Here is a 72,089-nt window from a genome sequence, read left to right as displayed (position 1 = left end):
ACGGTAACAGTATTTCAAACTGCAATCTATAATGATCTGACCAAAGTACTGGTGAATATAAAACGTTCTGCATGACGTCTGTTAAAATTCTATTTATTAAAACTTAATCAAACCTATCAGCAGCATTAGGGGTTGGATGCTAACCAATCTGCACCAAATCCAGTGCCTCCATTGAGCACAAAAATCATGACACACTATAAAAGGCAAAAGTTGTTCAACGTGCAAATTAAAATCACCTAATATACAGGAGGTCCCAAAATGGTGTCTGAGTCAGCCGCATAATTGGGCTGCTCTCTGCGAGACTGCAACATAATTCTGTTTTCCTCGATTAATTCTTTTGTTCCTGATAGGCAAGTGTAAGGGGGAAGGTTCGGGTGGTTAACCAATCATCTCCTCACCGGCTCGGTCTTAGATTCTGCAGTTTGCAGTCCCTTGAGGTTTGTCCCATATAGCTGAGGATATCCTTGTAAGAAGAGTGGAGGTTCCCACCTGTGGGCCTCACTGTGCATTCCTCAGAAGGAGGAGAGACTTTGCTGCAGGCCCTGGGTAATGATTCAAGGTGAGTCCCATAGTCCAGAGACACTTACAACACTAGAGGCGTGGGATCAGGAGTCTGACAGACCTGTGTAGTGGAAGTGAATTTTAAAGATTGTTTTTCAACTTTGCCTTGACTGACCAGTGCACTTGGGGTCTGTATTTTTGATTAGAAGTAATTCTGTTTAAAAATGATTGTTTAACTTTGATTGTGTGAAAATAAGTTGGAATGTAGAAGATAAGACACAGCTCTAATTAATTTGGTATGTGAAGGGGGAGATGGAGCCTGTTTCCAGTTCAGACTGTCCACCTGGAATGAGAAACATGTGACCACATTCCCACAGTATGGCTTGTTTACTTAAACAGAGAAATTCTCAAGCATTCTGTAATTTTCCTTAGCGCTGAACATGAGTTCTAAGCCTAATAAAAAGGGGAGCTTCTTTCAGTGAAATTGGGAGCTCATCTGTGAATAACGTACGAACTGCGCAGAGAACCATATTTCCTGGTCAAAGAAACTCTTGGCTTTCGGTGTGAACAGGGCCCCCCCCCCAGCTGATGATAAGAGCCTGGATGATGTAATGATCAATGATGGACATATGTATAATAAAGTGTATTATTGCTTCTTTTCCTGGCCTAGAAACTCCTAGCATTGCTTGGATGTAGAGATTAGGGACCAGTGATGTAATGATTGTTTGTAGGTATTGTTTCTTTTTAGTTATATAGCTTAATCATTGTATATATCTTAATCATTGTAGATTTTAGAACCTCTAATAAAGGTCTCATTTACCTAATATGAATCCAAAAGAATCCACAGTAATTATTGAGTAGTCTGTGTTGGTGAAGCAGGCTGTAAAACCAGGGCAGTACATCCTGGCAATCTGTTGTTCGGAACAGCAATGACTGTTTTGTCTTCTCTGAGGCAAGACATGGAGACCTCGAGCCAAGGGTCTGGTGTTCTGCTTGAGGACAGACCTGGACATCTTGGAGTTCAGAAGCTGATGAAACTGGTAGTAATCACTTTGCAGTCTATTTGGCAGGCTATCATTAGCCTCAAGGGTACTGTAGGGAACAGGGTGGATGAGCTTGAGAAGTTAGTTGATTAGGTGAAACCTGGGTTAATTCTTTGGAGGAGAAGGTGGCAAACTGTGAAGGACACGCTATTGTGCTGGAATTGAAAACTGCTGATATTCAGAAGGTCTAAGCTTGTGTAGTTCATGATTATAGAAATATACAGTGGAGACTGGAGATTACTGAAAACAGATTGTGACATTTGAATTTGTTAACTTTCCTTACTCACAAACGTTTGGAACTAAAGAACTGTTTAGGAAATATTTAAAAGAGGCTTTGAAGACCTCAGATGAAATGCTTGTTTCATATTCCCTTTAAGAAGAAGAAGGATACTACTCTGGAGCAAAGACCTGAAGCTGCTGTGGGCTTAAGAGAGATGTATCACCCATACTGGAGGCATCATGGAAGGAGTTGATGGACAGAGGCACCTTATTGGTTTACCTAGCATTTGAGACTGGTAAGAATTTGATTATGTGTGTATTTTTTCATAATCAGATGAATAAGTTTTGTAGTCCTTGTGTATAGTATTGTCCTGAATTTTGCATGGAGACACTGAAGCGACAGAAGCTATTTCTGGAACTTTAAGAACATAAGAAAATAAGTTTTGCTATACTGGGACAGACCAAAGGTCCATCAAGCCCTTGTCCTGTTTCTAACAGTGGGCAATCAAGGTCACAAGTACCTGGCAATATACCAAAAGAGTAAAACAGATTTTATGCTGCTTATCCTAGAAAAAAGCAGTGGATTTTCCCCAAGTCCATCTTAATAATGGCTTATGGACTTTTCTTTTAGGAAATTTTCCAAATCTTTTTAAAACTCTGCTAACTGCTTTTACAACATTTTCTAGCAATGAATTCCAGAGTTTAATTACAAATTGAGTGAAGAAATATTTTCTCTAGTTTGTTCTAAATGTACTACTTAGTAGCTTTATTGTGTTCCCCCTAATCCTTGTATTTTTGGAAAGAGTAAACAAGGGATTCGTATCTACCATTTCCACTCCACTCCACTTAGTATTTTATAGATTTCTATCAGGTTAGGGAATCTGAATGTGTATGCCTATGATATCTTTGTATTTTGCACAGTATTGGAGGAAATGCATTCTATTTCAATGGTGGTGTACTGCAGGTAGAGTCCAGCTTCTTAGGATTTCCAGTAAAGTTTTTGTCTGAACATTTCTATTTCTGATATCTGGTCATTTATTCTGAATTTGGTATGGCTCTATTCATATTTCCCTTATGTGACCAAGGCAAAACTAATTTATGGTGCAAAGAGATATGATAGCACATCTGAGTTACTAACTAAGGGGTCCTTTCACTAAGCGGCAGTAAACCCAATGCAGACTTACCGCTCAGCAATCCGGAACTACCGCTGGCCCAACGCGGGTTCCGACAGTAGTTCCACCCCCCTGTGTGTGGCATTTCTGGTGCTAGCAGAAAATATTTGGAAAATATTTCTGCAGGGGGTTACCCAGCGGTAATATGCCTGGTTATTGTCTGGATAGCGCAGGAGCCAGAGATGATGGTAAGTGTTCCCCCCGCATGGCCACACGGTAAGAGCAATCTTACCGCATGGCCATGTCTTTTTTCCATCTTTTTTTACCCGCTTCGTTAAAAAGGGCCTCAGCGTGTGGCAAAAATGGCCCCCACCGCTAGTGCAGGTCCCCTTTTACCACAGCTTAGTAAAAGGGCTCCTAAGGAACATTGGTTACCAATTTCCTACAGGATATCATTTAAGATTCTTTTCCTCTCCCACCAAATACTCCACTGTAGAAATCCATCATTTTTACAGTGGCGTAGCAGGGGGGGCTGCCACCCGGGGTGGGGCGGTTCGCCGTTGCACTCCCCCCGGGTGCAGCACGATGACAACCCCCCCTCGGCGCATCAACACCCCCCTCTCCCCCCCGACCAGCTCCCGCACCCTACCTTTAAAAGAATATCGGAATCCGAGGTGAGGCGCAGCGCCTCGTGCCTGCCCTGCACGTAAAAGAAATGTGGACCGACGGGCCTTCTCTCACTCTGTCTGTCCCGCCCTTGCGGAAATAGGAAGTTGCGTCAGCAGAGGGCGGGACAGATAGAGCGAGGGAAGGCCCGACGGTCCACATTTCTTTTACGTGCAGGGCAGGTGCGAGGCGCTGCGCCTCGCCTCGGATTCCGATATTCTTTTTAAAGGTAGGGTGTGGGAGCTGGTCGGGGGGGGGGAGAGGGGGGTGTCAGTGCGTTGAGGGGGAGGGGAGCTGGCAGGGAGCACCCCCCCAGCTGACACCCGGGGCGGACCGCCCCTCCCGTCCCCCCTTGCTACACCACTGCATTTTTATTCAAGCTTTTTTGTGCCCTATATCCTATATCCCTATAAGAATCCTCTATTCAGTTCAACTACAACTGTGTGTCAATCCAAGCCATCTTCAGCTTCATTCTCACATTTCTAGAGTTTCTTGCTTTAGTGTAACTGCACCCACATTATGGAACTCCTTACCTTTGGACTTCTGTAGGGAACTTTCACATAACAAACTCCTTAAGACATGCTACTTCACGCTTTCCCACCATTAGGCTCCATAGCCAAATTGCTTTAAAACACGGCTCGTTGCTGCCTTGACATGGCTCCAGATCCATTCTCCTCACTTATGTCTTTGTCTTTCTTTTCACAACCCATCCTTCCCTTTGTTTCATAGATTAATTAATTATTAACTAGCCTCTCTACTCCCTAGTCCCTTTTTAACATCTGTTGTAATGTAGGCTCCTCATGTCTTGGACCCTGTTTCTCCGGAACTGTTTAGATATCACTTGATTATATGTACTATAGTAAATAAAAGTAAAATGTGAAATGTAAGTTATTTTGTGAGCATGTATTTCCTACGCAGGGCTTTGTAGCTGTCCAGCTTGTTCTCTTTTCCCAACAAAAGGTGTGCTGTAAGGACTGGTATAATATTTTCAATGCTCCCTTTCATAGATTCTGCAGCCAGTTGCAAGAGGTGGGACCCTCAGCAGTCACTCCTCTCTTGATGGATGACCCTGCACTAAGTAAAACTGACAAGTAGAAAAGGGCTATTAAATTCCCAAAATTAATCAAGAAATGTATTGTTACCCCAATAAAGAGATATTCATTTAATATTTTTTCTCCTTTGCTTTCATTAGTTAACCTTTATTTTGTTTATATATTCAAGTGAACAAACGTGGCAACCACACTATTGTACTTTATCAAATATACTCCTGTAATTAACTGTCCTCTAGATGTCACCAGTGCTCCACACTAAGACATTTCCAAAAGCCTGAACTTGCATTTTTGTAATTGTGTAAGCCATACTTTTGGGAGAATTCTGCATAAAAAATTAAATCTGCATGCAAAAACAATTTCAAATTCTGGGCAAAAATTCTGCATACGTTGTCTAAATAACAAAATATAACCACTGTCTTGGAATGTACTTAAAATGAAATACAAAGCACAACAAAGATTATTCAAAGCAGCAGAATGTTTAATTTTTTTATGAATTCCTCTATAAAGCCTACATGTCCCTGCTACCAAGGTTTGTTGCATTCATCTTTCTCCTTTGGCTCAACGTTCCTTCCCTCAAGTTCTCTTTCTTACCTGCATCCCCTATTTCACTCTCTCTACAGGCCTAACTTCCCAGCTGTTCCCCTTCATTTTTAATCCTCCAGCTCTCTCTCCACCCCACTTTTTTTCTTTATACTCTCCCACTAATGCTTAAATCATTCCCCTTTTCTCTCTGCTTCCAATGATGATTTTCTACTAGGTCATGCCAGGTCACCAGATTGGAACCTTTTTGTGACAGTTCTTATCTGTAAAGGAGGCCCAGAAGGAATGAGTTTTGGGATCCCGAGTCCACCCCTCCACTGAAAGGGGTGCCCCAGGTCTGGAAAAGATTGGGAGAGTTATTCTACCACTTGTAGCAACTGTCTTCCCTTCAGGTTGAGCCCTCTGGAACTGGCAGCTGGCAGGACCTAGTTGCCCAAAACTGAGAATCCAGGGTGGAGCACAGGAAGAAAGGTGGAGGACAGATGCACACAGTAATTCACATTACTCCCCTAGTGGTAACTAACCCCCTCCCACCCTCAAAAACATCTTTAAAAATATTTTATGCCAGCCTCTATGCCAGCCTCAGATATCATACTCAGGTCCATGACAGTGCATGAAGGTCCCAGGAGCAGTTTTAGTGGGTACTGCAGTGCACTTCAGACAGACGGACCCAGGCCAGGCCCATACCCCCCCCCCTACTTGTTACATTTGTGGAGGAAACAGGGAGCTCTCCAAAACCCACTACAAACCCCACCGTACCCACATATAGATGCCCCCTTCACCTGTAAGGGCTATGGTTGTGGTGTACAGTTGTGGGCAGTGGGTTTTCAGGGCGTTTTGGGGGACTCAGCACACAAGGTAAGGGAGCTATGTTCCTGGGAGCATTTTATGAAGTCCACTACAGTGCCCCCTAGGGTGCCAAGTTCGTGTCCTGGCGTGTCAGGGGGACCAATGCACTAGAAATGCTGGCTCCTCCCACGTCCAAATGGCTTGCATTTGGACGTTTTTGACTTGAAAGTCTTTGGTTTCAAAAATTGCTGAAAGTCAAAGACGTCTAAATCCAAGGACGTCCAAATTTAAGGACATCCTTGGATTTGGATGTCTTTGATGGTATTTTCGAAAAGAAACATGGATGTCCATCTTTTTTTCGAAAATACGGGTTTCCCCGCCCCCAGATTTGGACGTTTTACAAAGATGTCCAAATCGCAACTTGGACATTTCTTTCGAAAATGCCCCTCCACGTTACTTAGTAGGACTATACATACCCTTCCACAGACTATGGTACTCAGTGGCAACATACACCTGTACAGATTGTAATACTTAGTAACCTTATACACACCCCAGCACAGAGTGTTTTACTTAGTAGCACTATGCATATCCAAGCACAGACTGTCCAGCATATTTTCTAAAGAGAACGCCGGCCATCTTCCGACACAAATCGGGAGATGGCCGGCCATCTCCTGAACTCGGCCAAATCGGTATAATGGAAAGCCGATTTTGGCCGGCGCCAACTGCGTTCCGTCGCGGAGCCGGCCAAACTTCAAGGGGGCGTTTCGGCAGGGTAGCGAAGGTGGGAAGGGAGCGGGATGGGGCGTGGTTTCGAGATGGCCGGCTTCGCCTGATAATGGAAAAAAGATGACTGGCTCTGACGAGCATTTCGCCGGCTTCACTTGGTCCATTTATTTTCAGGACCAAGTGTCAAAAAAGTGCCCCAATTGACCAGATGACCACTGGAGGGAATCGGGGATCACCTCCCCTTACTCCCCCAGTGGTCACCAACCCCCTCCCACCCAAAAAACAACAACAAAAAAACCTTTTTTGCCAGCCTCTATGCCAGCCTGAAATGTCATACCCAGCTCCCTGACAGCAGTATGCAAGTCCCAGGAGCAGGTTTTAGTGGGTGCAGTGCACTTCAAGCAGGTGGACCCAGGCCCATCCCCCCCTACCTGTTACACTTGTGGTGGTAAATGGAGCCCTCTAACCCCCCCCCCCCAAAACCCATTGTACCCACATCTAGGTGCCCCCCTTCACTCATAAGGGCTATGGTAATAGTGTAGAGCTGTGGGGAGTGGGTTTTGGGTGTTATGACCCGGTAGTAGTGAGCCCCTTTGCCCTGACTGAGCACGGCTGAGATGAAGTGATACCGCACTCGGTCAGGCAGCCAGACCACCCCTAGCTTCACCTGGGAAACGACCACCGTTCACCAGAAGTTGAGCTCCCAGCTGCAGGTGGCCACCAGGACTTCTGGAACCGGCGGGGTAGCACAGCCGCTGACCAGGATGGCAAGGAACAGACACAGTCCATAACCAATACTCCGACAGGCAAAGAATAGTCAAAATCAGTCCAGGGTCAAGGCAGGCAGCAAACAAGCATAATCCAAGAAAAGTAGCCAAGGTCCGGTACACAGGAAAACAGGAACAGAAGATAGTCGGCGAACAGCACTCCGACAGCAAGTCCTCAGAACAATTGAGGCCGAAGCAATGAAGGCCTGGAGGCAGTGCTTTAAATAGTGAAGGAATCAGGCTAAAACATGTGCAGCTGAAACAAGATGGCTGCCCCCATCAGCAGAGAAACCTTCCTGTAGCCGGCCAACCCCAAGATGGCTGCCATAAGCTGAGATACCCATCCCAAGATGGCCGACTTATCCTGGCGAACCATTACCAAAATAGCTGGCTATCTGTGCCGGACTGCGCCTCGCCGGTGAATCGGCCACGCAGGCCTGGAACCAGGTGAGGAACGTAACATTGGGGGGGGGGGGGGGGGGGTTGGGGGGGGGGAGGGCTCAGCACCCAAGGTAAGGGAGCTAGGCACCTGGGAGCTATTTTAATTTTTTTTTAAATTTTTAGAAGTGCCCCCTAGGGTGCCCAGTTGGTGTCCTGGCATGTTAGGGGGACCAGTGCACTACAAATGCTGGCTCCTCCCATGACCAAATGCCTTGGATTTGGCTGGGTTTGAGATGGCCGGCATTAGTTTCCATTATGGGCGAAAACCGATGCCGGCCATCTCAAACCCGGCCATCTTTGACATTTGGCCAGCCCCAACTGTATTATCGAAACAAAAGATGGCCGGCCATCTTTTTCGATAATACAGTTCGGGACCGCTTTTGCAGCGCCGGACATCTAGATGGCCAGCGCCATTTGATTATGCCCCTCTGTGTTATCTAACAGCAATATGCACACTCCAGTACAGACTATGTTTCTTGATGATCCACTTCTGGATTCTTAGCTCCTGCGTGTTCTTTGCAACTTAGGCCCAGGAGGTTTTTTTTATTACATTATAGAGAATCATACATCTCACTGGCTCTCAACCAGTATGGCCATCAAACCTTCTAATGCTGTAATGTTGACTTCCTGAGGCCAGAGGACGCATCTCCCCATGGGTTAGGTGGTGTAGGATCGTTATCACATGTAATAAATTATCCATGACCCAGGTTCCCCAAACAGAACTATCTGCAGACAAATTATTCTGTACTCGGTTTAGGGGAGGGAACCTTGGAACCTATACAGTTACTTCCAAAAGAGAAGAATGCGACTGGAAAAGCAAGCTGGAAAATATTAGTTTTTTTATAGATATAGATAAGAAAATATAGATAATGTATGCAAAATATATAGAAACTCTGGCAAAGCTTTGGCTGAATACAAAATTACTGGCTGATACAAATTACAATCATACGTCACACTACTAAACACTAATTCTTACTGGTTACCAGATAAAATTACACAACTGATTGGTCAGGTTACACTATGTTACGAGGTAGTACAGTTATTAGCAGCTTATCTCCTGATCACGGTATGACTATACCCAGTCCTTTGCTCAGGTAATTACCACTAACTAGCCCCAGACTAATAGGAAATAAATCACCATGTCTCTCACCTGGCTGACCTTCATGGCAGTCTCTCGGGAGTTGCACAGGATACTTCCCAGACTCAAGCTGAGGTACCAGCGAGTCTTTGTCAGAGCCAGGACAGGCACTCTGCAGCAGACAGGGAGGGCACAGGTCACTCCTTACAGGTAGCTGAACTACTACTACTACTACTATTTAGCATTTCTATAGCGCTACAAGGCATACGCAGCGCTGCAAAAACATAGAAGAAAGACAGTCCCTGCTCAAAGAGCTTACAATCTAATAGACAAAAAATAAAAAAAGTAAGCAAATTAAATCAATTAATGTGAACGGGAAGGAAGAGAAGAGGGTAGGTGGAGGCGAGTGGTTACAAGTGGTTACGAGTCAAAAGCAATGTTAAAGAGGTGGGCTTTCAGTCTAGATTTAAAGGTGGCCAAGGATGGGGCAAGATGTAGGGACTCAGGAAGTTTATTCCAGGCGTAGGGTGCAGCTACTACTACTACTACTACTATTTAGCATTTCTATAGCGCTACAAGGCATACGCAGCGCTGCACAAACATAGAAGAAAGACAGTCCCTGCTCAAAGAGCTTACAATCTAATAGACAAAAAATAAAAAAAGTAAGCAAATCAAATCAATTAATGTGAACGGGAAGGAAGAGAGGAGGGTAGGTGGAGGCGAGTGGTTACAAGTGGTTACGAGTCAAAAGCAATGTTAAAAAGGTGAGCTTTCAGTCTAGATTTAAAGGTGGCCAAGGATGGGGCAAGACGTAGGGGCTCAGGAAGTTTATTCCAGGTGTAGGGTGCAGCGAGACAGAAGGCGCGAAGTCTGGAGTTGGCAGTAGTGGAGAAGGGAACAGATAAGAAGGATTTATCCATGGAGCGGAGTGTACGGGAAGGGGTGCACGGGAAGGACGAGTGTGGAGAGATTCTGGGGAGCAGCAGAGTGAGTACATTTATAGGTTAGTAGAAGAAGTTTGAACAGGATGCGAAAACGGATAGGGAGCCAGTGAAGGGTCTTGAGGAGAGGGGTAGTATGAGTAAAGCGACCCTGGCGGAAGATGAGATGGGCAGCAGAGTTTTGAACCGACTGGAGAGGGGAGAGGTGACTAAGTGGGAGGCCAGCAAGAAGCAGATTGAAGTAGTTTAAACGAGAGGTGACAAGGGTGTGGATGAGGGTTTTGGTAGAGTGCTCGGAAAGAAAGGGGTGGATTTTACGGATGTTGTAAAGAAAGAAATGACAGGTCTTGGCAATCTGCTGGATATGAGCAGAGAAGGAGAGAGAAGAGTTAAAGATGACCCCAAGGTTTCGAGCTGAGGAGACAGGGAGAATGAGAGAGCAATCAACAGAAATAGAAAACAGGGGGAGTGGGGAGGTGGGTTTGGGGGGAAAAATGAGAAGCTTGGTTTTGGTCATGTTTAATTTCAGGTGGCGTTGAGACATCCAGACAGCAATGTTAGACAAGCACGCTGAAACTTTGGTTTGGATGCAAGGTGAGATATCAGGGGTAGAAAGGTAGATTTGGGAGTCATCAGCATAGAGATGGTACAAAAAGCCATGAGATGAGATTAATGAACCAAGGGAAGAAGTGTAGATAGAAAAGAGGAGGGGACCAAGAACAGAACCCTGAGGTACGCCGACAGGCAGAGGGATAGAAGTACAAGAGGATCCACCAGAGTGAACACTGAAGGTGCAGAGGGAGAGGTAGGAAGAGAACCAGGAAAGGACAGAGCCCTGGAATCCAAGTGAGGACAGGGTATCGAGGAGTATGCTGTGATCGACAGTGTCAAAAGCAGCGGAAAGATCAAGAAGAATGAGGATGGAATAGAGACCTCTGGATTTAGCCAGTAGTAGGTCATTGGAGACTTTAGTAAGCGCAGTTTCGGTTGAGTGGAGAGGGCAAAAACCAGATTGTAGTGGGTCAAGAATAGCATGTGAGGAGAGAAAATCAAGGCAGCGGTGGTGAACAGCACGCTCAAGTAATTTGGAGAGAAAAGGGAGGAGGGAGATGGGTCGGTAATTAGAGGGACAAGTAGGGTCGAGTGAAGGCTTCTTAAGGAGAGGTGTGACCACAGCATGTTTAAAGGCAGTAGGGACAGTTGCAGTGGAAAGTGAGAGGTTGAGAATGTGACAGATAAAAGGAATAAGAGCAGGTGAGATGGCATTAAGAAGGTGGGTGGGAATGGGATCAGAGGAACAGGTGGTACATTTTGAGAAAGAAAGGAGAAGTGTAGTTTCCTCTATAGTAACTTCAGGAAAGGAGGAAAGGGAATGAGGGGAAGGAGAGAGAGGGGAATGGATTAGTGGAGGGAGAGGTGGCGAGGTAGAGAATTCAAGATTTATCTTTTGAACCTTGTCGTGAAAGAATTCAGCAAGGGTCTGAGGAGATAATGAAGGGGGAGTTGGGGGAGGGGGCACCTTGAGGAGAGAGTTCAATGTGGTGAAGAGAAGTCGAGGGTTAGAGCCAAGAGAGTTGGTCAGTTGGATATAATAATCCTGTTTGGCGCGTAAGAGCAGATTGGAAGGAGGTCAGCATGAACTTAAAGTGTAAGAAATCAGCAAGGGCCCGAGATTTCCGCCAGAGGCATTCGGTGGAGCGGGTACAGGAACGTAGGTAGCGGATATTAGAAGTCAGCCAAGGTTGAGGTTTTGTACGCCTTATAGGGCGGGTCATCAAAGGTGCAAGAGTGTCTAAGGCAGAGGATAGAGTATTGTTGTAAGAAGAAACAGCCTCGTTGACAGACGTGGATGGTGCCACAGTAGAGAAGAGGTTTGAAACATGGGAGGATAGAGATGAAGGGTCAATATCGTGAGGATTCCTAGATAAAATAGATAAGATAGGACGGGACTGGGAGGGAGGAGATTTAAGTGTGAAAGTTATAAGATGGTGATCAGAGAGGGGAAGATCAGAGGCAAGGAAACTAGAGGGTGAACAGTTGGAGGAGAAGATGAGATCAAGACAGTGACCATTTTGATGAGTGGGGGAGGTGGAGTATAGTTGGAGATTAAAGGAGGATGTTAAAGCGAGTAACTTGTAAATATAAGAGTTGGAAGGATCATTAGCAGGAATATTAAAGTCACCAAGGATGAGAGAGGGGGAGGAAGGATCATGGAAGAAGGCAAGCCAGGCGTCAAAGTCACTGAGAAAGGATGAAAGGGACTTATCAGGGGGACGATAAATGACCGCTATTCGAAGAGGCAGAGGAGAGAAAAGGCGGATAGAGTGGACTTCAAAGGAGGAAAAACAGTGAGATTGAGGTGGAAGAAGGAGTTGAAATCTGGAGGAGGGAGAGAGAAGTAGTCCAACACCGCCCCCGCGACCAGCAGGGCAAGGAGTATGTGAAAAAAGATAACCGCCATGGCAGAGGGCTGCGACTGAAGCAGAGTCATCAGGGCAGAGCCAGGTTTCTGTTATGGCGAGCAGATGGAGGTGACGCGAGATAAAGAGGTCCTGGATATAGGGGAGTTTGTTACAGATAGAGCGGGCATTCCATAGGGCGCAAGAGAAGGGCAGAGAACAGGAGGGGAGTAGAGGAATAGAGATGAGGTTAGAGAGCGGAGGAGAGTAGGAGAGGTGTGGCCACGAAGGCGTCGAAGGTGAGAGGTATTTAGGTGGAATGGGGAAGGCAAAATGGAGGGAAGAAAGAGACAGTGATTAAAAGCCAAGAGGGAGGAAGAGGGTAGGAGAGAAGGTGAGGTGATGAAGTTGATGGATGGGCAGTGAGTTCCTGTAGCAGAGAGAGGTAGGGGATGAGGGAAAAGATTAGGAAGGGACAGGGCTAGGAAGAGAATGTGAATAGGGGCCATAAATGACCTAGGTACTTTAGCAACTGGGAAGAAGATTAGATGTAAAGAGAAAAATGTCCCGGCACCTAGAGCGGAGGCCCTGAGTGGATCGGAGTGGACCTAGGTGTCACCCTGGAGAAGGCTGTAAGGATATGCAGATGAGCTGCAAGTCCTCCACAGCACCTGAAAGGCAGCCGGTGGTAGAGCTGGGCACCTCTCAGCTGAGGAAAGGCTTACCATGGGTTAGGCCGAAGCCAGCATTCCTCCCCCTGAGGGTCGCCTGAACCACACGGCACTTTCCTCCAGATACACAGTTCATCAGTTGGTGGACCTTATTAGGTCTCACTGGTCTTCTTTCCACCTCCACCTTCTTCCAAGGCTTCCGACTAACTCCTTTCTTGTTCCCGCTCTTCCCAGTACCTCTTGGTCCAGTGGCTGCAGGAACCCAAAACTGTCTCTTCTTCAGCTCACTGCATGGCAAGAAGCGTCCGTTGTTCTTGACCTTCAAGTTGTTACATTTTGGTATGCATTTTCTGTTTCTCACCCGCCTTGCTGGAGCCTTCAGCTTCTCGGGGAGATAAAGGGGGGCTGGTTTGCCCACAGCATGTCCTTGGTGTTACATGTCTGCTAGATTTTCCAGAAAGCTGAATTAGCTAAATCACTGCTGTGCAGGTCAGAGTTTACAGCCTCCATTTTGATGTCATAGGATTATACAGGCCAAGACCAGCAAGGTGAGACACACAGGGAAATACTCCTACAGTGGAACATGATCTTTGATGAAATATCTCAAATCTGAATATGCATGAGTAAAGTCTTCACAATGTGATACTACAGGTTCTATAATCCTGCCACATTGTAAGGCACTTTGATGTTCCACCTAATTCAAGAGGAGATCCAAAAGAGAGAACAATTTTGGATTTACACTTTAAATACCATTCAACTTCAAGGCTTGACTATAGCCATTGGTTGGTTCTACTTCTTTTAAGTTTAGCCAGTCTGATCGAATGGTCTGTTTGGTGCATTTTGAAAAACACCAGGATGTTATTTTGAGATTTGTGTAGTAATGAGTATCGAAGACTTCGCACAGAGTAAGCAGTAGGTAGCTGCTTTGATGTTTGGTTTTTTATTTTGAAACTCATTGATTCTGTTTTCAGAAATGTATGCGACAATTTTGACTCAGCAGCTTCAATTTTAATTGAATTCCCTGATGCAGCAGAAATATACAGTGAAACGCTGGCCATCATTAAATGGTGACCCGGATGGTGACACAAATATTAAGTTAAGTTTTGTCATAAATTTTACAAACTTGTTTCAAATTCAAAGTTGTATTGAGAGAAGCTTTTTGAGTACAGAAGAGTTTTTGCTGATGATTAAATGTTTTGAGGCACGATTTTGTGCCCTTATAATTTTGAGGCTTTTTTCTTCTGCCTAATTGGTATGTTACCTAGCTGAAAAATACTATATGCAGAGATTTTGGATAATTGATAGTGTCACTGAGTAGCAATTTGTGCTGGTGTATGTATAGGATTAGGTTCTATGTATGGTGCATGGAAAATCGGCACTGAAAATATGTCCGCCTAGGCATGTTCTGTAAACTGTGCCTAGATTTAGGTGCAGTTTGTAGATTATGTGTAGCAGGTTTATAGAATACGTCTAGTGGCCATGCCTGCGCCTAGCTCTAGGCATTCCCATTTACACCAAGTTAGGTGCGGAGCAGGTGTATTACTCAGTAGCACTATACCCACCCCCTGCACAGACTGTATTACTTAGTAACACTATACACACCCTAGTAGGTATACTATTCTATAAAAAAAACCATCTGCGTGGCCATTATGCTGCCAGACAGATGTCCTTGTGCCTTATTTTCCCACATTTGGAGTGGAGGAGTAGCCTAGTGGTTAGTGCTGTGGACCTTGATCCTGGGGAGCTGGGCTTGATTCTCACTTCAGCTCCCTGTGACTCTGGGTAAGTCGAGTAGTAACACTCCATTGCCCCAGGCACAAATAAATACCTGTTTATAATATGTAAACCACTTCGAATGTAGTTGCAAAAAAACACAGAAAAGTGATACCTCAAGTCCCATTCCCTCCCCCCCCCCTTTTTTTTTTTATAATTTAAACATTTCAGTTTGTAAAATGGTTGTTCAGGATGGACATCTCCAGTGTAAAGACGTCTTTCTCATTTATTTTTGAACAGGAAGCCCCGGACGTTTTTCCTGTTCTAAAATGGTTGCGAGATGAACTTTGTTTTGGACATTTTTTGCCACTTAGACTACTTTCAAAAATGGCCCCTCTTTGTCAATCACTGAATAAAAGCATTTTATAGAAAGAAGGATTTCCCCTCAAAAGTTGTAAGGAAGTAGGAGAAAAACATTTCAGAAATGGGAAGCATGGAGATGTGCGAACATCATCCTTCCACCTGACTGTGGACAGCAATTTTGCATTTATGATTAGTCAATGGAGCAGAGGAAGAGATGCCATTAAAGTTATTTTCCTTTGCCAGGCTAGCAGCTCTTCACTGCGTTGCTGGAACACATCAGAAGAAAAAGGACTTTGAACCCTTCACATCGGGTAATTTACCCTGGTGGGGTTCAGTACAGAAGATCTAAATGTTCTGTATATTCTTCCTTGAAATGCAGTGTATTGTCAAAAGCAAATGATATGTTATTGCTTATAAGAAAGGAAGAAAGAAAAGGACTGTTTTATTTTCCTCCAGTAGAATCCGGTTACAGCGGAAGAAGCCCTATTTCATAACTACAAGTGCAATCAATCAGTCTTCATTGTCAATGACTTTCGTCATCCCAATTTGCATGAATGGGAACAACGTACCAATACAGTAACAATTTATATGTTCCAAGTACAGCTGTTTCAAGAATACAGAGCAAATCAAATAAGAGATATCTGATTCTTCAGTCACAGTTTAAATACTCTCCAGGCCGTCTTTTCTCTTTTATAAGTGCACCAGATGAGCAGCAGAACCTGCAGGGCCCCATGTCACATGTTGTTATGCAGTACTGTAGCTGCTCTTTGAGAATCTCTAAGCTGGGTTCCTTGCTCTGCAGAGAGATGCCATCATGGGCTTCTTGTGAGTATTCTCTGTATGCCAATTCTGTTTGCCTACCTGCTTAATCTTTCAGGCCTCGTGTAACGCTCAACCATGTCCAAAGAAACAATTCATTCAACATAAAGTTTTGTTTTAAAATAATGACTAGAAATAAAAGAAAAAAGATCATTACCTTTTTATTGGACTAACCTAATACACTTTTGATTAGCTTTCGAAAGCCAAAACCACTTTCCTCAGGTGAGGGCAATTCCCCAGATTCTATATAGCTCGCCTACAGATCTGCGCCAGTTCTATAACAATGCACCAAATTTAACAAGTTTAACAAGCTAATGAGAGCTGATAACAGCACTTAACAATCAATAAAGAGCGCTAATTGGCACTGATTAGAATTTACGCATACAACTTGCTAAGCGTATTCTGTAACAAAGTGTGCCAAACTTCCAACGTGCACAGGCAAAAAGGGACGTGGTTATGGGCAGGGAAATGGAAGTTTTGTGGGCGTTCCAAAATTTGCGCTCATAGTTATAGAATATGGCTCAGTGTGTGTAAATCTACATGCCAGGATTTCTGCCACATTTTCACTGGAGTAAATGAATGCATGTAGTTTTAGGTACGGAGATATCAACTAAGCATATCTGATTATAGAATATGCTTAGTAGGCACTGATTTCAGCACTGATTTTTTAATCTCTGCGGTTTGCCGACAGAGGTTACTGCGTGCCCATGGATTTTGGATCCACTATGTTCATTTAAAGTTCCATGTTATTTTGGAAACGTTACCTACCGGGACATGTTTTTCCACTCCTACTCTAGCTGAGATAATATTTAACCATCTCTCTGACCTCACGTGCAACTTTCTTCAAATCAATCACCTTACTTTCTAATTCTTCCTACTTTCTTACTCATCTATATGTTACAACTTTGCCTTACCCTTCACTACCAATTATAATGTTCTAGTACATATTGTGTTGTCATTGCAAGTAGTATACTATTCTGATTCTAATGTTGTATTACCACGTGGTAATACACATTAGAATCAGAATATTTCACCAGTGGTCCCTATCTAGGCATTAAAGTAGTATACTATGCCATACTTTGTATTGTTGTTCCAATATTTTTACTGCTCTAATTGCCTCCTGCTTATGTTTGATCTATTCTCACTGTACACCGCCTTGAGTGAATTCCTTCAAAAAGGCGGTAAATAAATCCTAATAATAATAATAATAACACAAGACTCCTGAGGCAGGCGTTTTAATACAGAAACACAGCAGCTATGTCGAGTCTTTGAGTTATTTAATAAAGATCACCTTGTTGAACTGATGTCTCCCTTGGTCTTTTGGAAGAGCCCGTCTACCCCTACTCCTTGGACTTTTGTCTTGCTGGTGCACGTAGGGACTAAGTGTTCCTCCACTCTGTGTGGTTGTCTCCAGAATTTTCCCCAATATGAGCAAAAGATGACAATATCAAAATGTATGCCACAGTGAGTGTTAGCAGTAAATTTGAGAGAGTGAGATCATACTCCATATACCCTGATTTAGGTGTGAGGTTCATTACTGTTATGGCATCACAAAACTAATCTATTTGGAGATACTGCCGCAGACAGAAAGCAAGGTGACAGCTCTGTGTGATACTGCTTCAATTACCTTATGGTCAGAATACTAGAAATTTTAACGTAAGACCATTGAAGTTAAGACTTTAAAATATTTTGACACCAATGAGACTCCATTACCCAGTATATTGTGGCCTCAAGTATAAGACCACCTACGCATCCACCTTCCCCTATATTAGCGCTCATTTGTGGAATGGTCTACCTAAATTGGTAAAACTTACTCCTGATCACCCGACCTTCAAAAAACACCTCAAGACCTTTCTAATTGGAAAAGCTTACGCTCAAATCCCGCCTAAAATCTCTTACTTCTGAACTGTACCTGTCAAAGCGACATATTGATTACCACTACTCTTTCTCCTTGTCCCTTCTTTGCTATTACCCTTTCTCTCTTTAACTTCTATGAAATTGATTGTTTGCTGAATTGATGTATGTTTATATAGACTGTTGTAAGCCACATTGAGCCTGCCTGTGGGTGGGAAATTGTGGGATATAAATGCTATAAATAAATAAACACTATCCAGAGAGCCTGGGGACGGAGTGAGGATGGTCCTTGGAATTACCAGTTAGGTATATGAGAGATATTTGCATACTTTGTACTCTCAATATATGCTTGCTAACTGGGGGGCCTTTTTACTAAAAGGGTTGGTGCGCAGCAATGAGCTTACCCTGCACCAATCCAGAACTCTTGCCAGGCTACCACAGGAGCCTGGCGGTAGTTCCCACCCCCAGTGTGTATCATTCTTGGCGCTACAAAAATATTTTCTATTTTTATAGTGCTGTTGCTTACCCAGCAGTAATTGGGCAGTGCTGTATGCTGCCTGGTTACAGTTGGGTTAGCGCAGAGCCCTTACCACCACCTCAATGGGTGGTGGTAAGTGCTCCTCACCGAAATAGCCACATAGCCAGTGGTTCACTTACCACACGACCATTTCTTTTTCTGAAAAAAAAGACAGCCTTTTACCTGCTATGGTAAAAGGGGGTCTCAGCAAGTGTTTTTATCCAGATACTGGGCTGAATATTTCTGCTATTTGTATAGTATCAGCACTGACCTCTCTAGATATTCAGCTCTGGTACTAGCCAGATACCACCACTGACTATTACATTACATTACATTTGGGCTTATATCCCACTAACACCTTTTCACTTCTAAGCGGTTTACAAACATCTTAAAGGGGTGTAGAAATCAGTACATTCCTCTGAGAATTACATTGGATTGCTTTGGGGACAAGCAGGAATCTAATTATTATTATTACTAACATTTGTATAGCGCTACCAGACGCACGCAGCGCTGAACATCTGACATAGAGAGACAGTCCCTGCTGAATAGAGCTTACAATCTAAAAATAACACAGACAGACAAGACAATTAAGGGCGAGGGAAATACTGGGTGAGAAGGAACAAGGGGAGGTAATTGAGTAGTAGCTAGTATTCTCTAATAGAACAGTTCTAGCCAGATGGATCAAAAAATCATATGACCTTTTATTGGTAGCTCCAAATGCAGGAACATCTCTGGTCCTCCAAAGGTGACTGGGAATCAGGGTTACCATATGGCTCCAGAAAAAGGAGGACACATTGATCCAATCCGGGCCCTGCCTCCACAATGGAAGTAAAACCCAGACTGGCTCAACCCGTCCCCCTTTATAATACATATTTCCTAAATAAGAAAATTATTATCTTCTTTCGAAACATGAAATATGATTGTGAAGGAGAAAACGTTCCGGCAATGTCTTTCCAGAGTCTGGCTGCTTGAACAGCAAGAGATTTGTCAAAGAGCTAGTCTGACTTCCGTATTTTGAATGATTTGAAGTCTCTTAAGTAAGGTCTTTGTGCAGAACAAGTGCTATATCTGGATTTATTTCAGCTGTGGCAGCCGGCATTTAAAAAAATGTTCACTGCCCTGGCTGACCTGAAAGTTTGTGGAATTTAAAGACGAAGTACAAGGCCGGTTGAACTGAACCAAAAAAATATTTCACATGCACATTCCTACCCTATAGTCAGGTTTTTATGCTGTTCACAATGGATACACTGGTATATGAGAGATATTTGCATATTTTGTATTCTCAATATTGCAAATATATATCTCATCCATATACATTATGGGTAACCAGAAAACCCAACATAATGGTAGGTGTGTCAACCGTTAACTTATAGTTTAAAAAAAGGTGTGTTTTTCACATGGGCTTGAGCCTGTGAGGGTTTCACATAAAGGCTTCTCAGGATGGATTTGGAACCAAGAGACACAAAATGGAACCTATGAGCAATATAACCTTTGTTTGGGATGAGGGCATCTGATTCACTGTTGTAGGTTCTGCAGTGTTGTTGTAATCTTAATGTTAAGCTTGAAGCACACTACTAATGCTTGTACCATAATTTTGAGATTATGATTATGTGAATTCAAGAAAAAGATTGGGGAGGGGGAGGATAAGGGAGGCGGGATAGTGAGAAGTGAGAAAGAGCGGTTTTGGTAATTGTGATGCCATGACAGCTTGCTTTTCTGAAGCTTTGCCCTGCAGTTATATTTGACAGATTTCTGCCCAGTATTCTAAGGCATTAGGATTTTCTGACACCTGCACTGGGCATTGTTACCTCACTCCTTGCTCTGCGCTCTGGAGGAATAGGACAGCCATTGACAATATTCGGTATCTCTCTCTATGACACACCTTTGTATTGGGAGCTGCTGCATACAGTAATGCCCATGAGCTCTGACATGGCACAGAAGTGAATGTTAACAGTAATTTTTGTTTCATTTTGACATGTGGTGAACAATAACTACCCAGATCCTAAAGGTCCCGATAGGAAATGAAACAGAGAAGAGGCTTCTTGAATGGATCTCACTGCTTGAGTTCACTAAGCCTCAATTCTACTTTAAGCAGACTGATCTTAGGGAATTATATTGGCACCCAATTGCTTGGAGCATCAGATTTAAGGTAGTGGGTTTTAAAAAATATATGTTAGTCTAATAGATGTAGAATAGTAGAAATCTGTTCTTGTATCTTATGAGCCCATCCATTCTCTGAGGTCCTGTGGAAAGATTATGCTCTGTACCCTTCACTCAAGGAGCTATAGAGGGGCATAATTGAACGAAAACGCCTATCTCCATGGGCGTTTATCTCCAAGAACGGGTCCGTGAAGGGGCGGACCGAACCGTATTTTGGGAAAAAATAGACGCCCATGTTTTATTCAACAATGTGTGAGCTGGGCGTTTTTGTTTTTCAGCGATAATGGAAAATGAAAGCGCTCAGCTCAAAAACGAATAAATCCAAGGCATTTGTTCGTGGGAGGGGCCAGGATTCATAGTGCACTGGTCCCCCTCACATGCCAGGACATCAACCGGGCACCCTAGGGGGCACGTTTACAAAACCAAACAAAAAGGTAAAAGAGCTCCCAGGTGCATAGCACCCTTCCCTTGTGTGTTGAGCCCCCCAAATCCCCCTCAAAACCCACTGCCCACAAGTCTACACCATTACTATAGCCCTAAGGGGTGAAGGGGGGCACCTACATGTGGGTACAGTGGGTTTGGGGGGGTTGGACGACTAATAAGCATTAAGCAGCACAATTGTAACAGGTAGGGGGGATGGGCCTGGGTCCACCTGCCTGAAGTCCACTGCACCCCCTAACAACTGCTCCAGTGACCTGCATACTGCTGTCAGGGAGCTGGGTATGACATTTTAGGGTGAAAATAAAAAGTTGAGAAACTTCATTTTTTTGTGGTGGGAGGGGGTTAGTGACCACTGGGGGAGTCAGGGGAGGTCATCCCCGATTCCCTCCAGTGGTCATCTGGTCATTTAGGGCACTTTTTGGGGCCTTATTCATGAAAAAACAGGGTCCAGGAAAAGTGTCCTAAATTCTAGCTAAAAACGCATACTTTTTTCCCATTATCGGTGAAATGCGCCCATCTCTGTTCGGCAGATAACCACGCCCCAGTTCCACCTTCGCCACACCTCTGACACGCCCCCATCAACTTTGTCCGCATCCGCGACGGATTGCAGTTGAAAACGTCCAAAAATCGGCTTTCGATTATACCGCTTTATTCGTTTTTGTGAGATAAACGTCCATCTCCCGATTTAGGTCGGAACTTGGGCATTTTTCTCATTCGATTATAAGCAGGATAGTATATTTCTATAGCTTCCACAACAGGTCTAGAACATGCTGATTTTACAGTTCCATCAAGAAACAGATATTATGAGGTGTAAGCACTGAATAAGTTATATATAGAGTGGTCCTTTCACATAGGGGTGAGGGCGGCCCCAGAGGGGGAACACAAACAACAGAAATTAATCAAATACAGGGCAAAAAGCAAAATAGAAAACAGAAAAAAAGAACATTTGGGGAAATAGTAATGTCCCCAATTGTTCTTTATTGTAAGTCTTTGGATACTGAGCAGATGACTCCTTTTGTAGGTGCAATTGGGTCAGATAATTACCTTAATTAAAGCCTATAACCTATGGGTAATTAATTATCTGACCCTATGAAATATTCTTCTGGCTTCTAGGGTGGGCTCCTCCTCTTCGTCCTACTTCAGTGCTCCAGTCCCTCCCACTTCACTATATCCCAAGGGGTGGCTAAGAATTGCCTTGTGCAAAAGGCGGACTGAGCTACTGCCAGTTATCAACCTCATAATCATGGCAGAGGTCACCAATGTTTTCTCATCCTTATTCTCTATCAATGCAAAAGGGGTGAAGGTCAGAGTCAGTAGAACCAGGAGGCCACTTAAAATATCACAAATTTGGAGGTGGCAGCAGCATTGTCAGGACCTCCCTTGGCCCTGCTTCACCCTGTGCTTGGCCTGATATAAAGGTAATGAAGCAGTCAGCGAACTGCCAGGGACTTTTATTTCTGCCCTAGCCTGGGTCATGCTGCCCCTGCCCTGAGGGGTGGTCCTTGAGCATGTACCAGTTCAGAACGTAGCAGCCCAGAATAGGGTTGCCAACTGGATTTAGATTTGCCCGACAGGGTTGATGCAGTCCTGGGCTTACCCCAATGCATGCAGGGACTTGCAGCCTTGCTTTTCTTAGGGAAGCCAATGGGGAAATCAGAACTACAAGTTCCTGAATGCGAAGGGGTAAGCCCAGGACTGGATCAACCCTGTCATGCGAGTCTGGATTTGTTGGCAACCCTAACACAAGAGCATTTGAGTTGCACAAATGCTCTGTGCTACTAGGGGAACTCTGCAGTAGTAGAGATTACCTGAGTGCATTTTGCAGCCCAGGGCTCATGGTGCTACCTATAGAAGAAGGTCTCAGGTTAGAGGGAAGTGTTGTTCAGCTACTATAATGGCAGTTTTGTAACAGGCTACCCCACATGTATCCAGAACTGTCTTATAATGTTTTCTGGTTATATTACTATTATGCTTTATCATTATCATGTAACCCAAAATCCTTCTGTAATATCGAATGTCTATTCTCTTCTTATTTCCACTATTCATGATGTATTGTAAGCCACATTGAGCCTGGAAAGAGGTGGGGAAATGTGGGATGCAATAAATAAATAAATAAAATAAAAGTGTAGGTGCCTATTTCCCTCTATAGACTGCTAGCATAACCTGGTGTATATGTGATTATGCACTTATATGCATTAAGAGCTGGTGTGAATATTCAGGAAGTTACACGCCCACATTCTGCTTATGTGTCTGTCCACCTGTCTATGTGCTTAGGTGGAGTTTGGGCATTTACATTCTTGTGCCTATGCTAGTATTATAAACATTTATGCACAGAATCAGCAAGTGGCTCCTAACCACTACTCAATTCCCCTATCCTTGTTCCTTCTCACCCAGTACTTTCCTCGCCCTTAATTGTCTTGTCTGTCTGTATTTTTAGATTGTAAGCTCTATCGAGCAGGGACTGTCTCTCTGTGTCAGATGTTCAGCGCTGCGTGTGTCTGGTAGCGCTATACAAATGTTAATAATAATAATAATAAGTAAATGTTACTGCATACTGTTATATAAACAGATGATAAATATACCTCATCCATAGAGTATATCTTCTCACAGGCTTCGGCTACAATTACATCATACAATTATTCCAAAAAGCTATAAACAGAAAAGGAGAAACAGAAGTACAGCATACATAATGTAGAGAAGGTATCATACTAATATATCAAGTTTCTGATAAAACAAATTGCAATGTACTACAAGGCACCCAATTATACTGCTCATAAAAGGTCCTAGCAATAAGCCGATTAATGAAACATAAATTGCTGCTATGTTACAATGGATTTATAACATCCAGGAACACATCAGTGGGAGATCCATACATAAGAAAAAGAGACCTTTTAAACTGCTCCTTTCTAGTCAAGAACCATATACTAGAACTGGTTGAAGACACAAATAATAGTTTGGAAAGCTGAAGCCCCCAACTGACAACAACTGCAAAGTACAACTATCAGGGAAAGAATCAGATGAAAAACATAGAGAATACCTTTTTGAACCATCCAACCATGGAGAATGGCAGCAGAATAAAATCAGAGGTGTTTCTGTACTGGCAGCACTGCTACCTTTAATAGGATGCTGGACACAAGCCAAGCAGTAGGGTGACAGGGTTTGGTGGCATTTCATCACTGAGACACTTCATCACATGATACTTCATCACCATGGACATTTCATCATGCAACACTTCATCACATATGCAAGCTAAATGTTTTCAAACTATATGCATGGGAGAATAGTGTTTTCATCACCTGACACTTCATCGTGCACAAAAAAGCTTATTCTCCAGCAAGATTCCTATGTTCTGTAAACGATCACCGTAGTCCCAAATTTGCAAATTCAGAACCAACCAGAAACACATTTTTCTTTCTCTCACCTAATATCTGGAACATTCTCCCCCTTTCCCTCCACAGTAACACCTCCTTTAAAAATTTTAAAACCGAAACAAACCTAAAACTTGACTTTTCATGCAGGCGTTCAGAGTACCAGATACATAAGATTTACTAGTTATCCTTTTTTTCCCTGTGTTTTCCCATTGCTACTTATGATGTTTTTATTTCCCCTTTCCCCAGTCCCCCTTCCCAACCTGATTGTCTCCTGTTCCTTTCTAAGTGTGAGTGATTTTGCTTTCCTATCTAACAATGGAGATCTTTTCCTTTTTCCTGCAAATTCAGTTTGGGCGGTATAGAAAGCACCCATAAACTATAAACTACTCAAATTATATGCATGGAAAATTTGTGAGGTAAATTGGGCAAAGCTATTTACATTTAAAATAGCACATATCACAATGAATAATGCACAATGAATATACAGGAAAACCACAACAATTAATCACTGGCAGATACACAGCACAGATCACGGTTGGATATGGGAACAGGGTGAGGGGAGGAAGTGAGGTAGCATCATGTAGCTGTAAGTTTTCTGTACGTATAATTTGAGTGCATTTATCTTGAATACATGATGAAGTATCATGTGATGAAATGTCTACAGTAGTGAATTGTCACGTGAAGTGGAAGGTTAAGGTGATGAAAACGCAATTCTGTGCCTAAATATGAGTCTCATGAACATTTTATGTGTAAGAAGTTTTAGAAAGACTCATATTTAGGCACAAATGAACAGGCGTGGGTGTGTGCTGGCATGCTATCTCTCCCCATTTATATGTGATGAAGCATTGCATGATGAAATATCCATGATGATAAAGTGTCACAGTAATGAAGTATCAAGTGATAAAGTGTTGGTACACTGGCTGACAGATGGGAGATGATGGGGAAGGAAGATGCTGGCTTAGGGATGGGCAAAGATTTTGGAGGGGGTGGGGTGGGGTGAAAATAAGGGAGGTAACTGTGGACATAATGGGAGGGAGGAGGGAGTAGGGACACAAAGAGAGATACTGGACCCTGTGGAGAGTAGAAAGACAGAGGGGAGTTGATTCGGGAGGAGGCTAGAAAGACAGATGGTGAACATGGAAAGGGAGGAGTAAAGAGAGACAAGGGGAGGATGCTGGATGGGGGAATGGAGAGCAGGGAGGTGCTGGAGAAAAATTGTGGGGAGAGGGAGAGGATTTGCTGCATCAGGGAAGGATGGATGCTGGATTGGGATTGGGAAGCGAGGGGGTAGTGGAACAGGATGGAGGAAGATGCTGACTTAGAGGGAAGAGAGAGGATATGCTGGATTGGGTAGGGAGGAACAAGGGACATGGGGGTATAGGGACAGAGAAAGAAGATGCTGGATGTGGAGGTTAGAGTGTGACAGGAAATACTGCACATGAGGTGAGTAGGAAGATAGAGAAGAGATGCTGGATATGGAGGTAGTCAGAAGATAAAGGGGAGATACTGGACATTTGAGGGGAATAGGGACAGAAAGGGTGATGCTGGATGGCAGAAGAATAGAGAGAAAGGGGAGATGCTGACAGAGGGAAGAGGGAGTGAGAAACAGAGGGCTGGGGTGTAGGGTGACAGAGAAATTCTGGATGGAAGTGAAAAGAGAGAGAATTGAGATGCTGCAAGGGGGGGGGGGGGAAACTGGGCAGAGGAGGAAAAAAGAGAGAGGTGTGGTGCATAGATCAGACAGAAAAAAGATGGTGCTGAACAGAGGGGAGGAGAGAGAGAGTGGGAGTGTTAGCACAAAAAAAAGGGACTCAAACAATGAGGAATGGGAGGGCTGGGATGTGGGAGATAGAAAGCTGTAGGTAGATGCAGTAAAAAGATGAAGATTTAAGACTGGTTAGAAAGAATGAATGAAATCTGAGCAGATAGAGAAGCAGAAAAATAAATGGAAGAAAGCTGAAAAAGAAAGATCGAAATCAAAAAGTGGATATAAGAGAGGAAGTGAAGAAAGACAGGAAGGGAGAGAAGAAGTGGGAATATTATGCTCATGTGTGGAGTTTTAATTGATAGAAATCAAGGCATGAAGTATATTATTTCCTCCACCAAAGAGCCTTGGAGATTATTTTCTCCTCTCCTCACAGACAAGAATCCCAGGATTCATTTCATTTTTGTGAGTGAGCCAGGACTACACACACAGAGAAAGTTTGCTAAATCTGTCCTGAGGATCTCCAAAGCCATTCAGGTTTTTAGGATATCCGCAATGAATATGTATGGCATAAATCTGTAAATTCTGCATCCGCAATACAATCAGATTTATCTCATGGAAATTCATTGTAAATATCCTGAAAACCAGACTGGCTCTGGGGTCCCCATGACAGGTTTGGAAAGCTCTGTTTTAGCACATTTGGTTCAAAGTGCTATATTAGGCTGAAGGGGCTTCATGGCCATTTTTCCAGTCTACTGTGTTGATGTTTTAATTGTAACAAAAGGTGACGCTTTATCTGATGTATAATCTATTTCAATGAACTTCAGCTCTGAAAGGCACTAATAGAACCTTGAGTGTCTGAAATTGTACAAACTCTGTCCAGAATATGGGCTAGCACATGTCCATCATTAAAGGAGGGAACACGTTATCAGCAACGTTTTTTCTGCATTATTCCCATCCTCTGTTCTTGCCTCATAGTGGACAGAAACCATTTTTACCATTTAGGGGACAATAATCAAAAGATTCACCACAAGTAAATGTGTTTCATCACACACAAATGGGGTTTGAAAATTGCTTGTCCTATCCTGGGAACCTATTAGTCCCTTCTCTACCTGTCTCTGAGCTCAGCCCCTCTTTTCTTCTTTATCCTGACTCCTTGCTTCTGTCTCAATTTGTCTCCCCCTCTTCAGATACTGTCGATTTATTTACTGCCTGTATATGATGCTAGTCTATTCAACTGTTTGTTGCAGACTCTGCTTTAATGGATCTGAATAAGTACATAAGTACATAAGTATTGCCATACTGGGAAAGACCAAAGGTCCATCAAGCCCAGCATCCTGTTTCCAACAGTGGCCAATCCAGGTCACAAATACCTGGCAAGATCCCAAAAAAGTACAAAACATTCTATATTGCTTATCCCAGAAACAGTGGATTTTCCCCAAGTCCATTTAATAATGGTCTATGGACTTTTCCTTTAGGAAGCAGTCCAAACCTTTTTAAAACTCTGCTAAGCTAACCACCTTTACCACATTCTTTGGCAACTAATTCCAGAGTTTAATTACACGTTGAGTGAAGAAAAGTTTTCTCTGATTCGTTTTAAATTTACTACATTGTTGCTTCATCGCATGCCCCCTAGTCCTAGTGTTTTTGGAAAGCGTAAACAGGCGCTTCACATCTTTGCCAGCATGTTCTTTTCCCACTCACCAGGTTGGTAACACTCTTGATCTGGTGTTCTCTTGAAATTCAGATGCACTTAATTTCTCATGATTCTCTTCCATATCACTTTCCTCAACTGATCACTATCTAATTTCTTTTTCTCTTTCTGTTCCTAAACTTCCTTCCCCTCTTCTTGACTCTCATACTAATCCTACCTGCCCAAACTATGTTGACCTTTCTACATTGACGCTGATGACATTCTTCTCATCTACTCAACTACTCATACTTTGCCCAATCTTACTCCACTTCAGGCATGTCTAGAAGCACTTGTTGAATGGCTTTCATCACATAAGCTTGTACTCAACCCAGCAAAATCTCTCACTGCTTGGATCACGTGCTTTAACCCAGCACCCTCTCTCATTCCTATTCTTTTCCAAAGACTCATCCCAGCAGTTACTACTTTCCATTACCTTGGCATCATTTTTGATTCCTAACTGACTTTCTTTCCACAAATTGCCCACTTTTGGCTTTCTAACTCTTTGGCAACGCAGATCCATTCAGAGTTACATTAACTCTACTTTCCTTACTCCAGTCCTCACTTAGCCTGGACTCAAGCAGCATCTTGCTCCCATTGTGGTCTTGCCACTTTTATTTGAGCAAGTGACAATAACTCCAGAGGCCTCTGCCACCCAATCTCTTCATCATGTGTCCTTCTGTCTGCCCCACTCATGGGGCAGGGTGGGCCCAAAATGGTTGAATTACTGCCCCTAGGGGTAGGTATGCCATATTGTGCAGTGCACCACACAGTATAAAATTTTCTTACTAGATGTGCCCTGAAACACCTATCCATCTGATGCCTGGAACAGCCACTCCATTCATCACCCCCTAGTCCTGTCCCTGCCACAGCAGCTGGAGATGATGTGCAATTAAGCTCAACTCCTGCTACTGAGTGGGGAGGATAATTGAGAGGGTTGATAATGTGTCATGCTCCAGATCAGCTCCACCACAGAGAACAGAGAGAGCTTGATGTTCCTTTATGACACAGGTTGCATCTAAGAGACTAGTAAGACTAAGGCTGCTACTGACTACCTTTAAACTAAGAGGGGCATGCAGGAAATTGCCAGCTATGAAGCCTGAGGTTGTTGCACTTCTCTTAGATCTGAAATGGACACATGGGAAGCTGCTGACCATGAAGCACTACATTCTAGATGATTGCCATCAGAGCTGAGCTGGAAATGTGGGAATAGATGATCATTGAACTTGAAGCTCCCACTGCCTACTTTCAGATCTGAGATGGACGTGCAAGGAGATGTTGACTATCCTCAGACTTTAGAAGGATATATAGGAAGCTGTTGACCCTAAGTTCTGAGGCTCTCACTGACTGGATACACAGGAAGCCATTGATCATGTAAACTGAGATGACAACTGACTGTTCTCAGATCTGAGATGGACAAGTTGGAAGCCGCTGCAACAAGGCTCTGCTTCAGGTTATTGGCTCAACTTCATGTCAACAGGCTGATCTACTCTCGTTTTCACATTATGTTTTTCTGTGAATTTAGAGAAGCGAAGTAGGGTGGGTAGATAGATATGTTGGGGTGGAACCAAGGGTGACCTGGCTGGGCATGTGAAATGGAGTTTGTTGGAAAAGCAGCTTGTGCTCTGAAGACACTAAAGGAAGGAACAGCCAACTATTGTGACCTCCATGACAACATATCATCATCACATGTGAAGACATTCTTGGGAAGAATGTATATCATCATCACATGTGCAGACATTCTGGGGGGGGGGGGGGGATGTTAAAAAGCCACTACTGTGAGTAAAATTCCATTAACAATAGAAATGGGCTTTGTAAAATTGCCCACCTTACATGCAGATAAACAGAAGTGTTTAATGCATTTTTGTGTGTATTTTTACTTGCTGTTGGAGGGATTCATGAGGTAGAGTTGTTCAGATGTTTACAACTGCATGCTTACTTTCGAACTTTCAAAAGCATGCACGTTTTTAGCCAGAAAGACATCTGTAAAGTTAGCAGGTGTGTGTACTTTTCTTGATATAATCTTCAGAGTGAAAGTTGTTAGGGGTCTGTTCCTCTCCCTCCCTCCAATACCTAGTCCATCTCCCTCACTTTTTCCCCCATTCACTCTTCTCTCCCTCAGTCCCCAGTTCTCCTTCTCTTCACCCTATTCCTCCACAATATCGTTCACCTCCTCTACCTCCAGTCCTCTCTTTCCCAATACCCTGTCTATTATACCTCTCCATCCTGTGTCTTCTTTCCCTTTCTTCACCTTCCCACTGTCCTGGGTCCTCACTCCCTCAATACTACTCTATTCTCCCAATTCTCCTTGCCCCTCCATGTAAGATCTTTTCTCCCTATCCTTAATAACTGTAATACCTGGTCCTTCATTCTGCATTCTTTCTGCTTTTCCTTCATTCTTTGTTATCTCTCTCTCTCGTTTTTGCTCTCATTCTGTTTCCTAAACCAGGTTCAATTTCCCCTCTCATCAACCCACAATATAGCTTCCCCTCCCCCTAAAACTAACCCAGCATCCTGACTGATCCCTAGCATCCCCAGTCTGGCCTGGACTGACCTTACAACCCTTTTCCCCATGATGGGTGGTTACCATACTTGCGGCCTCTGTTGTACAAAAGCACTCTTGCAGTATAAGCTACAGGAACTATGAAGCATGATTGACCCAGTGGGGTACAGCAGGCACTGATCCTCTTGCAGACCAGTGGGGGGGAGGGGGTGGATTGGGAAGGGAAGACAAGGAGGTTGGATTAACAAGAGATGGCATGAGCCTATCTTGCTCATTATATGGGCTGAAGCTAGTGGGCGGAGGTTGCCACCATCTTTGTTTATCCAACAGTATAGCAAATGCCATTGAGATCAGTAGCAATTATATATATAGTTTATTTTTTTTTTTTGTTACATTTGTACCCCGCGCTTTCCCACTCATGGCAGGCTCAATGCGGCTTACATGGGGCAATGGAGGGTTAAGTGACTTGCCCAGAGTCACAAGGAGCTGCCTGTGCCTGAAGTGGGAATTGAACTCAGTTCCTCAGGACCAAAGTCCACCAACCTAACCACTAGGCTACTCCTCCATTCCTAGCCTCATTGATTAAGATTATATTCTTGATTTTCCTAATTTTTGTATTTTTCCTTTCAATTTGTTCTTTATTCTCCCCTTGATGTGGGTTAAAATTATTTCTATTTCTTTCTATTGTTATTGCCTACCTCATTGAGGATTTTTTTTTCTTTGTAATTACTTAGGGCCCTGTTTACTAAGGTGTGCTAGTGTTTTTAGCATGTGCTAAAAATTAGCGCACACTAACCATGTAAATGCCCATAATATTATGGGCATCTACACGGTTAGCGCACTCTAATGCTTAGCATGTGCTAAAAATGCTAGCAAGCCTCTAGTGCGGTTAAGTTAACAGAGCCTTTAATGTTTGAATTTGAACATGTATATTTTAAAACTTCAATTAAAAAAAAAATAGAAAAGAATACAACGGCAAACTATGTTTTGCATTCTCTCTATAAGGAGGGGATCATGGGAGGGATGTAAGGGGAGTTGGGGGGTTTGGGGAGTCTTTGAGGGGTCTGTGAAGGGGGGAAACAAACAAGTTGCTGCCCACACCATCCCTGTCGCCAAGCTAGGCCAGGCTGCAGGGGGACCCACATCCCCCTGCAGCCCGTCCCGGCTCAGTGACAGCAGCAGCAGCAAGGGCAGGAGCTCCTTTGCTTTTCACCCTTCACAGACCCCTCAAAGACTTCCCAACCCCCCAACTCCCCTTACATCCCTCCTCCCCGATCCCCTCCTACCAGAGAGAATGCAAAATCTAGTTTGCTATTGTTTTCAATGGTGTTTGCTATAGTATTAGACAAACAAAGATGGCTGCTGCTGGTAGAACCGATTCACCTTTTTGACATCATGCCATCTCCTGTTAATCCAACTGTCTTGGGGAAGACAGAACAGAACAAACCTTACTAGAGATCAACTGAGGTGGGGCAAATGGGGGACAGCATGTTGTACTAGGGATTGAGAGAAAATTATACTAATGCAAGAAATCAGTTCTTTCATATGCTCACACACTTCTCATTTCCTGGCTGGTTATACTCTTCCTGTGCTTGGTGTTGCATGTGTTCTGCACACAAGGGCTTCTAAAGATGAATCAAATAATTCTCGCACCTTTCATTACTGCCCACAAGCTCTCCCAACAAAGCTGAATTATTCACATTTTCCAGTTCTGACACAGCTGACGTGGCTGAGAGTATGTGTGTTGGGGGCAGAGAGTTATGTTAGACCTGTAAACTGACCCAGCTGTAATTGATACAAGAGCCAACCCTGAGGCAGGAGACCTTGGTTAATTCATGGTCTCCCTCACTCGAAGGACCCGGTACAGAGCAAGGACAAGTGCACTCCCACAGTATTTCACAAGAAGCCGTGCAGTGCAGCTCCTCTTTTACAGATTAATGGCACCTCATGCACAAGGCAGATTTAATACATTAGCTCTTAAAGGAACCATTACCTCAACAAGTCAGAAATATTCCTGAAGTGCCCTGAATCTGGATTACTTCTTATCTGTCACAAGCAGTATTTATCTGCCTGGATAACGATAAAAGGATTAAAATGTAGTTATCTGAAGAGTAATGCTATAACTGGACACCTACATTCATGCGTCTCTTTCGCTTCCTTCTAGGAGAGGGCGAGCGACTTTGAGAAGTAGAAGAGGTCGACGACGTCGACGAAGTATCACTTACGTTGGGTTGAAGCGAAGCCTCCGCTGGTCTGAGCGTGGCAGTGACTGAATCCGCTGTCAGCTCCTTTCTCCCTTGACATCCATCCTGTAGGGTCCAAGCAGTACTGACATTGGCGCCGTAAGAAGCGTCCGATTTTGACTGCAAATCGGAAATACCCTGGTCCTGTCCCCCGGGCAAAGAAGCAGGGGGGGGGAAAACAGAATCTGCAGGTGCAGGGATTGGTGGAATGGATGAAATCTCCAGCTTCACTATATATTTTGTCTTTGCCTTTTTCTTCATCGAGGTAGAAGTGTCAGAAAAGGCCTTAGAACGGAAAGGGTCTTTTCATTTGAGCAGCCGAATCTGTAAAGATTTCTCCGACATCTTTTGACAGTCAGGCCAGTCTTCCGGTGTATGTTGCTATCCAAGACAGCAAAGATATTTTATATGGTGATCATCTGACATCTTTTTATTACAGGAACCGCAGTCTTTAAATCTCAACTTTTGAGATATAACTGAAAGAATTTTATTTTACTTTATTTTTTTTTAACTAATACGAACTAAAAGATCAAAGAAAACCAAAATAATCTTAGATTAATTAGACACTAGTTATGAGGAGAATGAAAAGTGCAGCGGGTCGTAACTAAACTGCAGACAAAATAAAACTGAGTTGACAGGGGGTGTGTATGATATTTATACTGTATTACAGAGGTGGGAATGTTAGGGCATGCGCAGAGAGATCTTTAGAGTTTGAGGTGCTATTGGAAAGCCTGGTCAGTAACGTCATCCAGACGTCACTTCAGCTGTGTGGCTAGATGATCACACTGTCCATGGAACACAGTACGGCCCCCGATCTTTTTTCTCTGTTTTTGCCACCACTGCTGAAACAGCAGCAGCAATGGCGGCCGTGGAAGGGGGGTATTGGGTGAGAGTGGGGAGAAGCTGTTGCATACACCCTGCTCCATTGAGATTTTTTGGGGTGCCATGGCACCCGTAACTCCCCCCCCCCCCCCCCCATTCTGACACCTATGCACTGCTTAAAATATAGAAACCAGGGATTAGGGTTAAAAATGGCCAGTTTTCTCAGTGGAGGAAAGTGAATAGTGAAGTGCTACAGGGATTTGTACTGTGACTGGTGTTTTTTTTTTTTAACATATTTAAAAATGATCTGGAAATGGGAATGACAAGTGAGGTGATAAGATTTGCAGATGACAGAAAATGAATCACATTTGGCATTTTCAATATGATGTCTAAATCCGATTTTGGATATTTGCAAAAAACATCCAAAAATCCAGTGTCAAACATGGTCATTTTCGAACCAGAAAAATGTATATCTGTTGGGTTTAAAAATCACCCTATTTTAGATGTTTTTGTGCTCAGTGTGTCTTTCTTTAAGGACAATTTTCAAATGAAAAAAAAATGTCCAAGGGAAAAATGCACAAAAACAAGCCATTGGGATATCTGGGGACCAGCAGTCTTACTAGACTGCCCACACAGACATTTCATCAGAGCAGTGGGGCAGCCTAGGGGGCACTGTAGTGAACTTGATTTAAAAGGTCCCAGATACAGTACACATCATATCATAACCCTTTTATATTGTATGGTGAGCCCTCCAGGAAAAGCAAAAACTACAATACCCCTTATGCCTACAGCTGTTACCTATATATGGGTTCTGTAGGTATTTTATGGTTTTTCAGGTGCTCACATTTTCCACCACAAGTGTACCAGTTAGAGTGGGATATAGGCCTGGCTCCCCTTCTCTAAAGTCCGCTGCACCGACCACTAGGCTATTCCAGGGACCTGCTTGCAGCTCTAAGAAGAATGGCCATTATATCTGCAGCAGTCATAGAGCTTGGTATGCATTGTCATTTTCATTTCTTAGGGGTTGGGAGGGGGGTCAGTGACCAATGGGAGATTAAGGGGGGAATTAGCCTTTATCTCTCCAGTCATCATCTGTTCAGTTTGGACACTTAGTCATTATTGAAACAGGTCTAGCCAAAAACATCCTTTTTTTGCCCTGGATGTTTTTACAATGTTCCATTATTGCAGAAAAATGTCCCGCTCATAAGCCCACCCAAAACACACCTTCAACATGCCCCCTTGAGATTTAAAGAAACTGCATAGAAAAACATTTTAAAAATGAGTTTAGAATCTGCTGCTTTGTACCGTTTTTTGGACATTTCTCTGTTTTGAAAATGAACACCTTAATGTGCACAAGTGCAAACTGAGGCACATTGGGAAGAATAACCCAAATTATAGCTATATAATCTAGGTTCCACATAAGGAGTCACCACCCAGGAAAAACATCTAGATGCTTTCATGGACAATATATTGAAATCTTCTGCTTAGTTTGTGGTGGTGATCAAAAACACAACAGAATGTTAGGCATTATTAGGAAAGGAATAGAGAATTCAACAAAGATCATCATGGTGTGACCACATCTTGAGTATTGTGTGCAGTTTTGGTCACCCCCATCTCAAAAAAGATATAGCAGAACTGGATAAAGTACAGAGAAAGGCAACCAAAATGATAAAAGGGATGGAATCACTCCTCTATGAGAAAAGGCTGAAGAGTTTAGGGATAGTCAGTTTGGAGAAGTTATGTTTGAGGGGAGACATGATAGTGGTTTATAAAAATCTTGAGTGGAGTTCAACATTTAAATGCAAATACATTTTTTACTGTTTCAAAAAGTGCTTTTGCTTTTTGCCTTCTGATTTTTTATATGGTTGGCGTTCCTTCTGAGTACTTTGGTTATATTGCTATTTTATTTATTATGTACCCCCCCCCCCCCCTTTAATGGTTGCTCTTAAGCAGTTTGTCAAATAAAATAACCTTGAAACTTAAACCTTGTACGAAGATCAGGGGAAACATCTTGAAGTTACGAAGTAGTACAATTAGTTCAAAGAGCTTTTTATTGAGTAGAATCTCAGCATATTTTTCCAATTAGCAAAACTTTACATAACTAACATCAAACTGCTGAATAAATCCAACAATACTATTCCAAACCACACATCATTTAAGCTATTCTCCCCTCCTTCCCAACAATTCCCACCCCCACCCCACTCACAACTCCTGTGTGTCTACACTAAACTCCTACAGGACTCACTCCGTCATTTATTAACCAGAACCAACTAAATCTTTTGCTCAAGCACCCCTTGCACTATAACATGCTACAAAGTAGTACATTTAAAACAAATAAGAGAAAATATTTTGTCACTTAGGGGGAGATTCTATATATGGCACCTAAAAAATCTAAGCATGTTCTATAATCAGCACCTAGACTTAGCCGCCAATAATAGAATACGCTTATTTGATATCTCAGCGCTTAAAACTACACGCATCCATTTACACCAATGAAAATGTGGTGCAAATCCCGGCATGTAGATTTACGTGCACTGGGCCATATTCTATAACTATGTGTGTAAATTTTGTAATGCCCATGAAACGCCCATGACCACGCCCCTTTTTGCCTACGCACATTAGAAGTTCAGCACACTTCGTTACAGAATATGCTTAGTGAGTTGTGCATGTAAATTCCAATCAGTGCCAATTAGTACTCATTATTGCTTGTTAAGTGCTGTTATCAGCGCTCCTGAGCTTGTTAAGTTGTGTGCATTGTTATTGAATCCACGCCAACTTTGGCAAAGATCTCTAGGCGCGCTATATGAAATCCAGGGGTTAATGCATAATTTAGCTCTGGAATTTGTTGCCAAAGAATGTGGTAAAAGCAGTTAGTGCAGCTGGATTTAAAAACATTTTAGACATGTTCCTGGAGAAAAAGTCCATAAATCATTAAGGCAGACATGGGAAATGCCACCACTTTTTGGGATCCTGCCAGGTACTTGTGACCTGGATTGGCCACTGTGGGAAGCACGATACTGGGCTTGATGGACCCTTAGTCTGACCCAGTATAGCAATATGTATATACTTATGAATAATCCCCCCGGATTCTATATAGTGTGCCTAGAGATCCACATGGAAATCCAAGCATTTTCTGTACCTATGGATGTAACTTAATTAATTAATTAATTAATTAATTTATTTAACACATTTATATCCCACATTATCCCACTTAGTTGCAGGCTCAATGTGGCTTACACAATACCATAGAGGTAGGCTCCAGTTCAATAATACAAATACATAGTACAGTAGTAAACATGGAACAGACATCAGTATAAAACAACAAAGAAATAAAGAGGGGGTGGTAATAGAACTCTAGTACGGTCCATATTTTGCTGTGTCGCAGGAAGTTAATTTGCATCAGGAGGGTAGGCCTTCTTAAACAAGTTGGTTTTCAGTAGTTTCCTGAATTAAGATGGTTATGGATAGATCTCACGGTTTTAGGCAAAGCGTTCCACAGTTGTGTACTTATGTAAGAAAAGCTGGATGCATAAATTGATTTGTATCTAAGTCCATTGCATTCTGGATAATGCAGATTTAAATAAGTTCGGGCTAGGCTGGTACTATTTCTGGGTGGTAATTTTATGAGGTCCAACATATTTATCCAGGAACTTAACCATAAATAATCCTGTGGACAAGAGTGCAAACCTTGATGGCAATACGTTCCTTGGTGGGAAGCCAATGCAGTTTTTCGTGACGGGGTTTGGCACTTTTAAAATTTTGGTTTTCTGAATATCAGTCTGGCTGCTGTGTTCTGTGCAGTCTGAAGTTTCTTTGTTAGTTGTTCTTTGCAACTTAAGAAGCCAATCAACGTTGTTAACAGCACTTAACAAGCAATAAATTAGACTAACTGGCAATAATTAGAATTTACACGCATAATTCCCTAAGCATATTCTGTAACACACTGCACCTAAATTTTAAGGTGTGCAGGCAAAAAGGGGCATGGTTATTGGCGGGGAAATGGGCATTTCATGGGCGATTCAAAATTTATGCATGTTGATATAGAATATGGCCTTCTGCACCTAAATCTATGCACTGGGATTTACGCCACATTTTCATTGGTGGAGTGGAGGCATGCAGTTTTAGGTGCTAGGATATCAACTGTTCATAAAATCATCTACGGAGATGCCCCGACCTACATGCTTGACCTAGTGAACCTACAATCCAGAAACGCAAAAAAATCTTCCCGCACCTTTCTCAACCTACACTTCCCCAGTTGTAAAGGATTAAAATACAAACTATCTCACGTGACCAGCTTTTCTTATATGGGCATTCTTATATGGGTGAATATGAAACAAAAAAGTGAGGAGAATGGATGAGGATACCAACTGTTTTATATTTATTCACTTAAAAAATTCACTTAAAAAATTACATGTGCATAAACAGCGACCCGACACGGCCGTGTTTCGGCACAATGGCCTGCTTCAGGGGTCTTTATAACCTTGAATGATGTAGTTTAGAATGTTTGTTCCAAGGGAAATAACAGGAAACAAATCTCTCTGGTCTCCTCTCTTCAAAAATAATATATATGAGATATATATATTTTTTTAAAAAACGAGCATCTAAATACTCCTCTCCTAAGAGTTATCGGCAAATTGTGAAAAAGCTTTCACAATTTTTCACAATTTGCCGATAACTCTTAGGAGAGGAGTATTTAGATGCTCGTTTTTAAAAAAATATATATATCTCATATATATTATTTTTGAAGAGAGGAGACCAGAGAGATTTGTTTCCTGTTATTTCCCTTGGAACAAACATTCTAAACTACATCATTCAAGGTTATAAAGACCCCTGAAGCAGGCCATTGTGCCGAAACACGGCCGTGTCGGGTCGCTGTTTATGCACATGTAATTTTTTAAGTGAATTTTTTAAGTGAATAAATATAAAACAGTTGGTATCCTCATCCATTCTCCTCACTTTTTTGTTTCATCTTCACGGTGTCGTGAGGATTTTTTACCTCCTTTTTTGCCTTCGCATTCTTATATGGGCACATAGCTGTGGAATGCACTTCCAACTCACCTGAGAACGATCAATGAATTAACTTCCGCAAATCTCTGAAGACTTACCTCTTTGACAAAGCCTATCACGAGAACCCATAGCTAACCATAACACAACACCTTTCCAACTTTAAGCAGAATGTATCTCTCCACATCTACTTGATCAAATCCTTTTGTCTTCCTTGACTTCTTTGTAACACCAAATGTATACTTCATCCTGTATGGCGATGCCACAACAGGTCTTTGTAAGCCACATTGAGCCTGCAAATAGGTGGGAAAATGTGGGATACAAGTGAAATAAATAAATAAATAAACAAACTAAGCATATTCTACACACTGTGCCTAAATCTAGACACTACTTATAGAATACGCTTAGGTGGATTTTCTAAGCGCCATATAGAATCTGGTCCATGGTGCGCAAATCTGGTTGTTCCATCTCAAAAAGGATGCAATGCAACTAGAAAAGGTTCAGAAAAGGGTGACAGAATGACAAAGGAGATGAAACACCTCCCTTATGAAGAGAAGATAAACAAGTCAGAGCTTTTCAGCTAGGAGACAACTCAGAGGAGATAACGATCATAAAATCATGACTGGGGTGGAATAATTAAATAGGGAATGGTTGTTTAACTTGTTGACACAAAAACAAGAGGACACTCCATGAAGCCAATGACCAGAGGATTGAAAGCAAATTGTAGAAAGATTTTTTTTTCATGCAACACATAATAAGCTCTGTAATCTGATGCTGGATAATATGATCAAGGTGACCGATATAGCAGGATTTAAAAGAGAATTGAACAAGTTCCTGGATGAAAAATCCATAAAAAGTATTAGCTAGGTAGACTTGTGGGAAGAATTGTTCATCTTGGAAAATGAATTATGGAAAATAGATCTACCTTTTGGGATCTGCCAGATATACGTGATTATGATTTATCATTAGGATCTCATGCCCCTTTCAACAACCCCCCCCCCAATAAATTAACTAGATGTAAAATGAATGAAAGAATAAAAAACAGCTTAATTTATATAAAGAAAAATACAGATTTATATTGATAAATGCAATCCATTTAATTTATGCAAATGTGCCACATAACAGCTGTAGATTTTGATAACATTTGCTGCAGAATCTTAAGAAATCTGCTGTAGGAAATCAAGACCTCTGAGTATAGGGATTTGAATCTTAGGAATTCCTACTGTATAATAAGTATAGAAATCAATACCCAATAAATAATAAGTATAGACATTTTGGGTGGCAATTCTATAAGTGGAATCCCCTTTTAGGTGCTCCAATCCTGCACAGTTAAAGCCTATTTAATAACAGCATCTGATGCCCAGATATCATTCTAGAATACTGGCATTACCGGGCATTCGCATGCCTTACATTTAGGGGGACACAGTTCCACCAGTCATAGCCCTGGCATAACTGCAGGTGCCTAAGGGGTCCTTTTACTAAGCAGCAGTAAAAAGTGGCCTGCAGTGTTGTAGGCGTGTGAAATTGGTGCGCACCTGGGGAAAAGGGGCTTTTTTAATGGGGGCAGTAAATGGATGTGCGCGCTAAAATTAAAAGTAGCGCATTAGTGCTACCCATTGACCTAGCGGTAAGGGCTCACGCGCTACTCATGCAGTAATCAGGCAGCAAGCGCCAATGTGGCCGTGCTGCCGATTACTGCCAGGAACGCCCCCCCCCCCCCATGGTAGAAAATAGAAAATTATTTTCTACTGTGGGAAACAGCATGCCTCAACTTTGAAACTACCGCAAGACGCTCGCTGTATCCCTGAGGTAGTGACGATTTGGCGCACGTTACCCATGCGTTAGCCCTACTGTGCTTAGTAAAAGGACCCCTAAGTGTGGTAGGAATGTGCGTAAGAGTATTCTGTAAGTTAAATGTGTTACTGGGAGCCACGACTCCTTGCAGTTGGCACTATCGCATACACGCCCTTACAGAACAGTGCTTATGTAAATGCTACGTTTCTCTGCACATGCACAGAAAGTAGCACCTAGTTACAGAATTGCCATTCGTGTTCCTGGGAGCCTCTGCTGTACAAGTGCAGAGATTCATTTCCCAACACCTTTGCTGTCTGCATGCAGAAATTTGGCTCCCCAAAGTTTCTACTTCTTAATAAGCAGAGAGATTGGGCTCCTGGGAGCTTCCTGTTATGTAACATGCATAGCAGTTTTGCTCCCAGGAGTTTCTGCTGGATAATAAGTATGGGAATTTATGCTCTCTTGAAGCCTTGATTCAAAGATTATTTTACAATACCTTTAGCCACCTTTCCTCTTCTATCTCCGGCTCTGCCACTTCTTGCAGGTTTCTTGTTCTCTCAGGTGCAACAACCTGGATACTAACGCACTGTAAACGTAAATGAGATGATGGGAGCAGAACGCACTTTAGCCAGGTCTAATTACAATCCAGTAGGATTACCTTTAGCTTTTTCTTGGCAGCCAAACAGGCCCCATTGTAGTGAGGAGGATTACATCAGCTCTGAAATAATCAGTCGCTATTGTTGTAATTGCACCAAGTTAAATTACTGCAGGGCCCAAGAAATCAGAGCACTTTTCACGGGATAATGCAGACCAGCTGGGATTGCTTTCCTTCAACAGCTGTATGTGAATGCTAACTGCAGTCACATAACACCTGCCATCAGAAAACTTGGGCAGGACCTGGTTACTACTACCATGGCCTTCATCCCTCTGGCCACTGAAGGTATTCCTAAGGGCCACTAGTAACAGTGATCATGATTAATAAGAGTAGCCAGAAGGCTCTGGATTATAGGAAGGTCCCGTTTCTGTCCCATTGCATTCATTGACTTTCAGATTTATGTTGGGGGGGGGGGGGGGGGAGAGTTATCAATGTGGGCTACTGTTAAGTTGAGTGATTTTACTGCAAGTCAGATTATTTTAGCACAGGGTACCATGTTGATAACTCCCCCTTTTAGTGTTTTTCAACAAAGCAGGACTATAATTCCCTGTGGAAAAGCTTAAACTGGCTCAGCCCATCCATAATGGCCTGGTTCTATATGATAATTGTATTATTATTAATGGAACCAGCTCCATGACTCAGTGGCAGCCAAGGTTGCCAACAACTCTTTGTCAAGATGAAGGACAAAGACCCATTCCTGGTTTTACTACCATTACATATATGGACTTGTAGTCCAGCTGTTCTCAGAGAAAATGGAAATACAATCTCATAGATGCGCTAGTAGGAAGAGTAAAGCCAAGAATGGCTCAACTTATCATTTATGGTATGGCGCTTGTTGGCCTCTGTAATGCTACTTCTATAACCTAGAAGATGTGTGGTGAGGTTTTGCCCGTAGGGGGCAGCAGGATTTTCATGCCCTATATAGATGATGTGCTCAGAGCCTTAGAGTAAGAGGGGTTAATGACTTTGCCTGTTGGGGTAACCACTGTTGGACAGCTGAGCCTTAGGGGAATCCTCGCTTCCAGCCCTTCCATAATGTTCCTTATATTATCATCAGTGGATAGGAGGGGAAAACAAACAACTACAAGTATTTGAAATAGGTTCCTAGTAGTTGTCCGGTATAGCAGCTCTGTGCTATCGACCAGCATTTTCCAACCCTGTCCTGGAGGCATATCTAACCAGTCTAGTTTTCAGGATGTCCATAATAAATATGCATGGGAAATATTTGCATGAATTGGAAACCCAGCATATGCAAATCTATCTTGTGTATATTCATTATAGCTGTCTAGAAAACCCAAACAGTTAGATGTTCCTCCAGGACAGGGTTGGGATATATAGATATTACCCTAAGCCATGCTCTCTGCCATGCCAGATTTTCTGGCACATTATAATTGCTAAGTAATAGAAATGAAAAGTGTTGTGTCCTTCGGACTGTATGAAATGCCTGAAGAAGCTTCATTGTAAAGCCACTTTCATATCTGGCTTTCTCCCGTAGTTACCTTCATGCTGATTCACCCCGTAGCAGCACTAAATTTGTATGTTCCTACACACCATAAAGTGACGCGTTTCCGGAGAACTCTTCTGATGAAGCACAATAACGTTGTTGGGTTTTTTTTTTGTGAACCAAGGACAAAGTTGTTTATGTGAACAATGAGAGCATCTGCAGAGACAAAAAACCTTCACCAATCAAATCTACATCACAAAATCAATGCTGGCACAATTTCTTATTCTTCCTTGTTTTGAACATTAGTAGAGTACAATGCTACCAGGTTTGCTTTCAGCAAGCTACGTGTCTTTCAAGAGGCCTCTGAGCTCATTACCAAATCATCCTTTCCAAGTTCCATAGAGAAGCCTGCGTTCTTATCCTGGTCTCCACACAGTGCTCTGCAGGCAACTGTTATGAAAACATTTTAATGTTCAAACTTTAGATCAAGTGAAAATCAAGGCCCAAAATGTGCAAACAAGCCACTCTGCTTTTCCACAGTTTTGAACAGGCCCTTCTTTTGCCCAGGGACTTAACTTCTTGGTCTTCTAGAAGGGAAGCAATGCCACAAGAAAAACATTGCTGCTGTGTTTTCTGCAGTTTTATATTGCGTATTTGGGCATAAAAATCTCTTTATGGATGAAATTTGGCTGCAAAGAAACACAAGAACAAAAAGCCCCTTACGTATACTCCAACAGATGTGTTTATTTGCGAGGGGGGGGGGGTATTGTTTTTGTTTGATTTTGTGTTTACTTTTGTATTATCTGTATGAAAAAACCTTTAATAAAAACATTTAAAAAAAAAGTAGAGGTGAGCCGAAGACTTCCAGGAACCAGTTGTGGGTGTAAAAAGTATTTACGGACCAAAGCTCACAGGGTGCTTTGGTCAATAAAAAATTTTTATACCCACAACCGGCTCCTGGAAGTCTTTGGCCACCTCTATGTTCTGGCATCTGAGATTTGGCTGCACAAGATTTTTCCTGTGGGTATTTCTTCCTTTTAGAAGTTGCAAGAAAATCCTAGAATAATTGATGTTTTGAACTGAAAGTAAATTAGTTTGCAGGCTTTTGCACTTTTTTTGGCTTAATATTGCCCAAAACCTAAATCTGGACTATGAAAATAAGATTAAAGTTTGAAACTTTTACCAGTTAAGTTGTATTACACACCTGTGGAAGGACACCAGTTTCACCTGTAACTCCCTTGCTAAAGTGCCTAGGTGGATGCCTAGTGGAAGCCTGGTGCTGTAACGATAAGGGGCATACAATCATATTTGTTGGTTGAGGGCAGGGCCAGGACTGATTGAGATTAGCAGGCCGAACAAGCAAGCATCAAACTTTACACATTCCACTCCACAATAAGGACTCAGTCCATACCAAAGTCTTTTGTCTGAATCCAGCTCTTTACTGTTTCCTTCAGCTTGCCAAGTAACAGTTGCACTTCATTAGCAAATGACCAACTATCTACAGTGTCTCTCTTCTCCTCCTCCAATAGTAAAATAATTTCTTTTCTCCTTCTCTCCACAGACCTCACCTGCCCATCTGGTAGGTGAGGGTCACACACAAATTTGTAAGTGATGTACTCAGTATGTAGGATGTTAAAGTTATTAGTGGTTTATACAGATGCTATTACTTACAGATTGCTTGCAGGTAGCTGATTGTAGCTCTGTTGAAAAGGTGTTATATTATCAAGTAGTAATCCTGTCATTTTCACAGGGCACTTCTGGTGGATATTTACTCTGGATGAATTATATTCTTTCTCTCTGGATGGTACCTGCACCATAGAATTTATGAACTGCAAATAACACAGGAAATTCCTTCTCCTTTTTGACACTAAAGGAGCATAGAGGGTCCCCAATTCCTCCACACTGAGCCCAGTAGCCTCTTGTGGGTTCTGATGCTTGCCCTTTGTCCAATGCCTGCAGTGCCTTATTAGTGGCATCCTGTGGAGGGCTTAGCAGGGTCAATACATTTATCATGAGAATTTGCCACAGACTTGGCAAGAAGGGTCTCCCTGAAGACTAAGGATCAGAGGCGGGAGATGGAACCTAAGAAATTTCTGCTGAGCATAGAATGACTAGACGTGTAGCTAGGTGGGTCACCAGGAGAGCGACTGCTCCCCCAAACGGATTCCAACGGCGACTATTTTTCACACGATCTATGTGAGAGGCTGCCTAACTGCTGATGATGCCAGGCAGACAAATTTCTGCTATTGGTGGATTACATCTGCAGCACTGAAACTATATTGAATAGTGCCAGCAGTGAGAATACTGACACACTAATGAAACTGGAAACAGCACAGAGAAGTCAGTCTTATTACTGCTGAATTCCTCAGGATGTGAAACATCACAGATGTTGGGGATACAGACTGTGATCTTCTGAAAGCTTCATGCATAAAATACCCAACCAGAGTCTAGAACAATAACATGAAGATGTTCTGACTGCTTGGATATTATAGCTCATCTCTGATAGTGCTTTGTGTACATGTAGGTTCCTATTTGTGCTTACAGCTTTGTAGTTACTACACAGTAATTGCCAGAATTAACATATGGAAGCTACAGAATCTCTGTGTTGACTTGGGCATGTTTCCTGTATTTTGGGGAGGGCTGCAGTACAGTTAATACAGACAAAAAGTCAATACCACTCATTAATTGCACCACACACATGCAGAACTGCCAAAGGGGCCAGCTTTTTCAGTGGGAGATTTAGGGCATGCCCCCAGCCTACCCACAGCTCTGCCTCTGACACACTTCTCTGATGTGGCCTGTAGCACCAAAAGTGGCCTCCCAGTGGTAGCAGGAAATGCCTTTATAAAAGATCATCTCTTGATGCCATGGGACCAGTCTCATGATAAGACTGTGGCAGCAGGAGATGATGTTTTATTAAGGTGTCTCCTGCTGCCGCTGGAAGGGGAAGCTGCTTAGCGGGAGATCCCGGCTCACCAGCGGGAGTGCGGGAGATGACCCGCAAAAGCGAGAGTCTCCCATTCAATGTGGTAGACTTGGTAGGTCTGCACTCCTGTGACACAGGTATATTTCTCAAAGTGGTATTAACTGTTCTGCATTAGCTGCCTCATTAACAGCTAACACATGGTATTACATCCTTCTGTTTCTAAATCTATTATCAAAATGATGTGTTTAGAGAAAATAATTTTTTCGGATTTATTTTATGATCTTTTATGTATATGGTATATAACAAGTTTTTATGATTTTTCTGTTATAGGTTTCTCAGGAAGCAGACAAATAACTATTGGTCATTTGTTCTGCCAGATTATTTTTGTATTGAAAATCAATAGGTACGTTCTTTTATATAGATTTGTTTGTTTTTAAATTTTATCTATGGAAATGGAACTGTTTTTAGTTTATTATTGTTTTTTAAATGTTATTATGTGTTTATGTGTTTCTGATTTTCATATTTATGTTTACCTATAGACCCCTGACGCAGGCCTCTACGGCCGAAACACGAATCGTGTCGGGTTTTTTTATTGATTCAAAATAAAAGACCTTGTTTAGGAAAACACCAGCTGTGAGAGGACTCTTTTTGGATCCACTGTGTGTTGGTGTTGACTTTTGTTTCTCCTGTGGAGAGATCACCTTCTGTAGGTGTTGGCTTACATGATAACAACCACCATGTTAACTGTAAGCACAGTCCCCACCCATTACCTACTCCAAAATAGCACTTTCCACTTTAGCTGTTTAATGCAAGAACTAACACAGCTTGTTAACTGTTAGCACACGCTGTTAGTGCATGGTAATTCTCATGTTAAACAGAGTTTAGTAAATAGTCCCCTGAGTGTGTTATATAAATATTGTACATATGTTGCAAAACAAAAATATCTCTGATACCAAGGTTGTACTACAACCAATATAAATGAATTTAAAGTTTTAAAAATATTGACAGATTATCCTGTCTTTTGTTATTGATTATTCTAACATGGCTTTGTGGCCCATTTGTAAGAATTTCAGAGCTCAATAAAAGTAATTGCAATTTTCAGCTACCTTATCAAATCTACTCATAGCAAGTGGTGAAAGCACATACAGCATGGCTTATAGAACTCTGTTCAATCCCTCTACATGTGTGCGTGCTAATCTGTGTTGTTTCTATGTGTGTCCTTGAGCTGGAGGGGGAAGGGAGCAATAGTTTGAAGAGCCAATGGACTAGAAAAAATAACAAGTGCGGACAGTAAGTGGAGCATGGTTTATAGTAGTCTTTTCAACCCTAATGCATGTGTGTATTATGTATTTTTGACCTAGTGAAGAGGGAACGGGGTGGCTTGAATGGTTCAGTACATAACAATCACCTGGTTTGGAAGGCATAATAATATTGTAACCAGGGGTAAAGCTAAAATTTTTACTGGGAGCCCAGTTCCACGTCATTTTCTGGTCCAAGGAGGGTCATTGGTGGCCAGTGAGGATCATTCAGGGTCCGGATGATGTTCGGGGGCTTTAGGGCCTGGAGCTAAGGCAGGTGCAACTTACTGTGGTGCAGTTCCAGCTGCGAGTGAGGCTTCTAGGGCAGGAGGAGGCAGAAAAATGTCCTGCCTGAGGCCTGTGTGTTGGAGCTCTGGTGTATGTGTGAGTTTCTGCACATGCGTGGTTGGCTGCAGAGTTCCAACTAAGCCTCAAACTAAGCCAGGGACTAAAATTTTGAGGCAGCCCAGTGGAGTTCCACTGAAAATTGTGGCTTTTGAGTGAGGGCCTTATTTTACTGGGTACTTTGGGAAACTTTTCTTGAGGGATTTTGTTTCCTAGCAAGATACAGAAACTGAAGAATTGTAGAGAGCATTTAGCTGAAGATGGGAAAATGACGGTGTCCCCGAATATCTAAATGGTCATGTTATTTCGATATGGTGCAAGTGATGCTGGAAAAATGGTCTAGAGATCTGACGCAACTGGAGTGTGATAGAGCAGAGTATAATGAAGAGTTACAGTCTGTGGTAAGAACATTGGAAGAGGCTTTGAGAGAGAATGACGTACAGTGGGGGCGTACAGGTTTTGTAAGCTGGAACTGCCCAGTTGAACTAGATTTCCAGAAGGCTATATGGGAAAAATAACTGAGAATGTCAGTTTATCCAGTGCTGAAGGGTCAATGTTTCTAGCAGTTCAACAGAAGATTCAATTGCTGGATGAGTTTTGGCCAGTGGTGAAGGACCAGGTTAAAAAACTGAAACCGTTGATAGAACAGAAGCAGAAGAAGCTGTACCTGTAGTTGATCACTCTGTCGTGGCCAGAGAAATGAATTCTTCTGAGGACTATGAAGTTTGTACCAGGCAGACTGCACCAGGAACCACAACTACTTAGCCTGGTGAAGAGAGTTAATGGATGGAGGAGTTCTTGAAACTAGTTATAAATGTGGTCTGGTATAACATTCAGTGGTTACAAGGAAGTAAGAGAGGATGAAACAGAAATAAATGAGGTTGGCAAGGAAGTGTCTGCAGTTAGTTAGATGGGCAGGGAAGAAGAAAATAATGTGTGTGAGGACAGTGTTTGGGAAGAGGTGAATTCAGATAATGAGACCTGTGTTAATGAGGAGGAGTGTTTCCCAAAGAATGAAGAAGCTGATGAGGTTGCTGAGATAAGCAATAACCAATATATTGATAAGAAAGAAGTGGTGAATCTGGTGGAAGCAATGTTACCTGAAAAACAAATAATGACAGAGAATGATAATGATAGCTCCAACAGTGACAATATGTCCAGTTTCCGTGTCTCTGATAAAAGTTTGAGTGGAAAGGAATTTTGCATGTCTGTAAAACCAGAGCTGGGAAGAAAGAGAAATCAAAAAGAAGGAAAGGTGGTTCAAACCACAAGAGGAAAAGTATTCAAGAGATTTTTCTCATGCAGGGAGAATAGACATAAAGTGATAGAAGATGGAATTGAAGAAAGAATGAAAGATGTACTCCAAGAGGTCACACGTTAAAGGTCTCTTGAAGGATGTATTCAATGTGTGCATCTTTACCCCTTTACCCCTGACCCGACTATGCCCCTCCCATGGCCATGCCCCCTTTTGATTTGTGTACAAAAAATTTGCTCATGGATCTTTATAGAATTGTGCTTAGCAAGATGCGTCTGCAAATCCAAATCGTTGCCAATTAACTCTAATTGATTGTTAGTGCCCAATTATTGGTGCTAATTGGCTCATTAGCCAATTTACCCCTGCTTATTAAGCCGCGCTATCGGCTCCCATGCAGCAATACCGACACAGCCCATTCAAAGTGAATGGGCTATATCAGCATTAGTCTACGGCAGCTGCTAGCATGGCTTAGTAAACGGGGGGGGGGGGGGGGGGGGGGGGGGTTAGTTATGTGCGCATCTCAGGATAGCATGCAATTTTGCACACGTAAATTTGTACACCATTTATAGAATCTGGAGGATAGTGAAGAATTAGAATTTATTATTTTTATACCACCTTTATCCAAGGTGGGATCCAAAATAAAACATGTATAATAAAATCACAAACAAAGGAGGACACCCCCAAACACAGTTCTGAAACAGATAACTTGTAGAAAGTCTATATGTCCATAAGGAGCAGCAGCATTGAGGCAAACATAAAGTATGCTAATAATCTCTTAACTGCTTTTTAAACAAGGATAAGTGTGAGTCAGTCTTCAACCACAGTGGTAACTTGTTCCACTCCACCAGACCAGCAATTGAAAAGCACCAGTCTTTAATCAATTGTTGAAGAGAAGGTACCACAAGATCACACTTCTCCAATGATCTTAAGGAGCACGTTGGTGTGTACCACATTACAGCATTCTTCAAATAAAAAGATGAATCATGGTACAACGTACAATGAATAATCAACAGTAGTTTATACAATATATATCTCATAGGTAACCATTTCAAATGCTTGAGGTGCTCTGTCACATGCTCAGACTTTGATAAGCCCATCAGAAGTCTAACCACTGAATTTTGTGCAACCTGAAGTGATTGACTACAATGGTTCAGTAAATCTAGATAGATATAAGTACATAAGTATTGCCATACTGTGACAGACTGAAGGTCTCTCATGCCCAACACCCTGATTCCAACAGTGGCCAATCCAGGTCACAAGTACCCAGCAAGATCCCAAAACAGTACAATACATTTTATGCTGCTTATTCTAGAAATAAGAAGTGGATTTTCCCCAAGTCTATTTTAATAATGGTCCATGGACTTTTCCTTTAGGAAACCAGCCAAAATTTTTTAAAACCCGCTAAGCTAACCGATTTTACTACATTCTCTGGCAATGAATTCCAAAGTTTAATTACATGTTGAATGAAGGAATATTTTCTCCAATTCTTTTTAAATTTGCTATTTTGTAGCTTTATTGCATGCCCCCTAGTCCAAGTATTTTTGGAAAGAGTAAACAAGTGATTCACATCGTAATAATTTCCTAAAATCATAACTTGTACCACATTTTTAGTGCTTTTGTTAGCTGAAAAGTGCAACACAGTGCTTCTGATAAACTGATTAGCAGTTCTGGGGATGTGGCCAGTCAGATAACAAGTTCTATAGCCCAGCTATTGCTTGGAAAATCCACTGCTTACTTCTAGAATAAGCAGCATAAAATGTATTGTACTGTTTTGGGGTCGTGCCAGCCTGGAGCCGACTCTGTGGGTGCTGTGGGTGCTTGAGCACCCCCAATATTGAGAAAATTCCTTGTATGTGTCCAGGGAGGGGTCATTTCCATTGGGCTTAGCACCCCCAATAATTTTGAAAAGTTGGCTCCTATGGTGCCAGGTACTTGTGACCTGGATTGGCCACTGTTGGAAATAGGATGCTGAGCTTGATGGACCTTCGGTCTGTCTCCGTATGGCAATGAGAGGCCTTACCATAAGTACATAAGTATTTATGTACTTATGGTAAGGCCTCTCATTCCTGCAGGCTTCCTAGCTGATTCTCATTACTGAATTGTCATGCAGACGCTAGGACTTTCATTTATGCCTTTCTATGTTATAGTGGAGTTGATTTATGGTGGCTTGTGAAAGTCTTTTCACCCTTGTACATTTTTCATATTCTACTGTCTAAAAAATGCATTTCAAAATGCATTAATGTAGGAGTTTGTTTCACTGATCTAACACACTCCATACTTTCACTGTGAAAGAACAATTATAGAAATATTTAAAAAATAATATTCTTATTATTACATAAGTACATAAGTACATAAGTAGTGCCATACTGGGAAAGACCAAAGGTCCATCTAGCCCAGCATCCTGTCACCGACAGTGGCCAATCCAGGTCAAGGGCACCTGGCACGCTCCCCAAACGTAAAAACATTCCAGACAAGTTATACCTAAAAATGCGGAATTTTTCCAAGTCCATTTAATAGCGGTCTATGGACTTGTCCTTTAGGAATCTATCTAACCCCTTTTTAAACTCCGTCAAGCTAACCGCCCGTACCACGTTCTCCGGCAATGAATTCCAGAGTCTAATTACACGTTGGGTGAAGAAAAATTTTCTCCGATTCGTTTTAAATTTACCACACTGTAGCTTCAACTCATGCCCTCTAGTCCTAGTATTTTTGGATAGCGTGAACAGTCGCTTCACATCCACCCGATCCATTCCACTCATTATTTTATACACTTCTATCATATCTCCCCTCAGCCGTCTCTTCTCCAAGCTGAAAAGCCCTAGCCTTCTCAGCCTCTCTTCATAGGAAAGTCGTCCCATCCCCACTATCATTTTCGTCGCCCTTCGCTGTACCTTTTCCAATTCTACTATATCTTTTTTGAGATACGGAGACCAGTACTGAACACAATACTCCAGGTGCGGTCGCACCATGGAGCGATACAACGGCATTATAACATCCGCACACCTGGACTCCATACCCTTCTTAATAACACCCAACATTCTATTCGCTTTCCTAGCCGCAGCAGCACACTGAGCAGAAGGTTTCAGCGTATCATCGACGACGACACCCAGATCCCTTTCTTGATCCGTAACTCCTAACGCGGAACCTTGCAAGACGTAGCTATAATTCGGGTTCCTCTTACCCACATGCATCACTTTGCACTTGTCAACATTGAACTTCATCTGCCACTTGCACGCCCATTCTCCCAGTCTCGCAAGGTCCTCCTGTAATCGTTCACATTCCTCCTGCGACTTGACGACCCTGAATAATTTTGTGTCATCGGCGAATTTAATTACCTCACTAGTTATTCCCATCTCTAGGTCATTTATAAATACATTAAAAAGCAACGGACCCAGCACAGACCCCTGCGGGACCCCACTAACTACCCGCCTCCACTGAGAATACTGGCCACGCAATCCTACTCTCTGCTTCCTATCTTTCAACCAGTTCTTAATCCATAATAATACCCTACCTCCGATTCCATGACTCTGCAATTTCTTCAGGAGTCTTTCGTGCGGCACTTATTCTTAAGAAACCTTCAGCTGCGGGCTGAATTACACCCAGATATTCAATGTCAAGCCATGTCCGGGCACTGTCACTGAATATCCAGGTCTTTGGCAGACTCAGAAGTTATATGACTGCTGGCCAATATTCAGTGCCAATACTCACATACGTCACCGGGCAAAGAAGAGACCATATTAAAAATCAGTCCTATTTGTCTGGTTAGGTATGCAGGCACTGGCCCTGAATACTACCAGATCCCATATATGTTCCAGGTCCACCCTGACTCCTCCCAGCCCACTCATTGGAGTTTAAGAGGTAGGAGCCTTGCCTACAGGCATAAGCCCCTTTAAATATCTACCCTCCAACAAAAACCTTGATTGCATAGCAACCATGACATCACATAGTTCAGAAGTTTTTCACCTCAAGTAAAGATTGATCTATGTTAGAGTTCTCAAGAAATTGTCTAGGAAGCAGACATCTCCAAACATATCACAGTGGACCCATCTGAGCTAAATGCACACCCTAAGAGTGTTTTATTTGTTTTCTGGGGGGTTTTTCAGTCCCTTTTGGCTGCCGGGCTCTTCCAGCTGGATATTTGGCTTGGGACAGCTCTAGAGTCCTTTACCAAGGTCAGGGTTTGAAACTAATATAAATAAATGGTTTATGTTAATATCTGCTTAATGATCAAATCGGTTGCTTATTTTATCATAAATATTTTTGTACTTTACAGTGTATAGTACAGTTAGTAAGTACCAATAAAGATGATGATTTTAATTGTTTGTTTTGTAAGCTTTTGTTTTCCATTTATATGTATGCTTTACCGTGTATGGTTTTTTGTAAACCACCTAGTGGTTAGGCGGTGTATACATTTTTAAAACAAATACATAAATAAATGTATGTTTGTTGCTGAATACTGTTTGTTCTCTGATAAATTCTGGGGTGCAAAAGAAGTTTGTCACAGAACTCAGGCAGAAAATGTCTCTGGATACCAACCATCTACACTTTAACAGATACAAGTCCCAGAACCCTGATTCCAGGTACTAGAGAACTCAGCCCTACAAAAAAAACTCCAGAAATATGAAGGTGTACCAGGTGCAGGACAGATATGGCGAACCCATGGGTTACGTCTGTTACAAATGTCTATTCTGTGTTGAATACCCTGGTGAATATCTGTGGTTATGATACCTGCTATTCGGCTTTTTGTACATATTCATCCTCCGCATGCCAGATGTGGTGCCTGGTAAATGGAGACCTAGGTGAATACTCCCAGATACTGACTATTCAAAGGTGTGAATCATTGAAATACTTCAAATATCAATGTGAACCTGTCACTGCTCACACTTGAAACAGGTTTTGAAAGATGTAAATATGGAAACCAATGGTATTCATGAAAAGCCAGGGCCACAAGTACAGCAGCTACTTCACAGATGGAAATGAAGGTAAAACTGGAGGTCGCACAAAGTTCGATGATAACTGCTGTCAGAAGGGAAATAAACAGACTAAATGGACCTGGAGACCTTTTTCTGCCATTATGTTCTATGCTTTTCTATTTCTAAAATGTTCCATCAAATTACCAATTGCATAATTCAAGTGAAACATTCCATTTAGCTTCTAATATCAAATGTGCAGATCAGCACCTGAATGAGTCCAGGTGACTGTACTTAGCTCATTCCACTCTATAATTCTGGACAAGGAAATGTTCAGCAATAGTGCTCCTTCCGGCGGATTTTCAGAGCCTCCAAAATTTAAGCCTAATACCAGGCAATGTTTACTTTAGCCAGGGTAGTGTAATGAGAACCAGGATTGGTGTCTTCCTATCACATCTGGAAGCAGTTGCAGTGCATCATTTTCCTCCTAGCCAGCCGTTCACAGGACAGTGAATACAGCAGAACGTGGGAAATCAGAAATGGTCTCAGGCAAGCAGCCTCTGCTCCTAGTGTACAAAGGCAAGAAACCCCCTCCCCCCCCTCAGCAAAGTGCAGGCTGCCATATCTGGAGAGAGAGCCCAAGCGTAGGTGGCAGAACTATGGAACATGCAAATAACCCCCAAAGCATCTCCAGGGGAAAGAGGACAGGGTAAGGAGTAGGGAAAGGAAAAAGAAGGAAGACTTTGGGAAATCTGAATTAAAAAAAAACCATCTTGTTGTTAAATCAAATCTTAGTTTGAGGTATAAGTATCATTTCTCCTCATCTAGAACCAAAACTGTGTCCATATAGGATGTTCAGTAAACCTGAAAGGGTCACTGAAAGGAGAGGGCAGAAAGTGTTAACCCACTAGCTCAGGACCATCTAAGGAGACCTCAGCAATACTCTGGGGAGTCATTACAGTGGTAGGACAATGTCACAGAAGAACCGGGGCAAGGGTGTTAGGTGCACTACGCAAACCATTAGCCTAGTGTCCCTTAATTTACTAGGCTTGTAGGATATTTCCCATTAGTAATTTGTGTAACCAGGAAATGCTGAATCTTACTGATATTGCTGTCTTCAAATACTTTTAGACAGAGCACTGTGGCATCCCTGTTGACCGTGTCTGGGAGGACTTTTCTGCTTTCACTATCTCTGATGTTCTTCTTTTATTGAAGTGTTTCTCTAAGTCACAGTGTGCTCCAGATATATGTCCTCCACATTACATAGTAGCATAGTAGAAGACCTGCACAGTCCATCCAGTCTGCCCAACAAGATTTTTTTTTTGTTACATTTGTACCCCACGCTTTCCCACTCATGGCAGGCTCAATGTAGCTTACATGGGGCAATGGAGGGTTAAGTGACTTGTCCAGAGTTACAAGGTGCTGCCTGTGCCTGAAGTGGGAATTGAACTCAATTCCCCAGGACCAAAGTCCACCACCCTAACCACTAGGCCACTCCTCCACTCCATAAACTCATATGTGCTACTTTTTGTGTATACCTTACCTTGATTTGTATCTGCCATTTTCAGGGCACAGACCGTAGAAATCTGCCCAGAACTAGCCCCACCTCACAACCACCAGCTCTGCCACCCAATGTTCTCCACATTCATATGCCTCTGCACCTTCTATGTTCATAGCATGGTTATTTGCTGTGCTATCCAAATTATTTTGACAAGGATTTTTTTCTTGTCTCGGGGGGGGGGGGGGGGGGAGGGAATCCTATTAACATCAATACCAGGGGAATCCTATTAACACCAATACCAAAAAATCCTTTATTGGGTCATTTAGAACCATCTAATTTTCGATCCTTTGAGGAAGCCCTCTCTTTACAAAAAATGTAGACAGTGTTGTCACCAGTCAACTAGTTAAATATTTAGACGCACATAATATACTTTCGGCTACTCAGTCTGCTTTCTGTAAAGGTTTTTGCACTGAGTCTCTCTTACGGGCTCTATTCTCTGAGATAAGGGTACAATTGGCTCAAGGTCATCAAATGATCTTACAGTTTGACTTATCTGTAGCCTTTGATCTGATAGATCATGATTTAATTCTTTATTTATTGAGTTCAGTTTGTAATTGCGGGGAGAGAGCTTTCATGGATTGCAATCAATCTTATAGGGTCAAATGGGCTAATGAAATCTCTAAGATGTGGAGAATGGATGTGGGGTCCCTCAGGGCTCCCCACTTTCCCCAATCCTTTTTAATTTGCAGCATACTTATATCTCAGGACAAGTGCCCTAAATGTGGAGAAACATCGGCCATTTTGGGACATATGTTTTGGAATTGTATGGTGGTGGAATCTTTTTGGAAAACTGTTTTGAGAGTTTCAGAGCGTATTTGGCATTGTAAGGTACATTATGACCTCTTAATATTTTTTGGTGTATATGTCTCTAAAGACTCTATACCACCAGGCTTTAAGTAGTTCTTCGGCCAGGCTATCTTTTATGGCTTAAAGACAATCTTGTTTTGTTGGCTACAGGCCTTGGGACCAATGCACCAACGATGGTACACAAAGCATCTAGTTCAAATGCGGCTGGACCGCTGTGGGATTCATAATTTGGACACTCTAGCGGGCCGTTGCTTTCAGGACAGGCTCTGGTAGACTAAGATCTGTGACACAGAAACACTCACACTCCCAAGCTTTGCCCCTGTCAAATTCTTTTGCAGTGTTGCATCATTATGATGCTGAAAAAAGAAGTACTGTTGTGGAACCAGAGGCAATGAAAGTAGCACAACCCAAGAAACATCCCCCAAATAATGACAGATTGGGGAAAAGCAGAAAATTCTTACTGATCAGAGACTCCATTATCTTAGGAACACAGTTCAGGGATTCCAACCTAGTGAAATGTCTTCCAGGATCTTCAACTACAAGATGTACAGACCAAATACTGAAAGTGATCCGAAAAGAGAGCAAGGCTTCAAACGCTGATGTTGTAATTCACCTGGGGACAAATGACCTAGCCAACAATAGATAATTCCTACATGGGGGAAGGGAGAGGAAAGACTACGCAATAGTGGAATTCAATAAGTGGCTTGAGTCTTGGTGTAAAGAAGAAGATTTTAGATATATGGGAGCATGGGGTAATACGTGGAAAAATAACAGGTGGTACTGTAATGATGGGCTACATCTTTCTGTGATGGGAAAAAGGATCCTTGGGGAGAAATTCAGACAGTATGTTTCTAGACATTTAAACTAGAGGGTGGGGGTGACAAAAGGAAACAAGGGATTTCAGAAAGTCACCCCCAGAATAAACATGATGGCAGAGGGAAAGGTCATGTAAATATAGAAAACCACCTAAACTCACTAAGCACATGGAAAGCAATGAGCACAAATGCTCATAGTCTAAGTAAAAAGGTTCAAGACTTGCAAGCCCTGATGTTTGAAGAAAACTTGGATATTGTTGCTATTACGAAGACGTGATTCAATGATTCCCATGAATGGGATGTGACTATACCAGGCTATAATCTTTTTAGGAAGGATAGAGAGGGCCAGAGGTGGAGGAGTGGCACCATATGTGAGAGACAATATCAGAGCGGCTGAAATGCGGGGAATCTGGGGAAAGGAAGAAGCTTTATGGATCGTCCTGGACAGAGAAGTCGGAACATGTATCCACACGGGGGTTATCTACAGACCTACGGCACAAACGGAGAAGTTAGACAAGAATCTGATAAAAGATATTCAAAAGATTGGTATGAAATGGGGAGGTGCTACTATTGGGAGATTTCAATTTGTCTGATGTGGATTGGAACATCCCATCTGTGGGAATCAGAAAGAAGTAGGGAGATTGTGGATGCCTGTCAAATGCCTTGCTCAGACAAATGGTGATGGAATCCACGAGGGAAGGGTCGATGCTGGATCTAGTGCTCACGAATGGAGGAAGTGTTTCCAATATCTGGGTGGGTGCCCACCTATGTAATAGTAATCATCACACCATATGGTTTGATATAATGGCAAAGGCAGAGTGCGGACACACAAAACTCAAAGTACTGGATTTCAGACGTACTGATTTTGATAAAACGGGGGAATACCTGAAGAAGGAGCTGTTGGCGTGGGAAGGCATAGGAGATGTGGGAAAACAGTGGTCTAAGCTAAAGGCTGCTATAAATATGGCTACTGATCTTTATGCGAGGAAAGTAAACAAAAACAAGAGAAGCAGGAAGCCTATATGGTTCTCCAAACAAGTAGCTGAAAAAATAAGAGCAAAAGAGGCTTTGTTCAAGAAATACAAAAGAATGCAACGAGAGAATCACGGAAAAAATTATCGGATTAAACTCAAAGAAGCAAAGAGGGAAATATGGCTTGTGAAAGCGCGAACGGAAGAAAAAATGGCTAAAGATGTAAAGAGAGGTGACAAGACCTTTTTCAGATATATTGGAGAAAGGAGAAAAGATAGGAATGGAATTGCGAGACTGAAAGATAATGAGAATGGTTATGTGGCGAGTGATGAAGATAAAGCGAACCTTCTAAACAATTATTTCTCTTCTGCGTTCACAGAGGAAAATCCTGGAGAAGGACCGTGATTGGATGTTGTGGGAACATCTGGGAATGGAGTGGATACTGCGCCATTTACGGAAGAAAGAGTTTATAAATAGCTTGAGAATCTGAAGGTGGACAAAGCTATGGGGCCAGACGGGATACATCCCAGGATATTGAGGGAGCTCAGAGAGGTCCTGGCGGGACCTCTTAAAGATTTATTTAATAGATCTTTAGAAACGGGAGAGGTACTGCGAGATTGGAGATGAGCGGGTGTGGTCCCTCTCCACAAAAGTGGAGACAGGGAAGAAGTGGGAAACTACAGACCGGTAAGTCTCATGTTGGTGGTAGGAAAAAATAATGGAGTCGCTGCTAAAAGAAAGGATAGTTAACTTTCTAGGAGCCAATGGGTTACAGGACTTGAGGCAACATGGCTTTACCAAAGGAAAATCCTGCCAAATGGATCTTATTGACTTCTTTGACTGGGTGACCAAAGAACTGGATGAAGGACGTGCGCTAGATGTAATCTACTTGGATTTCAGCAAAGCCTTTGATACGGTCCCCTATAGAAGACTCGTGAATAAGCTGAAAGAACCAGGCACACCCATTAAAGGGGGGACCGACCACAACCGGGCTGAAGGCCAGCGAAGACAGAAGTGTGGGGGAGGGTACAGGGAGGGCCAGCTAGACAGCAGAGGTAGTAGTGGGAGGGAAACAAGGGGTAGCAAGGGGAGGGGGCAGGAAAGAAGGGGAGGAGCAAGGGAGGAGGCGAGAGGAATTCGAACTGCACAGGAAGTCCTTTTGAATTTGAAGGCAGGAGAAGAGCAACTACGTGTAGAAGCTCTGTACCCGGGTAGAAATGCATGCTGGCATAATGATTATTAGAAGATGTAATGTAATTTGTTTAAGTTGTAACAATTTTGATGTTCCTGGCTGCGGCCAAAATAAATCCAATTCTATCGAAGATACGGCTTGTAGTGTGGTATTGAAGGGGGTGGGGGTTGATACGTCTGAGTGTGTGCCGAATGCCCGAGTTGAGGGTTGAACTTAGGACCGAAAGTAGTGAACTGGATAGGAAACTGGTTGACTGACAGGTGGCAGAGAGTGGTGGTAAATGGAATCCGCTCCGAGGAAAGGAAGATGTGCAGTGGAGTTCCTCAGGGGTCAGTGCTGGGGCGTATTCTGTTTAATATATTTGTGGGAGATATTACTGAAGGTTTGGAAGGAAAGGTTTGCCTTTTTGCGGATGACACGAAAATAACCAATAGAATGGGTACCCTGGAGGGAGTAGAAACTATGAGAAGGGATCTCCGAACGTTAGAAGAATGGCCGAGGGTCTGGCTGTTAAAATTTAATGTCTATTTAAATACAGGAGATATACTAATAAAGCCAGAGCACTCCTATATAAATCACTTACTTAATGTGCTCCAGACCAACAATACATATATCCAAATTCTGTTTATTGTAACAAAACACACACCAACATACATATACACCCTTTCATGTCTAAACAAAGCTCGATCCTACTTACATAATCTTTGTGACAAATTGCTCACATTACACTATAAAGCTTTCATCAACATATTGTAATATTTAAACAAAGTTTGTCCATTCATATCATGCAAGTCATCATGTATATATAGTAACATAGTAGATGACAGCAGAAAAAGACCTGCACGGTCCATCCAGTCTGCCCAACAAGACAACTCATGTGCGCTACTTTTTGTGTATACCCTACTTTGATTTGTACCTATGCTCTTCAGGGCACAGACCGTATAAGTCTGCTCAGCACTATCCCCGCCTCCCAACCTCCAGTCCCACCTCCCACCACTGGCTCTGGCACAGACCGTATAAGTCTGCCCAGCACTATCCCCGCCTCCCAACCTCCAGCCCCGCCTCCCACTACCGGCTCTGCTATCCAATCTCGGTTAAGCTCCTGAGGATCCCTTCCTTCTGAACAGGATTCCTTTATGTTTATCCCACGCATGTTTGAATTCAGTTACCATTTTCATCTCCACCACCTCCCGTGGGAGGGCATTCCAAGCATCCACCACTCTCTCCGTGAAGAAATACTTCCTGACATTTTTCTTGAGTCTGCCCCCCTTCAATCTCATTTCATGTCCTCTCATTCTACCGCCTTCGTATCTCCGGAAAAGGTTCGTTTGCGGATTAATACCTTTCAAATATTTGAACGTCTGTATCATATCACCCCTGTTTCTCCTTTCCTCCAGGGTATACATGTTCAGGTCAGCAAGTCTCTCTTCATATGTCTTGGAACACAAATCCCGTACCATTCTCGTAGCTTTTCTTTGCACTGCTTCCATTTTTTTAACATCCATTGCAAGGTACGGCCTCCAAAACTGAACACAATACTCCAGGTGGGGCCTCACCAACGACTTATACAGGGGCATCAACACTCCCTTTCTTCTGCTGGTCACACCTCTCTCTATACAGCCCAACAACCTTCTAGATACAGCCACCGCCTTGTCACACTGTTTCATCGCCTTCAAATCCTCAGATACTATCACCCCAAGAATAGATAGGGATAGGCTGGAGTGTAAATTTTAAGGGGTTTCGACGTTAGCTTCAGAACTTAGTACAGGAACAGTGCTGCGCCAGACTTCTTCAGTCTGTGCCCTGAGAATGGCATGGAGAAATCAAACTCGGGTATAAAGTATCACATACCATGTAAAATGAGTTTATCTTGTTGGGCAGACTGGATGAACTGTACAGGTCTTTATCTACTGTCATTTACTATGTTACCACGACACCTGGGAGCCTCTCTGGCAGACTTTGCCTTCAAGAGCACATACCCATTTATTAAATTTTTAACACTGTTTATGTAGATCCTATTCTGTTTTTGATATTACATCAGTATGTGGGGGTGCTTTCTATGGGTGGTTGGATTTATATAAAACTTGCTACGTATTGTTCCTTGTTTGTTCTTTAATCAATAAAATAGATGTAATCATAAAGTCTCATTTATGGAAAACTGAAGATAGGAAGGATTATCCTTCCTTGGTGCCCTTTGTCATCATGACCTCTTGCCAGAGGGGTAGAAGAATGTAGACAATATTGTCATATTGTGAGAATCAAGCACCGTATACTGCCTTGAGTGGTATGTGAAATACCCAGCCCCCGTGTCACAGAAGTTTTACTGTTCTTCTGTTTTAAGCTTTGCTTTAGGAAGAGTGCAGCCACTAGTAAAAATCACATAAAGATGAATTGGAATGAATTAATGAAAATAAACTTTTTTTTTTTTTTTTGCTGACTAGAGACAAACATAATGGGATTAAAATTCTCAATTTGCTTTCTGTCCTCACCCAGCTGTGTGACAGTTGTGGGGCCTTTTTTTTTTTTGAACAATCAGGCACAGCTGCTAAGAGTTGATATTTATTCAAACATTATTAACAAATGTGGAAAGAAAAAAAACATCACTGATGCCTGTTACCACTGGCATCTGGCAAGTGCTGTCCCTAGTGACTATTAAAGGGGAAGGAACATGCTGCTTGATCCAGAGCCTGTGAGCAAGGAGGTTAATGATCCTCAGTATTATTTTAATGCAGAGCTTATGGAGAGGTACAGAACAGTATGGGACGGCTATGCCCTATGTAAGTATATCGAGGCTGCTCTGTAGGGTGAGGCAGGAACCAGGGAAGATGGCTGGCATTGGACGTCTTGACCTGTCAATCTCTTTTCTAACAGAGCACTATGTAGCTAGATCCTTTTTCAGAATCTGACCATAATTTTCACAATATTCAGTGGCTTTGTGGTGACTTTTGCAGACTTCTGTGCTTTTTGCAAATTCCATGCCTTCACGGTGACTCTCAGGATTCTGTGGTTTAATGCATCCATCAAGTTGTGCTTCCTATGTCTCTAAGAAAAGAAAGGGGGGGGGGGCTATAAGTTTATAGAAGAGTGGAGCAAACCTAGGACTGGCTCATGCTGAAGACCAGGACACAATAATCCCTAAGTGCCGTGCACCAAATTAGGGGAATATGTTGAAGAAGAAAATGGAGAAATAAGGGTGTCTTCTTTTTAATGAGCACAGCAGCAAATGGGAGGAACACAGAGCTTGGATGTATAGGAAGGCAGCACACCATTGGCACCTGAACTGCACCATGGCAGCTTCCAAAGACAAGAGGAAGAGATATTGCCTTATTATAACTATGGACTAGGGGGGCACATAAAGAAGCTACAAAGTAGTAAATTTAAAACAAATCAGAGAAAAGTTTTCTTCACTCAACTTGTAATTAAACTCTGGAATTTGTTGACAGAGAATGTAGTAAAAGTGGTTAGCTTAGCAGGGTTTAAAAAAAGGTTTGGCTCGCTTCCTAAAGGAAAAGTCCATAGACCATTATTAAAATGGACTTGGGGAAAATCCATTGCTTATTTCTAGGGTAAGAAGCATTAAATGTATTGTACTTTTTGGGGAATCTTGCCAGGTACTTGTGACCTGGATTGGCCACTGTTGGAAACAGGATGCTGGGCTTGATGGACATTTGGTCTGTCCCAGCATGGCAATACTTATCTATATATATAAAAGGCAAGACCAATCTATATATATAAAAGGCAAGACCAACGAAGACCAACATTCTATGAAGCCTCCAGCCGGAAGTGTGAAGCGCCAGAGATATCCGGTTTCCCCATGAGTGAAGGAAAACAGCACAGCACAAAATCCCTCTCTCTGTAACAGTGAAGGACTCAGAGGGGGAGGGGAGAGAGATGCCCTCACTCTCTGTAACACAGAACAGCAGGAAACTTAACACTGAAGGACTGGACTCCAAGGGGGGAGGGGGAGGGAGAGAGGGCAGACTCATGCACACTCTGAAGAAAACCTTGCTAGCCCCCGTTTCATTTGCATCAGAAACGGGGCTTTTTTACTAGTATACTTATAACTGTAAACATGGAAGGTCAACTGAGGCAATGGCATAACTATGATTATTTATTTGGATTTGGCTCACACCTTTTTCAGTCGTAGTGCAAGGCAAGTTATATATTCAGGTACAGTAGATATTTTCTTGTCTCTGGAGGGCTCACAATCTAAGAGGATGATGCAGTGAGCCTTGTGGTAGAGCTGCAACTCTACCGTCAAGTACCTCACAAAACATACCAAAGCATCAATGAGCATGGAAATTGCTGCCATGTTAAAATCACAGCAGTAATGCACAGCTCATTAATAAATATCACTGTTCCTATGAGTGCCTGAGCGGTGATTAGTTCAAGCACTGACGGGAAGGATGACATTTTTAAAAAGCTTTGGGCAAGCATGCTGTGGTATTTCTCCTAATTCATCCTGTCTCTACCCCGAACAACCCCGGTGACTAGTGGCACCCTTTAACCCAACCCGACCCCTCCCTGAACAATGCCTGGTGTCTAGGGCACCCACCACCCATTAACCCACCACCATTAACCCACCATGCTGTGACTAAAAAAAAAAGCTAACACATTCCCTGGTGTCTAATAGTATCCTCCCCTCCCACCTCCAGCCCTCCCCCACCCGACTTGTCTTCAAAGTTAAAGAAAAAAAAGTCCCTGGAGTCTGGTGGGGACCCCCCACCCGATCTTCACTCAGACCCCCCCCCCCAGTCCCCTTATCTCTTACTGAGGCAGGAGCAATGCCCACTCACTCCTGCCTCCAGAGCCATCATTTTCAAAATGGCGGCACCCTGCCTTGCCTGGTGCATTCTGGGATACATTGAATGGGGTCAGTCTGCCATAAGGGAATTTCTGCCTTATTTGGCAAACTGGCCCTCTCCAATGCATCCCCAGGATGCATTGCACAGGGCAGGGTGCTGCCATTTTGAAAATGATGGCCTGGAAGCAGGAGTGAGTGGGCATTGTACTGCCTCATTCAAGGTATAGCTTTTGGGAAGGGGGGCTTGGAAAGGGAGTTGGGTGGGTGCCACTAGACACCATGGACTTTTTTTTTAAATTCTGGTTGGGTGTGGGGGGAAGGGTGCCAGGACACAGGGGAAACAATTTTAGGGAAAGAGAAAGGGAATGGGACTTGATATACATCCTTTCTGTTGTTTTTGCAACTACATTCAAAGTGGTTTACGTGGAGGGGCATAATCAAACGTGAAAGCCTATCTCCATGGGCGTCTATGTCTGAAAACGGGTACGTGAAGAGGCGCGACAGAGTGTATTTTTGAAAAAATGGACGTTTTTCAGCTGGGCGTTTGTTTTTTTTTTTAGTGATAATGGAAACTAAAAACGCCCAGCTCAAAAACGTCCTAATCCGAGCCATTTGGTTATGGGAGGGGCCAGAATTCTTAGTACACTGGCCCCCCTGATATGCCAGGACACCAACTGGGCACCCTAGAGGTCAGTGCGGTGGACTTCAGAAAAAGCTCCCACATGCATAGCTCCCTTACCACAGGTGCTGAGCACCCAAGCCCCTCCCCCAAAACCCACTACCCACAAATGTACAACACTACCATAGCTCTTAGGGGTGAAGGGGGCACCTACATGTGGGTACAGTGGGTTTTGGAGACCTCCCATTTACCAGCACAAGTGTTACAGGTAGGGGGGGATGGGCCTGGGTCCAACTGGCTGAAGTGCACTGTGGTACCCACTAAAAGTGCTCCAGGGACCTGCATACACGCAGGCCTCTAGGACTTGTTGCTGCTATATAACCTTGGCACACCAGTTGACACCTGAAGACTAATCTCTCCGAAAACGTCCTTTATTGGAATAAGCACGCTTACTCACAGTTAACTGCAGATCAGAGGTTGTGCCCCACTGGCAGCGAGTCTCCCTGGTACTGAGATGAGCAGTAGGTCAGAGCTGGCAGAATGCTGTACAATGCCCTCTTTCAGCCACATTCAAGGTAAGAACTAAGTTCTGTAACGTGGCTAACACGTGAAAGGGATCTAAAACTGGTTTACAAAAATGGCCACTACTTCATGGACTACCGGAAAGAAAACAGGGCACACTCTGACCCAGTAAGCAGGGGGAAAAGCACCATGGGAGTAGAGCCTACCAACTACCAACATCGTGAGCATTTTCCACAAGCTAGTGGAATCATGGAGCCTAATACCCTACACCCACATAACAGAAAAAGTGTCACACTCACCCGAGAGCCCCATCAGAATCAGGGAAAGGCTGTCACAGGATAGAACACATTCTGCTGTCATGGAGGTGGGTACGGCATTTGAGGCTGGCATAGAGGCTGGAAAAAAAGTTTTTAAAGTGTTTTTTTTTGGTGGGAGGGGGTTAGTGACCATTGGGGGAGTCCGGGGAGGTCATCCCCGATTCCCTCCAGTGGTCATCTGGGCAGTTGGGGCACTTTTTTGGGACTTGTTCGTGAAAAAAAAGGGTCCAAAAAAAGTGACCCAAAATCGCGGTAAAAATGCCTTTTTTTTTTCGATTATCAGCTAAAGACGCCCATCTCTCCTCGGCCGATAACCATGCCCCAGTTCCGCCTTCACCATGCCTCCAACATGCCCCCGTCAACTTTACCCGTTTCCGCGACGGATTGCAGTTGGAAACGCCCAAAATCGGCTTTTGATTATACCGATTTGGGCGCCCACGGGAGAAAGACGCCCATCTCCCGATTTGGGTCGCAATATAGGCGTTTTTCTCTTTCGATTATAAGCAGGATAGTATATACAGGTACTTATTTGTACCTGGGGCAATGGAGGGTTAAGTGCAGTAGCGTAGCCAAGGGTGGGCCTGAGTGGGCCCAGGCCCATCCACTTTGGGCTCAGGCCCACCCAGTAGCAGCACACCTATGATGTGGCTGGCAGGGATTCCCAAGCCCCACCAGTCGAAAACTCCCAACAACTGTCCCTCCCGCATACTTTGTAAATAGAAGATCTTTGCCTGCAGCGAGCAGCAACTGATACATGCTGTGGGCCAACGTGAGCAGTGTGTATTGGTTGCTGCTTGCTGCTGGTGAAAATCTGCTATTTAAAAGGTATGTGGGGGGGGGGGGGGGGTTGTTTGAGAGACCATATGTACATAAGTACATAAGTAATGCCACACTGGGAAAAGACCAAGGGTCCATCGAGCCCAGCATCCTGTCCACGACAGCGGCCAATCCAGGCCAAGGGCACCTGGCAAGCTTCCCAAACGTACAAACATTCCACACATGTTATTCCTGGAATCTTGGATCTTTCCAAGTCCGTTTAGTAGCGGTTTATGGACTTGTCCTTTAGGAAACCGTCCAACCCCTTTTTAAACTCTGCTAAGCTAACCGCCTTCACCACTTTCTCCGGCAACGAATTCCAGAGTTTAATTACACGTTGGGTGAAGAAAAATTTTCTCCGATTTGTTTTAAATTTACTACACTGTAGTTTCATCGCATGCCCCCTAGTCCTAGTATTTTTGGAAAGCGTGAACAGAAGCTTCACATCCACCTGTTCCACTCCACTCATTATTTTATATACCTCTATCATGTCTCCCCTCAGCCGTCTCTTCTCCAAGCTGTATAGCCCTAGCCTCCTTAGTCTTTCTTCATAGGGAAGTCGTCCCATCCCCGCTATCATTTTAGTCGCCCTTCGCTGCACCTTTTCCAATTCTACTATATCTTTCTTGAGATGCGGCGACCAGAATTGAACACAATACTCAAGGTGCGGTCGCACCATGGAGCGATACAACGGCATTATAACATCCTCACACCTGTTTTCCATACCTTTCCTAATAATACCCAACATTCTATTCGCTTTCTTAGCCGCAGCAGCACACTGAGCAGAAGGTTTCAGTGTGTTATCGACGACGACACCCAGATCCCTTTCTTGGTCCGTAACTCCTAACGTGGAACCTTGCATGACGTAGCTATAATTCGGGTTCTTTTTTCCCACATGCATCACCTTGCACTTGCTCACATTAAACATCATCTGCCATTTAGCCGCCCAGTCTCCCAGTCTCGTAAGGTCCTCTTGTAATTTTTCACAATCCTGTCGTGATTTAACGACTTTGAATAACTTTGTGTCATCAGCAAATTTAATTACCTCGCTAGTTACTCCCATCTCTAAATCATTTATAAATATATTAAAAAGCAGCGGTCCTAGCACGGACCCCTGAGGAACCCCACTAACTACCCTTCTCCATTGTGAATACTGCCCATTTAACCCCACTCTCTGTTTCCTATCCTTCAACCAGTTTTTAATCCACAATAGGACATTTCCTCCTATCCCATGACCCTCCAATTTCCTCTGCAGCCTTTCATGAGGTACCTTGTCAAACGCCTTTTGAAAATCCAGATACACAATATCAACCGACTCCCCTTTGTCCACATGTTTGTTCACTCCTTCAAAGAATTGAAGTAAATTGGTCAGGCAAGATTTCCCCACACAAAAGCCATGCTGACTTGGTCTCAGTAATCCATGTCCTTGGATGTGCTCTGTAATTTTGTTTTTAATAATAGCCTCTACCATTTTCCCAGGCACCGACGTCAGACTCACCGGTCTATAATTTCCCGGATCTCCCCTGGAGCCTTTTTTAAAAATGGGCGTTACATTGGCCGCCCTCCAATCTTCCGGTACCACGCTCGATTTTAAGGATAAGTTGCATATTACTAGCAGTAGCTCCGCAAGCTCGTTTTTCAGTTCTATCAGTACTCTAGGATGAATACCATCCGGTCCAGGAGATTTGCTACTCTTCAGTTTGCCGAACTGCCCCATTACGTCCTCCAGGTTTACCGTGAAGTCAGTAAGTTTCTCCGACTCGTCCGCTTGAAATACCATTTCCGACACCGGTAACCCACCCAAATCTTCCTCGGTGAAGACCGAAGCAAAGAATTCATTCAGTCTCTCCGCTACGTCTTTGTCTTCCTTGATCGCCCCTTTTACCCCTCGGTCATCCAGCGGCCCAACCGATTCTTTTGCCGGCTTCCTGCTTTTAATATACCGAAAAAATTTTTTACTATGTTTTTTTGCCTCTAATGCTATCTTTTTTTCATACTCCCTCTTGGCCTTCTTAATCTGCGCCTTGCATTTGCTTTGACACTCCTTATGCTGTTTCTTGTTATTTTCAGACGGTTCCTTCTTCCATTTTCTGAAGGCGTTTCTTTTAGCCCTAATAGCTTCCTTCACCTCACTTTTCAACCAGGCCGGGTGTCTTTTGGACTTCCGTCTTTCTTTTCTAATTTGCGGAATATGTATGGCCTGGGCCTCCAGGATGGTATTTTTGAACAGCGTCCACGCCTGTTGTACAGTTTTTACTCTCTCAGTTGCCCCCCTAAGTTTTTTTTTTACCGTTCTTCTCATTTTATCATAGTCTCCTTTTTTAAAGTTAAACGCTAACGTATTTGACTTTCTGTGTACAGTTACTTCAAGGTCGATGTCAAAACTGATCATATTATGGTCACTGTTATCAAGCGGCCCCAGTACCATAACGTCCCTCACCAGATCATGCGCTCCACTAAGGACCAAGTCTAGAATTTTTCCTTCTCTCGTCGGCTCCTGCACCAGTTGCTCCATAAAGCTGTCCTTGATTTCATCAAGGAATTGTATCTCTGTAGCGTGTCCCGATGTTACATTTACCCAGTCTATATTTGGATAATTGAAGTCACCCATTATTATCACATTGCCCATTTTGTTCGCGTCTCTGATTTCTTTTATCATTTCTGTGTCTACCTGCTCATCCTGGCGAGGCGGACGGTAGTACACTTCTATCACCATTTTTTTCCCTTTTATACATGGAATTTCAACCCACAGTGATTCAAAGGTGTGATTTGTGTCCTGCTGAATTTGTAATCTATCTGAGTCAAGGCTCTCGTTAATATACAATGCTACCCCTCCACCAATCCGGTCCACCCTATCATTACGATATACTTTGTACCCCGGTATGACAGTGTCCCACTGGTTATCCTCCTTCCACCAGGTCTCAGTAATGCCTATTATATCCAATTTTTCATTTAGTGCAATATATTCCAACTCTCCCATCTTATTTCTTAGACTCCTAGCATTTGCATATAGACATTTCAGAGTATGTTTGTTGTTCTTATTTGCATGATGCTTAGTACCTGACACTATTGATTTGACATCTTTTGTCTGATCTTTAGTTGTATTTGAGGGCACCTGGCCTACCACAGTCTGTTGTGTAACCTCACTATCCAGAAACCCTATCTTCCCTGTTTGTGAGGTATCTTTGCAAGATACCTTTTCCCGAACCATGCGCTTTTGAGCGACTGTCGGCCTTCCCCCCATTTCTAGTTTAAAAGCTGCTCTATCTCCTTTTTAAATGCCGACGCCAGCAGCCTGGTCCCACCCTGGTTAAGGTGGAGCCCATCCTTTCGGAATAGGCTCCCCCTTCCCCAGAATGTTGCCCAGTTCCTAACAAATCTAAAACCCTCCTCCCTGCACCATCGTCTCATCCACGCATTGAGACTCTGGAGCTCTGCCTGTCTCTTGGGCCCTGCACGTGGAACAGGTAGCATTTCAGAAAATGCTACCCTAGAGGATCTGGATTTGAGCATGCAGGTGAGAGAGGGAGAGACCAAATTGTAGGACAAGACGGAGTTCTGCCCACCCATCTTGGGCCCAGGCCCACCCAAAACTGGGTGTCTGGCTACGCCCCTGGTTAAGTGACTTGCCCAGAGTCACAAGGAGCTGCAGTGGGAATTGGGAATTGAACCCAGTTCCTCAGGATCAAAGCCCACTGCACTAACCACTAGACTACTCATTGAGAAGGAGATAGGGAGGGGGCTGGTTGAGTTGGAGGGTGCCACAGGGAATTTTTTTTTTAATATCATAGGGGAGGGAAGGGAACTGGGTCAGGTGATATCAGGAGATGGGACAGTGCCAGAGTGTGGCAGAGGGGAAGAAGATGTGGCTGATGACGATTGGGGGTGGAGCTCTATGCAGTAGGTTTCTGGCATTGACTGCCCGCAATAGACATCAGTGCACAGCCCTGCATGCTGCAAGGTAGATGATCATCTATTTAGCATGCATTTTAATATGCTGTGCGCTGATGTCTACCACAGGAGTGCTATAGCTACCATTAATGAGCTGGCAGGTCCGCCGAGAGACTGGGCCAGGCCTGGGACATGGCCGCCCCTGGGCCCCCCCCCCACCTGAGGTCGCCGGGCCCCCCCCTCCACCGGGCCCTCTCTCCACTCCCGGGCCCTCTGCACTGACGTTAAGCACCTCACCTTCAAATTTTTTTTTTTTTGTTACATTTGTACCCCGCGCTTTCCCACTCATGGCAGGCTCTATGCGGCAGGCAATGGAGGGTTAAGTGACTTGCCCAGAGTCACAAGGAGCTGCCTGTGCCGGGAATTGAACTCAGTTCCTCAGTTCCCCAGGACCAAATCATTGGTGAGGCCCCACCTGGAGTATTGTGTTCAGTTTTGGAGGCCGTACCTTGCGAAGGATGTTAAAAAAATGGAAGCGGTGCAGAGAAAAGCTACGAGAATGGTATGGGATTTGCGTTCCAAGACGTATGAGCAGAGACTTGCTGACCTGAACATGTATACCCTGGAGGAAAGGAGGAACAGGGGTGATATGATACAGACGTTCAAATACTTGAAAGGTATTAATCCGCAAAATAATCTTTTCCGGAGATGGGAAGGCGGTAGAACGAGAGGACATGAAATGAGATTGAAGGGGGGGCAGACTCAAAAAAGATGTCGGGTGGTGGATGCTTGGAATGCCCTCCCGTGGGAGGTGGTGGAGATGAAAACGGTAACGGAATTCAAACATGCGTGGGATATGCATAAAGGAATCCTGTGCAGTAGGAATGGATCCTCAGAAGCTTAGCCAAAATTGGGTGGCGGAGCAGGTGGGGGAAGAGAGGTTGGTGGTTGGGAGGCGAGGATAGTGGAGAACAGACTTATACGGTCTGTACCAGAGCTGGTGATGGGAGGCGGGACTGGTGGTTGGGAGGCGGGAAATACTGCTGGGCAGACTTGTACGGTCTGTGCCCTGAAAATGGCAGGTACAAATCAAGGTAAGGTATACACATATGAGTTTATCTTGTTGGGCAGACTGGATGGACCATGCAGGTCTTTTTCTGCCGTCATCTACTATGTTACTATGTTACTATGTAAGTGCAGCAAGCAGGGGCAGACCACTTCTTCCTTCCGTGTCCCGCCCTCGCGGAAGTAACGTCAGGCGAGGGCGGGACCCAAAAGGAAGAAGTGGTCTGCTGCTGCTTGCTGCGTTTTCGAAGGTGAGGTGCTTAAGTTCAATGCCAGGGAACGACGGCGGGCGGCCCCCCCGGAGGCCTGGGCCCGGGGAATTTTGTCCTCCCCTGTCCCCCCTCTCGGCGGCCCTGTGAGCAGGTAAACTGCTCATTAAGGGCATAGGAGCCAGCTCTGTGTGTGCTTGAGCACCCCCAATATTGAGAAAATTCCTTGTATGTGTCCAGGAAGGGGTTATTTCCATTGGTCTTAGCATCCCCCAATGATTTTGAGAAGCTGGTTCTTACGGTTAAAGGTGCTCTGTAGCCTGCAGTAGCTTTCTGCATCGGCTCCTAAGTTTATACCTGAGGCAATGAAGGGTTAAGTGACTAGCTCAAGGCCACAAGAAGCTGGAGTGGGACTTGAATAAGTTTCCATGGTTTTCTGCCCACTGCCCTAGCCTTTAGGCTTCTCTTTACCAGCTCACCAATTAGTAAAATTTAGTTCTTTGTTAGAAAGGTAACTGGAATGTCAGCCATCCACTTTCAACATTAATGCACAAAACCTCCTGTGAAGAGGGGAAGACAGCAAACATGGCTGTAGCAGAAACATAGTACATTTGAGATAGGAGTGAGCTGAGGCGGAGGAGGAGGGGGGCATGCGCCACAGGTAAAATTGGTTCCTTGTCTTCAGTGTAAGCTATCGGGGAGGGGTTCTTTGTAGTTAATACCTTGGTAGAAATCCCTGGTTATAGCAAAATGGAAAAGGAGCCGCTCCAGGGAAACTTATGCAAAATGATCACCCGCAGTCAAATTCTGCTAAAATGAGATACCTCCCCTTACTGCACCTGCCTTTCTCACCCATCCCTTCTCCTTTTCTGCCATCCTGAAATATCTGGCATGGCTTTAGTAGTGCTGTCAATGATATCCAGCAGGAGCAGAAGACACATAGCTCATGAATGTATTAGCCAGAAAATTAACAACTTCAGGGTTCTCTTTGGGCACAACTAACCTGAAATAGAATCAAAGCAATGATCTAAGTGATTTGTTCAAATAGATCTTGATAGGAATGTACAGATACGGCTACACGATTCCAGCAAGAGACTGAGAGTTGTACCGTAAAGTTTAAAATTAGTTTTAGGTGAAACCCTACTAAAAGGAAAAACAGCAGGAAAATAAGAAAACTCTGGCTAAAGTAAACCGTTTGGGAAAGAAAACGAGCATTAAAGTTGACATGGTGATCTGTCTGGTTAGCAGCAGCACTGACCAAAAGTTACAATTTACAAATTATGATACATCAGTGAAAAACTAGGGTAAAGTTGAACAGCAAAGGCCGGAATATGCTAATTGCTGGGTTCACTGTAAGGAAAGGAGAACTAATAAGTACCATCTACATACTTTAGAGATAATTATCTTCTAAAGTTGGTGGATAAGGTTATGTGTCACGAAGTACACACACTAAACAATTGACATAAACATATTGGGAGGTCAGTGAAAACTCCTCACCACAACTAACCCAGGAAGAGAATTTTCAGGACTCACATACAAAAATATAGAACCGATTGAATCAGTAAATCATCAATGAACATAAAAAAATCCTAGCAATCAACTGAAACAATGTATCTTAAATTGCTTCCCTCATACTCTAAAAACTCTTCAGAAAAAAGTTATAAGAACATATTCTAAGGGAGGAAAGGCCTCAGAACCCTCCCAATGGGACCATATTACTGG

The sequence above is a fragment of the Microcaecilia unicolor genome, chromosome 4, assembly GCF_901765095.1.
Source record: "Microcaecilia unicolor chromosome 4, aMicUni1.1, whole genome shotgun sequence".
In the NCBI taxonomy this organism is placed as follows: domain Eukaryota; kingdom Metazoa; phylum Chordata; class Amphibia; order Gymnophiona; family Siphonopidae; genus Microcaecilia; species Microcaecilia unicolor.
This window is presented reverse-complemented; position numbering follows the sequence as displayed.